The sequence below is a fragment of the Amaranthus tricolor genome, chromosome 7, assembly GCF_026212465.1.
Source record: "Amaranthus tricolor cultivar Red isolate AtriRed21 chromosome 7, ASM2621246v1, whole genome shotgun sequence".
NCBI lineage: Eukaryota > Viridiplantae > Streptophyta > Magnoliopsida > Caryophyllales > Amaranthaceae > Amaranthus > Amaranthus tricolor.
In genome coordinates this window covers 4,494,714-4,555,661 of record NC_080053.1, presented here as the reverse complement: position 1 = coordinate 4,555,661, position 60,948 = coordinate 4,494,714, and the positions used below count along the sequence as shown (strand labels likewise).

The window sequence follows — 60,948 nt, the reverse complement described above, 5'->3', positions numbered from 1 at the left end:
CTCAATCCTCCTAATAAGTCATAGGATATCATCATATTGAAAGAAATATTATATAATCTCATACTAGAATTTCTTATAAATAAAATTTATAAATAACAACTCAACTTACTTACCCTTTGATTTGAAGATTGGATTGAACAAATTTTTTTTTTTTTTTTTTCTTCTTGAATACCGAAACAAGAGCAAGAAAAGAGGAAAATTTTCTGAATTTTGTTCACTTTGAAAGCTTAGGAAAAGTGAGGAAACTCAAATGATGCTTAAGGATTAATAGGCACTTAAGAGGTGAGCTTAATGTGCCATAATACTCACTTATGAGAGGAGTTACAAACTCCTCCCATTCCTCCTCACAACAACCGGCCACCCCTTCACTCCCCTCTCAATTATTATTATTATTTTTTAAATTTAATTTAATTAATTAATTAAGTCATTATTATATTATTGTTAAAATAGAAAGAAACGTTACGCGATAGCCTCGTACGCGATAAAACTCATTACCGTTAAAAATTTAACTCACTTTATTTCTTAAAATTATCTATGTGAAATAATATAATTTAATAATACGTATTTATTTTATTTTATTATATTATTTCTTAAACCCGATAAATTACGGGGTGTTACAGACTACCCCCCTTAAAAGAAGTTACGCCCTCGTAACTTGCATGACAACGAGAAACACAAAGCACACCAGCGTAAACGACAAGACTACAAGTCAAAATGGTCTAACATTACTCGCGCGAAATTCCTATCGCCCTCTACCCCCCTTAAAAGAAGTTACGTCCCCGTAACTCGACTAACCTGAAAGAGGTGAGGGTACTTTTCCCGCACAGAATCTTTAGTTTCCTAAGTAGCCGCTTCACGCTCATGATTTGACCACAAGACCTTCACCATAGGTATATCTTTTCTTCGTGTACTACGAACCTTCTTGTCCAAGATTCGAACCGGTTGCTCAGAGTAAGACAAGGATGCATCCAATTCTAAGGGTTCAGGATCTAATACATGAGTGGCTGCGGAATGATACCGCTTTAACTGAGACACATGAAATACATCATGTACCTTTTCCAAAGAATTCGGAAGGGCTAACCGATAAGCCACCTTACCCACACGTTCCAAGATTTCATATGGACCTATGAATCGAGGGCTCAACTTTCCATGAGCACCAAAACGTACTACTCCGCGCGTGGGTGACACGCGAAGCAATGCCTGTTCTCCCACGGTGAATTCTTCTGGTCGGCGTTTCAAGTCAGCATAAGACTTTTGACGATCTTGCGCCGCTTTCAAGCGGTCCCTTATCAACTTCACTTTCTCCGTCATCTGGAACAATAACTCAAGTTCCAAGGTCACCGCTTCGGTGAAATCATCCCAATAAACCGGACTACGACAACGACGTCCATACAAAGCCTCGAATGGAGCCATCTGTATGGATGCCTGATAACTGTTGTTGTAGGAAAATTCGACCAAATCCAAATGTTCATCCCATGATCCTTGCCATTCCATGGCAATAGCGCGCAACATATCTTCTAATACCTGATTCGTTCGTTCCGTCTGCCCATCCGTTTGCGGATGAAACGACGTACTATAAAGCAACGTGGTACCCATAGCCTGTTGCAAGGTTTGCCAGAATTGTGACAAATACCGTGTATCTCTATCGGACACAATAGTACGGGGCACGCCGTGAAGTCGCACAACATACTTAATGTAAGCTCGAGCCAATTGTTCCATCTCCCAACGACAGTTCATAGGGATGAAACGTGCTGACTTAGTCAAACGATCCCCTATAACCCATAACGCATCATTACCTGCTTTCGTCCGAGGTAAACCCACAACAAAATCCATAGAAATATCATCCCACTTCCATACCGGTATCTCTAACGGCTGCAATAACCCTCCTGGTCTCTTATGCTCACTTTTAACCTTCTGAAAGGTCAAGCAGCGTGAGACATATTCTGCAATATCCTTCTTCATCCCAGACCACCAAAACATTAACTTAAGATCTTGGTACATCTTGTCACCACCCGGGTGGACTGAAAATTTCGTACAGTACGCTTCATCCAGAATACGTTCCTTCAAAGATTCCTCCCCTGACGGTAAACACCAACGACCTTTGAACCTCAAACTTCCATCTTCATGAATAAGGAATCCCTCCGCTTTTCCTTCCCGAGCCTGTTCCTTTAGCTTCAACAGTTTCGGGTCTTTATCCTGGGAACTCAAAATTTCTTCGAAGAATGAAGGTCGAATAGCCAATGCATTCAAACATCCCTGTAGTTCACCTTTACGTACTACCTCCAAGTTTAGTCTAGCAAAATCCCGATGCAACTCTTCAACCCCGTCCAAAGCAGACAGCGAGTGACTAGACTTCCTACTCAACGCGTCGGCCACCAAGTTTGCTCGGCCCTCATGATATATGAATTCCAGATCATAATCTGTCATCAACTCTAACCACCGACGTTGTCGCATGTTTAAGTCGGGCTGTGTGTAAAGATATTTCAGACTCTGATGATCAGTGTAGATCCTACACTTAACGCCATACAAGTAATGTCGCCATATCTTCAGAGCAAATACTATAGCGGCTAACTCCAGATCATGGGTAGGGTAATTAACCTCATGTACTTTCAGTTGTCGTGACGCGTAAGCAATCACCTTACGATCTTGCATCAGCACACAACCCAATCCCTTCTTTGATGCGTCACTGTAAACAGTATAATCCAACTTAGGGTCAGGTAGAGTAAGAACAAGGGCCGTAGTTAACTTTTCCTTCAAAGTCATGAAGGCCTGTTCGCATTCATCAGTCCATTCGAACTTCTTCTCTTTCTTCCTTAACGAAGTCATGGGCCGAGCAATACGCGAGAAATCCTTAACAAAACGACGGTAATACCCGGCCAAGCCTAAGAAACTTCGTACTTCGGTGACATTCTTTGGTGACGACCAGCTTCGAACTGCCTCTACTTTCGCCGGATCCACCGAAATACCCTCTTTAGAAACAAAATGACCCAAAAATGATACCTTTTCCAACCAAAAGTCACACTTTGACAATTTCGTGTACAACTTGTTTTCTCCCAGGGTTTGCAGGACAAATCGTAGATGTTTCTGATGTTCATCTCGGTCCTTCGAATAGACCAATATGTCATCAATAAAGACAATGACGAATTTATCCAAATACGCACTAAACACTTGGTTCATTAAGCACATGAATGTAGCTGGAGCATTTATCAATCCAAACGGCATCACGGTGAACTCATAATGTCCATAACGTGTTCTAAAAGCGGTTTTATGTATATCCCCTTCAGCTATTCTTAGCTGATGATAACCCGATCTTAAGTCAATCTTTGAAAAGATCCCGGCTCCTCTCAATTGATCAAATAAGTCATCTATCCGGGGCAACGGGTATTTATTCTTAACAGTTACCTTGTTTAACTCTCTGTAGTCAATGCATAACCTCAAACTACCATCTTTCTTTCTCACAAACAGAACTGGAGCGCCCCAAGGTGAAACACTAGGTCGAATATAACCCTTATCCAACAATTCTTCAAGCTGAGACTTTAATTCCTCCATCTCCTTCGGAGCCATGCGATAAGGGGCCTTAGAAATCGGTCCCGTTCCAGGCACCAAGTCTATTGTGAAATCAATTTTTCGTTGAGGTGGCATACCGGGAATTTCGTCAGGAAAAACATCCAAGAATTCATTCACCACCGCAATATCCTTTGGATCCTCCTCCTTCTTCCCTTCCTGGTGGATATGACATAGGTACAAAGGGTGTCCTTGCCTCACGAGCCTTTGCAATTCCAAAGTCGACACCAAATTCGTTCTGGGCCCCTTGGGAAATTTTCTATATCTAACGCTCTCCCCTCGTGGTCCTTCCAACAAAACTCGCTGCTCTCTACATTCAATAGTGGCCTTATACCTTCCTAGCCAATCCATCCCCAAAATTACCTTTAAGCCTTCCATATCTAACACATACAAGTCACTAGGAAAGACAACTTTTCCTATCCTTAAGGGTACATCCTTATACAGTTTTTCACAACTGTACAATTTTCCCGATGGAACAGCCACCGTATAAGAAACTTTTTCAAAGGTTCCCAAATTCAATTCGTTTACTTTACTCTTTGTAAGAAATGAACATGTAGCTCCCGAATCAAATAATACATTCACAGCTATAGAATGAATGGCGAACGTACCTGTGACCACATCCGTAGCCTGGTCAGCTTCTCTTGCACTGACCGCAGATACCCTTCCACTCGCCGGCTGTACATTATTTCCTCCCACTTGATTTCCCCCGCGATGCATTTCTGACCCTTCAACTCGATTTCCATCTACCCGGCCTTGTCCCCCATAAAAAGGTCGCTGGAACCTCTGACCAGAATTACCACGATTCCCGTTCCCGTACTGCTGGCTGGCTTGACTACCGGCGTTGTTTAAATTCTGTTGCCGGTGTTGTCCACTCGGATGTTGACTTCTACCCCCTTTCTTTATGTAGCATTCAAACTCTCTATGTCCCCTTTTGTGGCAAAAGTTACACTCGATCAAATTCCCGTCACAGTCTTTCCCCGGATGATTTCTCTTGCATCTTCTACAGAAATACTTTCTTTCATTGCCGTCTCGGTCCAGTAATGGCTTAGCAGGCTTCGTGTCACTCCTAAACCCTGAATTTGTACCAGACCCGCCTCCCTGAAAATTCCCAAAACTTCTTGCTTTCTTCTGATAAAAGCCCGACACGTTCTCCAATGCCTGGCCAGAAACCTCTTTCCTCTTCTCAGGGACATTACCCTTCTCTTTTTCCTTCTCTTTCCTCAAAATATTTCCTATTTGTGACGCTCGCTTGTACATCTGCTCCAGGTTGTTGTAACGATCACTTTCAATATGTTTTTGAATGTCATACGACAATCCCAGCTCAAATCGCTGCATTTTCTTCTCTTCAGTGGGAACATCATCAGGACAGTACTTGAGATATTCCATAAATTTGTGGTAATACTCATCAACAGTCGTACCACCCATCTCTAACCGCGCAAACTCGTTCGATTTATCTTTTCTTACATGCAGCGGATAAAATTTCTCTCGCATGGCCCTCTTAAACAATTCCCAACCAAAATCCCCCTAGCCTGCTCCAACAGCCCCGATCTACTGTTTGCCCACCAGTAGTCGGCTTCTCCAACCAAATAAAATGCAGCCTGATTGACCTTCAATTCCTCTGGACATTCTACTACATCAAAAAGTTTGTCAAATTCTCTTAACCAGAGTTCAAGCTCCGATGGTTCCCCTTTTCCATCGAAAGTCGAGGGTTTGCTCTGACTAATCCATTTGCTCATTTCAGATGCTAATTCCGGCGTAGACCTCTCTCGTGGTGCGCTCACACTTGATAACGCTTTCGCCAGATTTCTTAGCGTACGGTTAGCATCATTTCTAGACAGTCTCTTTCTTGACAAAGGAGGCATCAAGCAAAAAGAAGGTACTAATTACAAGAAGGACCTAGGGATTCGAAAGTTCTGGAGAAGGAACAGAACTTGACTTATCATACAACTACTTATTCACTAGTGCCTAGGTTTATCTATTTCTACATGTATATAACATTAGGCTTAAAAAGAACATTGTAAAAGCGACTCAATATATAATACACATCACAACTCATTGGAAGAACATAAACATACTATGATATTTTATTGATATAACTTGATGCGTTTTTACTGATTCCCGCAAAGTTTTTACATTTTTCATAAAGATAATACCTTAAAAAGATATAACTAAAGGAAAGACATTGAAGAAAAGAAGGAAAACATTTTAACGCCAAGCGTCCCAAGTGTCAGCACTCTCAACATAGCTTGCTAAGTCAAAGTCCTCATCATCTGCATCTTCCCCAGAATCAGAGCTGGAGTTCGAGTGCGCTTCTTCTGATTCACTATCACTATTTCTAGGGTGGTTTATAGGTACTTCCTCCACGTCTTCTTCAGGATCCTCTTCATCTGAGCAATCCCTATCAAACCCAGTCCCATAGCCATACAGATCATAGTGCGACCCCCAATTGCCACCCTCATCTTCACTGGAAATCTCTGCTTAAGTAGGTGGTTCCCGCTTAGGCTCCCACATTTCGACCTCACTCTCCGACTGAACCACGGTTTCCACTAGTGGAGGGTTGGGTAGGTCCCGCTCCTTCAACGGTTCCATGACCACATCAGCGTCGTCCGATATGTGGGGCTTCCCCTCCTGCCTGGGTTCTACATTTTTCCTAGATTCGGCAAACGATGTAATTCATTTAAGTCTAAATCTAAATCATAACATACCCTATCAGCTTTTGCCTTAACCATACGCATCCTCTCCCTATAATCTCGTATACTTTCACCATCCCTTATTCTCCATATATCAGCATTAGAGACTTCTCTCCAAGCAGTCTCTGGATCAAACATCGATACCTCGCTAGTTTTCCTGGGGGTGTGTGAGTCCATGGGTGTTTTTCCCTTATCCATATATCCCGATTCTACACGAAAATACAAAACAAAACATTACTTATCACCTAACAACATACAACACAAACACATATTAACCAATTTACATCCTACGGACTATTCCCCAACTCTCTACTAAGGTTGTTTATTCCTTTATCATCTGAGGAACGTTGGCTCTGATACCAATTGTAACGGCCCGGTTTAAGTGACCCGGAAAATCATATGAAAACATGATCCCGGTTCACAAAACGGACACTAAAAATTCATTTTTTTTTTCACTCGGATCGTCAACGTTCCAACGGTAAAGGAATATGGTTAACGCAGGAAACAACGTCAAACAAAGAAGACAAATCAGCGGAAGTCTTTACATACAACTCGAGAGCCTACCGGCCTCTAGACTAGCTAAAAAGTTGTACGAAACAAAAAGGAAACCTTCACTGCTTTCCGTTATATAAATCGAAATGTTTCTATTCATAAACTTATTACAAAAATAACTTAGCCTTGACGATTACGGGTTCTAAGCCGAGTCCTCACTCCAGCCCCCACCTGCAATCAACCTACTGCACGTCGTATGATACACGTAGCAGGTTCCAAAGAACAATCCAAAACCCCAGGAAAACTAGCGAGGTATCGATGTTTGATCCAGAGACTGCTTGGAGAGAAGTCTCTAATGCTGATATATGGAGAATAAGGGATGGTGAAAGTATACGAGATTATAGGGAGAGGATGCGTATGGTTAAGGCAAAAGCTGATAGGGTATGTTATGATTTAGATTTAGACTTAAATGAATTACATCGTTTGCCGAATCTAGGAAAAATGTAGAACCCAGGCAGGAGGGGAAGCCCCACATATCGGACGACGCTGATGTGGTCATGGAACCGTTGAAGGAGCGGGACCTACCCAACCCTCCACTAGTGGAAACCGTGGTTCAGTCGGAGAGTGAGGTCGAAATGTGGGAGTCTAAGCGGGAACCACCTACTTAAGCAGAGATTTCCAGTGAAGATGAGGGTGGCAATTGGGGGTCGCACTATGATCTGTATGGCTATGGGACTGGGTTTGATAGGGATTGCTCAGATGAAGAGGATCCTGAAGAAGACGTGGAGGAAGTACCTATAAACCACCCTAGGAATAGTGATAGTGAATCAGAAGAAGCGCACTCGAACTCCAGCTCTGATTCTGGGGAAGATGCAGATGATGAGGACTTTGACTTAGCAAGCTATGTTGAGAGTGCTGACACTTGGGACGCTTGGCGTTAAAATGTTTTCCCTTTTGTTATATCTTTTGATTTATTATCATATGAATATGTAAAAGTTTTGCGGAAATCAGTTAAAACGCATCAGGTTATATCAATAAAATATCATAGTATGTTTCTGTTTCCTTTCAAAGAGGTGTGATGTGCATTATATATTGAGTTACTTTCAAAATGTTTGTATTAAGTTCAATATTATGTATATATAAATAGATAAACCTAAGCTCTAGTGAATAAGTAGTTGTATGATGAGTCAAATTCTGTTCTTTCTCCTGAACCTTCGAATCCTTAGGTCCTCCTTGTAATTAGTACCTTCTTTTTGCTTGCAGAAAATGCCTCCTTTGTCAAGAAAGAGACTGTCTAGAAATGATGCTAACCGTACGCTAAGAAATCTGGTGAAAGCATTATCAAGTGTAAGCGCACCAAGAGAGAGGTCTATGTCGGAATTAGCATCTGAAATGAGCAAACGAATTAGTCAGAGCAAACCCTCGACTTTCGACGGTAAAGGGGAACCGTCGGAGCTTGAACTCTGGTTAAGAGAATTCGACAAACTATTTGATGTAGTAGAATGCCCAGAAGAATTGAGAGTCAATCAGGCTGCATTTTATTTGGTTGGAGAAGCCGACTACTGGTGGGCAAACAGTAGATCGGGGTTGTTGGAGCAGGCTGAGGGGGATTTTAGTTGGGATTTGTTTAAAAGGGCCATGCGAGAGAAATTTTACCCGCTGCACGTAAGGAAAGATAAGTCGAACGAGTTTGCGCGATTAGAGATGGGTGGTATGACTGTTGATGAGTATTACCATAAATTTATGGAGTACCTCAAGTACTGTCCAGATGATGTACCTACTGAGGAGAAGAAGATGCAGCGATTTGAGTTGGGTTTGTCGTACGACATTCAAAAACATATCGAAAGTGATCGTTATAACAACCTGGAACAGATGTACAAGCGAGCGTCTCAAATAGGGAATATTTTGAGGAAGGAGAAGGAAAAAGAAAAGGGTAACGTCCTTGAGAAGAGGAAAGAGGTTTTGGGTCAGACATCGGAGAACTTGTCGGGCTTTTATCATAAGAAAGCAAGAAATTTTGGAAATTTTCAGGGAGGCGGGTCTGGTACAAATTCTGGGTTTAGAGGAGACGCGAAGCCTGCTAAGCCATTGTTGGACCGAGATGGCAATGAAAGGAAGTATTTCTGTAGAAGATGCAAGAGAAATCACCCGGGAAAAGATTGTGACGGGAATTTGATCGAGTGTAATTTTTGTCACAAAAGAGGACATAGGGAGTTCGAATGTTACATAAAGAAAGGGGGTAGAAGTCAACAGCCGGTTGGACAACACCGGCAACAGAATTTAAACAACGCCGGCGGTCAAGACAGCCAGCTGTACGGGAATGGAAATCGTGGTAATGCTGGTCAAAGATTCCAGCGACCTTTTAATGGGGGACGAGGCCGGATAGATGGAAACAGGGCTGAAGGGTCAGAAATGCATCGTGGGGGCAATCACGTGGGAGGAGTTAATGTGCAAACATCTAGTGGAAGGGTATCTGCGATCAGTGCAAGAGAAGCTGACCAGGCGACGGATGTGGTTACAGGTACGTTCGCCATTCATTCTATAGCTGTGAATGTATTATTTGATTCGGGAGCTACATGTTCATTTCTTGCAAAGAGTAAAGTAGAAGAATTGAATTTAGGGGCTTTTGAAAAAGTTTCTTATACGGTGGCTGTTACATCGGGAAAATTGTACAGTTGTGATAGACTGTATAAGGATGTACCCTTGAAGATAGGGAAAGTTGTCTTTCCTAGTGACTTGTATGTATTAGATATGGAAGGCTTAGAGGTAATTTTGGGGATGGATTGGTTAGGAAAATATAAAGCCACTATTGAATGTAGAGAGCAAAGAGTATTGTTGGAAGGACCCCGAGGGGAAAGCGTTAGATATAGGAAGTTTCCCAAGGGGCCCAGGACGAATTTGGTGTCGACCTTAGAGTTGCAAAGGCTTGTGAGGCAAGGACACCCTTTGTACTTATGTCATATTAGCCAGGGGGGAAAGAAGGAGGAGGATCCCAAGGATATTGCTGTAGTGAATGAATTTTTGGATGTTTTTCCTGACGAGATTCCCGGAATGCCACCTCAACGGGAAATTGACTTCACGATTGACTTGGTACCGGGGACTGGACCGATTTCTAAGGCCCCTTATCGTATGGCTCCGAAGGAGATGGAGGAATTAAAGTCTCAGCTCGAAGAATTGTTGGATAAGGGCTATGTTCGGCCCAGTGTTTCGCCTTAGGGCGCTCCAGTTTTGTTTGTAAGGAGAAAGATGGTAGTCTGAGATTATGCATCGACTACCGGGAGTTAAACAAGGTAACCGTTAAGAATAAATACCCGTTACCCCGGATAGATGACTTATTTGATCAATTGAGAGGAGCCGGGATCTTTTCAAAAATTGACTTAAGATCGGGTTATCATCAGCTAAGAATAGCCAAAGGAGATATACATAAAACAGCTTTTAGAACACGTTATGGACATTATGAGTTCACCGTGATGCCTTTTGGGTTGACAAATGCTCCAGCTGCATTCATGTGTTTAATGAACCAAGTGTTTAGTGCGTACTTGGATAAGTTCGTGGTTGTCTTTATTGATGACATATTGGTATATTCGAGGGACCGGGATGATCATGAGAAACATCTACGTTTAGTCCTGCAAACTCTGCGAGAAAATAAGTTGTACGCTAAATTGTCTAAGTGTGACTTTTGGTTGGAAAAGGTCTCATTTTTGGGTCATTTTGTTTCTAAAGAGGGTATTTCGGTGGATCCGGCGAAAGTAGAGGCAGTTCGAAGTTGGCCGTCACCAAAGAATGTCACCGAAGTACGAAGTTTCTTAGGCTTGGCTGGGTATTACCGTCGTTTTGTCAAAGATTTCTCACGAATTGCTCGGCCTATGACTTCATTGATGAAGAAAGAGAAGAAGTTCGAGTGGACTGTTGAGTGTGAACAGGCCTTCATGACCTTGAAGGAAAGGTTAACTACGGCCCCTGTTCTTACTTTACCTGACCCAAAGTTGGATTATACTGTTTACAGTGACGCATCAAAGAAAGGGTTGGGTTGTGTACTGATGCAGGACCGTAAGGTGATTGCTTACGCCTCACGACAACTTAAAGTACATGAAGTTAATTACCCTACCCATGATCTGGAGTTAGCTGCTATAGTTTTTGCTCTCAAGATATGGCGGCATTACTTGTATGGCGTTAAATGTAGGATTTACACTGATCATCAGAGTCTGAAGTATCTCTATACCCAACCAGACTTAAACATGCGACAACGTCGGTGGTTAGAATTGATGACAGATTATGACCTGGAGTTCAAATATCATGAGGGACGAGCGAATTTGGTGGCCGATGCATTGAGTCGGAAGTCTAATCACTCGCTGTCTGCCATGGACGGAGTAGAAGAGTTGCATCGGGATTTTGCTAGGCTGAACTTGGAAGTGGTACGTAAAGGTGAATTACCGGGATGTTTGAATGCCTTGGCTATTCGACCTTCGTTGTTTGAAGAAATTTTGAATTCCCAAGATAAAGACCCGAAACTGTTGAAGTTAAAGGAACAAGCACGGGAAGGAATAGCGGAGGGATTCCTTATTCATGAAGATGGAAGTTTGAGGTTCAAAGGTCGTTGGTGTTTACCGTCAGGGGAGGAATCTTTGAAGGAACGTATTCTGGATGAAGCGCACTGTACGAAATTTTCAGTCCACCCGGGTGGTGACAAGATGTACCAAGATCTTAAGTTAATGTTTTGGTGGTCTGGGATGAAGAAGGATATTGCAGAATATGTCTCACGCTGCCTGACCTTTCAGAAGGTTAAAAGTGAGCATAAGAGACCAGGAGGGTTATTGCAGCCGTTAGAGATACTGGTATGGAAGTGGGATGATATTTCTATGGATTTTGTTGTGGGTTTACCTCGGACGAAAGCAGGTAATGATGCGTTATGGGTTATAGGGGATCGTTTGACTAAGTCAGCACGTTTCATCCCTATGAACTGTCGTTGGGAGATGGAACAATTGGCTCGAGCTTACATTAAGTATGTTGTGCGACTTCACGGCGTGCCCCGTACTATTGTGTCCGATAGAGATACACGGTATTTGTCACAATTCTGGCAAACCTTGCAACAGGCTATGGGTACCACGTTGCTTTATAGTACGTCGTTTCATCCGCAAACGGATGGGCAGACGGAACGAACGAATCAGGTATTAGAAGATATGTTGCGCGCTATTGCCATGGAATGGCAAGGATCATGGGATGAACATTTGGATTTGGTCGAATTTTCCTACAACAACAGTTATCAGGCATCCATACAGATGGCTCCATTCGAGGCTTTGTATGGACGTCGTTATCGTAGTCCGGTTTATTGGGATGATTTCACCGAAGTGGTGACCTTGGGACCTGAGTTGTTATTTCAGACGACTGAAAAGGTGAAGTTGATAAGGGATCGTTTGAAAGCGGCACAGGATCGTCAAAAGTCTTACGCTGACTTGAAGCGACGAGCAGAAGAGTTCAACGTGGGAGAACAGGTATTACTTCGCGTATCACCCATGCGCGGAGTAGTACGTTTTGGTGCTCGTGGAAAGTTGAGCCCTCGATTTATAGGGCCATATGACATTTTGGAACGCGTGGGTAAAGTGGCTTATCGGTTAGCCCTTCCAAACTCTTTAGAGAAGGTACATGATGTATTCCATGTGTCTCAACTAAAGCAATATCATGCTGCAGCCTCTCATGTCTTAGATCCCGAACCTCTAGATTTGGATACATCCTTATCGTACTCTGAGAAACCGATTAGAATCTTGGACACGAAGGTCCGTAGTACTCGACAGAAGGATATATCTATGGTAAAGGTCCTGTGGTCAAATCACGAGCGTGAAGCGGCTACTTGGGAAACGGAAGACGCTATGCGAGAAAAGTACCCTCACCTTTTTCAGGTTAGTAGCGTTACGGGGACGTAACTTCTTAAGGGGGGTAGAGGGCGATAGGAATTTCGCGCGAGTAACGTTAAATCTTTTGGTTGGTAGTTTCGTTTTGCAAGTGTTGTGTTATGATATCATGTGTGTTCTGTGTTTTCCGTTGCCATGCAAGTTACGAGGACGTAACTTCTTTTAAGGGGGGTAGTCTGTAACACCCCGTAATTTATCGGGTTTAAGAAATAATATAATAAAATAAAATAAATACGTATTATTAAATTATATTATTCCACATGGATAATTTTAAGAAATAAAGTGAGTTAAATTTTTAACGGTAACGAGTTTTATCGCGTACGAGGCTATCGCGTAACGTTTCTTTCTATTTTAACAATAATATAATAATGACTTAATTAATTAATTAAATTAAATTAAAAAAAAAATAATAATTGAGAGGGGAGTGAAGGGGTGGCCGGTTGTTGTGAGGAGGAATGGGAGGAGTTTGTAACTCCTCTCATAAGTGAGTATTATGGCACATTAAGCTCACCTCTTAAGTGCCTATTAATCCTTAAGCATCATTTGAGTTTCCTCACTTTTCCTAAGCTTTCAAAGTGAACAAAATTCAGAAAATTTTCCTCTTTTCTTGCTCTTGTTTCGGTATTCAAGAAGAAAAAAAAAAAAAAAAAAATTTGTTCAATCCAATCTTCAAATCAAAGGGTAAGTAAGTTGAGTTGTTATTTATAAATTTTATTTATAAGAAATTCTAGTATGAGATTATATAATATTTCTTTCAATATGATGATATCCTATGACTTATTAGGAGGATTGAGTATTTTATATAAGTTTTCTTTAATAATCCTTTGATAAAATTGATTTGTTAAAAGGGTTAAATCATATTTCTGTTATGCAAAATTTTCCTTGATTTACATTCTTTAACAAAGTTTAAATTTGTTATAAGAATAAAGTCTATTCAAATGTTAAATTGAATTTATTTTACGATTTATATTTCTCTAACAATATTTTAGTTTGTTAGATGAAATTTTAAGTGTGTGGATTAAGTGATGTAAGTATCCATGAGTTTATAAATCCTTTAACAAAATTTGATTTGTTTAAAGGATTGTCCTTATATATATATGTTCGATTTAAAATAAAAAAAAATGTTGGTTTATGATTCTCTACAAAATTTAATTTGATAAGAGGATCAAATATTTAATTTACTTATCATGGTTATGAAATTTTAAATGTTCTTGAAGATCTTGAGGATGAGTTTTTAGGGTTTTTAGGGTTTGAAGGCTGTGATACCATGTTAGGGATTAATTTTTCCCACTTGTGTTTCTTTTATTCAATAGCATAAGTTTATATACGACTTGTTATAAACATATTTGGGCCTAACCTATACAAAAGCCCAAACATAAACATTCAATAATATACAAGGCCTAACAGTTACAGAAAGTATGTTCATATCACATGCATTGCTGATATCATCAATCTTATTATATAGGATGACATTAAATATAATGGTGTGTGCATTGATCGTATTTAAAATGTTGTGAATATTAAGAATTATTTAGGTAGAATTCAAAGGTTTAAAAAGCTTATATCTAAATACAATATTAATATCAAATCTTCATTGTGTTTTGATGTTCATATCGATTTAAATGAGATTGTGAACAAGATTTATATTGCTTCTTTTCAAGTCTACCAGCCTTATGCTTTTTTTGCGATGCAATCTTCTTACCTTCAACATCTCTAACAACTTTGATGAATCTTTTACCAATACATAAAACTTCGATTATTTGAAAATGTTAGCAATATATAGACTAAAGAAAAAGAGAGAAAATAAACAAATCAGGGCAATTACTTAGTTTGTTAATGATGCTTGTGCTTCTAATGATGTTTAAAACGAAAAGGTTGGTACATTTGAATCTTGTGCGAATGAGGTAAATATCACATTAGACAATGAAGAAGAAATTATCAAGAGCAATGATAACAAGTAAACTAGAAGAGCTAAATTAAGAGTAAAAAATCAAAGGGTGAAAATGACACTATTAATTATGACTACCAATTGATCAATATGAGGTTGTTGTAAGAGCTAGGAGATAGTGGCATCAAACTTCATCGTAGGGCCTCCCAAAGTTGGTTTTGGTAGCCCTTTGAGCAAAATATGGATGCTATCTTTCGCCGCTCCAATCGTGAAGTATTCGTCAGAGAAACCTCCTACTATCATGTTGATGATGCCGCGGGTATCATTGGAATTATCTTTCCTTTCTTCATCTCTGGGAGATTTATGCCTCAGATGGTATGACCTTTTATAACACCCCGAGATTTTAATGACATAATTATTTAATATTTTAATAATTTTTAAAGATTTTACAATTATATTTATTTTGAATTAGTTTAATAAATTTCTTTCATATATGAATTTAAACATTAACATACTTATATTAAAAATAAATTGCGATTATTAAAAATAAAGAGGTTCAAATCGAAATTATTTTATTTATTAGAATTTTGTGAGTAAACATAATTAAGCTTTCTTAGTTGGACACTTCAAGAAGATAATCTAAAAATAAATAAATAAATACAAATTAATTAATTAATTAATTAATTAATTAATTAATTAAATAAAAAGAGGTGTTAAAGTTTTATGTAGTAAACCCATTGCTCCCTCATTTTCGAACAAAAGCACGTAGCACACCTTATTCTCCTTCTCCCTCACTACCTGCGTACCACCATCAACACCACCAGACCACGCCTCCCCGTAACCGGCAGCAACAGTCCAGCATCCACCCTCCACAAGCAGTAGGCGGCTGCACCCAGCCGTACTCCTCCCTCCTGGTGGCAGCAACAGCTGCGTCTCCCCCCCCCCCAACAGCAGCAAGCTGCTGTGACGCCAAGGCAGCAGCACCACGCAGCTTTCTTCCGCCATTTTCGTGCTCCACACCACCACAACAACCACCTATACCTTCACCCTTTTCGAGTTTCCCCATTGTGAGCCATCTCTTCTCTTTTCTCTAATTAATTTCTAGTTTTATTTGGAGTTTTATCAAGTGTATTCAGTTTGATGTTGGTTTTGTGTTATGTTCATTGAATTTTTTTGTGGGTGAGAGTTTGATTGATGAATTGGACATATTTATGATTTAGGGTTTGAAGTATAATTAGAAATTATGGGTTGTGTGTTTTTGATTGTGTGTTAGTTTCTTTGAATCTTACTATGAGTAATAATTAAAGGTGTTATCTTTGAAATTAGAAATGGTGTGGGCTTTCATGTTACATTTTGGTGGTGTATTAGTTTTATTAATTCTTGCAGTGAATAATGGTTAAAAGTGTTATCTTTGAACATGAAATGACTAGGGTTTGAATTTAGAGATGAAATTACTAACGATGTGTGTTTTATGCTATATTTTGGGTGGTGTTATGATTGATTAAATAACCTTAAAAGTTGTTTTGAAACTTAGTCGATTGATTATTGTTGTGATAATTAGTAATGGTGATGATTGTAGCTGACTATGGAAGTGATTTTGGTAGTTAAGTTGGGAATAATAGTTGCTAACTGTTGTGGTTTGATTGTTGTGAATTACAAGTATTCTTATTAGGGTGTTATTGAATTCATAATGCATAATCTTAGTAAGGCCATGAGAATGATATCAACTTATTGTAGTAGGTTGTTAAGTTGCTTGAGGTGATGCTCGATTGTAGTCTCTCTAACTCTGAAGAATGTAGCGAATGATGTCGTAATCCGACCACTTTAAGAATCGTCATCATGTCATATTAGTGTTTTATTTAACATTGTGAGACTTAAGTGTGAATGGTTGTTTTATTTTAAGATAATGTGAATCGTTATAACTCAAAGTTAAATGATGTAAGGAAACAGTTCACAAAATCCTTTTTAATCTTTTGTTGATGGAAAGACTGGTGTTATTGTTGAAATAACGATTATGATTGGTGTTGAATGAGTTGCGTACGTGCTAGAAATAATTGAAAACTTATCGTGAATGGATGATAGTGGTTACTTTGGCTTTTAGCTGGTATGACAAAGTAGTTAAGGGAACTTATTAGTTCTATTCCTAACTTGCATAGGTTCCCAGTTCATAAGAGAAAAGTAGAACCCTTGTTGGGTGATTTTTTATAACTTTTGGTCGTGCAGTAACGCTTGCAGGTACGTACACGTAGTAATTAATTATCATATTCATCGTTTCAAGGTATTATCAATATTTCATGATTATATGCATCGTATTAGAATTATAGAGCGCCATAAAGTAAACTATGCTATCGAATAGTCATGATAGTGATATAGGCAAGTAGAATGAAGGCATTAGGAGACTATGAGAACAAATTTCTAAATAGTAGAGAACGCACCATGGTTGTGTGTGTCCTACTTATTGAGCCTTGATTATGATTAGTTGGCGTGACTTAACTAGATTATGTCCGGTTGATTTAGTAGTCCCCTAGGTGAGATCCGATGGGATCATTGTAAGGGGGGTATGAGCATACTTTTGTCATTGGGCGCCGGGTGGCCGACACTGCCCCTTGACCGAGGTGTTACCATGCGGGCTTTGCAAACCCCACTATGGTGGCCTATTCACTAGATTGGTACCCCAGTGTGTTAGTTTTCCTGAAGGTAGGATCCGAGAGGGTCAACTGGAGGGGGTATGAGCTCATACTTTGCCATGGGTGCCGGGTGGCCGATAACGCCCTTGGTCGTGTCACTATGCCATGAATAGAGAAAAGATCCACTACCTTTGAATATACTTCGAGGGATTAGTAGTTTGAAAGAGAAATTATGAGTAAATAGAGGTGTTTCGACATATGAGTAGATTCGTTATTGCTATGCTATATCGTTGTCTATAATTTTGTTCAATGATTGTAATTGTTATAAGTTCATTGATTACTGACGTGTATGTGTTTGCTGTTGTTTGTTCATGACTTCCTATGATGTTCCTGCTATGACACATTTGACTATGGTCATTATGTTGAACAACAGGAGGATCATAGCTTGGCAAGACAGGTATAGGAGCTTCTTTTGCTTTGCATTGGGGGAAAGAGTGGAGTACGATCGTAGCAATTGTTTGCTAGTTGCCTAACGCTTGTAGCTTTTACATTACTTGTAAAGTTCTTTTTTTGGGGTTGTATAATTCTTTCGTATGGAACCATGTGATTCGTTGTATAATCCATAGTTCCGCTGCGTAGTTTTTGGATGTATGGCAGTGAGAATACTCCTTTAGTATCCATCAAACCGATGTGTTAACACTGGAACCACGATCCTGGTTAGAGTTGATGATTTGAGGAGCCGATGATGATTCATTCCGTCGTGACATATTTTTAAAAGGCATTAAAGGCCTCAAATTAGTTTAGTTATGCTATCCATTTTTATATACTGGTTACATCCTCAGTTTTTAATAGAGATATTGCCGAAATTTCCACTCACTCACCTTTTTAACTAATCTTTAGTGTTTATTCAAATTCTTTTCCCTTTTCTTTTTATGTAACACCCGAATTTCCTCCCGTCCGTCACGATTTTTGGTTTTGTTTAAGGGGTTGGAAATTTAGGGGTGTTACACTTTCTCTCATTGTCACTGCGAGAGCCATACTCCTTCCGATTTAAGAACCTTTCCAGTTTCCCTTCCTCGGCAAGTTGGTGCAGAATGCGTTTAAGTTCTCTGCATTGTGACAAGGTGTGTCCACGTCCCTTGTGATAATCACACCACAAGTTGTAATTGCGACGATCAGAAGGAATTGTAGAGGGAGATGGTATTAGGAGTTCATATCTGATTGCATAGAATAAGTCTCTTCTATTTCTGTTAAACCAGGGATCATTACTTTAGTCCCTTAAACTCCTTGTTCGAGGTTCTTCTTCCGTGATATAAACATGTCTTGATCTAGGAGGCCCCATCTTAGAAGAAGGACCTTGATGACGAGTAGGATAACCCCTTTCTCTTGATGAATATTCATGGTCTCTATAGGCTTTTGATGAATGATACTGCCCCTGATCCTGCTTGTCATGCTTCTGCTTCTTGGAATCATGTGCCTGACATATATTAGAGGCGGTTACAAAGCTTTGGCATTGTCTCATCACATCCGCATACGTTTTCACTTGACTCATCCAAGTCTGCCACTTCCAAAATGGCCTCTTGGAACTTCTTAAGGTAGGTGGAGACAGTTTCCCCTTCTTGTTGTGTAATACTCAATAGGTGGAAGTTAGACTTCTCTTATCTCTTGGAAGCCACAAAATGACTTACAAACATAGCCTCCAGTTGGGCAAAGGTGTGAATGCTTCCAATTGGAAGCGATGTGTACCAGATCAAAGTAGTGCCACTAAGAGTAGTAGGGAAGAACTTACACAATAAAGCCGGGTTTGTAGTATATAACATCAAATTCTTATATGCCATGACATGCTCTTTTAGGCACTTTGTTCCATCAAATGGAGTCTTGCTAGGGACTTTAATCAGCTAATATCTCGCGGATAATGGGGAATTTAGCAACATAGAGGCCTCTTGCGGGCCGCCTTTGCTGAAATCATCCCGTGGAGGCTTGATGGGGCTAATTGGGCGGCTAAACCTAGAAAGTCGTGACATCTTCCTCTCGTCCCGCTTCTTGTCCATAAAAGATTGGACACTTTGTGATTGAATGACTTTCTTTTCATCTAGGAGTTTCCTGGCGTCTTGAGCCTCTGATTTAAACTCCCCTTGTTCTTCCATTTTGCTCTTACTTAGACTTTTTCGGAGCTTTGATCTTTCTTTTCTTCTCTTGTTCCTCTTGCTTGAACGAGAAACTTTAGTATCATCATCACCGGACTTGGGATGGGTAGAGACATCTTCACTAGGCTCTATCCTTTCCTTGAGGTTTTTGATCTGGGTTGTCATCTCGGTCAATACCTGCTGCCGGGGGGCAGCGTTATTGGTGCTTACAATGGTGTGGATTTGTTCAGTGAAGGCATTTGTGAGGTTCTGTACAAGTATGTCCAGATCCCTGCAGGTTAAAAATCATTTTATGAAAACACTATAATATCACATAAACCAATTAATTTATTTGATGTTTAATAATGACAACACATATATCCAATTATTAGTTTGAGGGAACGAGAACGCCAGTAGGCCGAGACTTTACCCCTATACCTACTTCATCAAGAGGTCGTCACCTCAAATAATTCAAGGCCAGCATAGTAGTCTCAGGTAACCCTAGTGTGCACACCCCTTCTACTTGGATCAAAACAAGTAGAAGGAAGACCTAACATCATATCAAGTAGCAGAAATAATAATAATACCTGTTGGAAACATTACTAACCAAACGGGGCAACCTGTTCATCACCCTTATATTTGGATCACAATAAATATAAGAGCTTCATTTCTCTTCTGTTACACTTTACATGATTTGATATATTTTAATAATAAGTCGCGAGCACACAAACATATAATCAAACATACATTATATATTTTGTTTTAGGATCATAAATCTTCCCAACAAAAATATATCGCAATAATATTCAATTGTAATCTCATTTTTCAAATCACCATTTTAACATCAATTGGTGGCAATAGGAATTAATATCATAAATATATTTCTCCTAAATTCAACCGAATTTAAAATCATTGTTAAAATAATAATAAAATTTCATAAAAATATTATTATAAATTAAATATGTAACATAGTAGTAAATATAATTTGAAACAAATCAATTATATGTAATATCTTTTAATTACAATGAATATTTATCGGATGACATATTAATTTCTTCTATTTTATAGTTTTTAAAACAAATCAATTATAGTTTTAATATACTTAGAAGTCATATATAATAACTTATTTACACTTATAATATTAGTATTTTTTAATTAAATATTTTATAAACGTTGCTTGACACACAAATTTTATAGTTTATAAAGAGCGATCGAAGACAACCAAAAGTGAGGTTTTTTGATTCTCAAGTGGTATTTTCCCTTCGTTTTACTATCCTAATAATTTGCTTCTCTAACTGATATATTCTTCTCTTATAATCTTTTGCTTAACCCATTTCTTCTCCGTTTTCCTTTTCTTCACGCTCGACAAGGCAACAACACAGGTATAAGTATTAAGAGTCTGTTTGATTAGTGGTACTAAAATTGTGGTATTATAAATGATTTATGGTGAAAAATTTCATCAAAAGTTTCATTTGATGATCATAAAAAAGTTTTTTTTATTTTTTTTTATTTTTTTTTTACAAACTTTCCATTTTTCTCATTGTTATTTTCCTGAACTGATTTTCGACTTTTGATGTTTCATTTTTGATTGTTGATTTTTCCTCAACTGATTTTGATTTTTTTTCCTAAACTGATTTTCCTTGAATCTCTGTTCCTATCAAAATAAGAGAAGTAATATGATGGGTAACTTAGGTTCAATTTATGAACTTCGGTGCGCTGCTTACTTCTTATATGTATTTACATCTTTATTAAGTTCGCCAAATTCGTTATTGAAAAATAATTACCTACTGACAAAATTACATGCCTTATGCTTACAAATGATTGACATAAAATATGAAATGAGTTTGTACTTTGTAGTAACAAAATTATATCAAATGTGAGTGTCCCTGTCCTCAACTTTGCATATTAAACTACTTCTCATTGCACCTTCACAGTTAAATAATCTGGGTTCTTTTTCCCTGATATTTTATTTGTATTTGTTTAAAAAAGATTATCGATAGGGGCGGATTCAAGGGGTAGTTAGTAAGGTCGTTTGACATCTCTGAAATCTTAAAAAAGAAACAAATAGTAAATGTTGATTTTTGATGTTGAAGCTTCTTGAAATGTAAATGTGTATTTGAAGTGAATGTAGGATTTAGTATTTTGAGTAATTATATATAAGCTTCTATTGCTGTTTTACGCCTCCTCATATAGCCTACGATATCTTAGAATAACCCTAGAATAAGTAGACTCCTTGAATTCATGTGTTTTGGCCTGCATTAGAGTGCTCAAACGAACACTATGGTTTGATCATTCACTAGAAGCTTCGTGTGCTATGCCTCGTTCAAGTCAATTCCCTTCCTTCGTCTTACCGCATTTAAGGCATGAACCAAGGCTTTCCTTAAGCACCTTCTTGCCTTGTTTAAGGCATCTCTTGCTTTATTCAAGGCACTCCAGTTTCTTTCCCTTGATCACTTCATGGATTGATACAAAATTCAACCTTCCATATTTTCTTGTATACTTATCATCCTTCTGCAAAGTGCAAGACAAGACGTGGACAATGAGATGGTCATAGTCATCTTCTACACAAGGAGATTTGGGACTTGGCATAACATTTTTTAAGGTTAATTTTAGGGATTTCACAGTCTAAAATGGAGGAAGCTTGCATTGCAGTGTGCTGGGAAATAGCATCCTTCACTCTACTATAATAATGCTTAATTGATAATTTCGCCTCTAACATGTGGCCATATGTGTAAAATTAATTGATAATTTGGCCTTTAACATGTCACCATATGGCACAAGTCTTAGATATTATTGTATTATATGTGTCATCGTATAAGTAGGTTGCCTTTAAATGGAGAAAGTGACTAGTCTAAATATGTAGGATTTAGTAGGATACCTGTTTTTAAGTTTTTCTCGAGTCAGTTTTGACTTGTATAGCAAAGCTGAGGCTGTGTTTATATGACGTGATGATTGCAGTAACTCAATAGTTTTATTTATTTATCATTAATTTTGGATTTTAAATAATAGTTTTATATATTATTATCATTAATTACATATTATGATTCTAAAGATAACGCAATACAAAGCAAAGTTTATGCTAACACGCGAAAATAGGCTTGGACCCAAATTTGGGTCCTCTTTCAGATCTGGGTTTGTGTTCAGATGCGACCCTTTGCCATCCTAATTGTAGCTTGCTATAAAAGAAAATAAGTAGATGGATGGAACAATTGGAGGGTAAGAAAAGAGGGAGGTTTAAGGAGAGGTATTTAGACAAGAATGTTAACTATGAAGAACTTTCTAGAAATTTGATTGTGCCTGAGAAAATTGGGTTCAATGTTTGATTATTTTTAATAGGTTTATTGTTTATCAGCTACTTATGAATCATATTTGGGTTGTGTAAATCTATTAATATTCATTAGTTTAATATCAAGAATTCAAGATATCGATTGATATTTTGATCATTAAAATCAAAATTTAAGAGTATGGTTTATTTGGAGAATCAAGACTTGTCTCAATTGAAGTATGTACTACTTTCTTCAAGAGGAAAGTGTGTTCAATTCTCGCTACCTCTTCCTTAGTTGTCCCCTTTCCTTAGCTTACCTTGTACCCAAATAAAGAGTATGGTTAAACTAATGGAAGTGTTTTTTTGACTCTTATTTTGAATGTAATTTGTTTTAAACTTCATCAAATGATAAGATTATGAACCGCTTTAGAATATGAACACTCGGCGTGGACAATTATGTTAATTAAAAAGTTGCATATTTTTATTATTTAAATTATCAAAATCAATTGTTTTATTTCTTGTTCTGCCCTGCCCCCTAATTTGAACTATTCAATTTTGTATTTTTACAAGAATGTAACACTATCTTTTTTCCCCAAAATTATTGTACAGTATTACTGAATTTTTAGCATAATGGAAAGCGAAGATGAGTTGAAGAAAGACAACCCTTTTGAGGAGAGAGAAAAAGTGGAAGAAGTAAGCAAAGATGAGGATGGAGAAAGTGAAGAAGAAGGTGAGTATGAAGAAGGAGAAGAAGGTGAGGATGAAGAAGAAGAAGAGGAAGAATGCGCACTGAGATTTGAAGGGGAGATGAGCCCTTTAGATTTTGTGAAGGATGGTACTTCTCAAGTTCAACTTTATCAACAATTTGAACGCCTTGAGTATGAAGCTTTGGAAGTAAAGAAGCACAAGATTACTTCTAATGAGTAATTTCTCTTTTCCTTTGTTTGTTGTTTCCATCAATTTTATTAATTGGGGGTAAGCTAGGGAATATATGTGGTGAAGTGAAAGGAAAATAAACATTTTGTAGGTGCTGAGAACCGAAACACTGTTGTTAGGATGAAAGAAAAACCTTCAACCATTAGGCTAAGATTCCTAGCTTTCATTAAATTTTAAGTATCCATTTGAACAAAGTAAATTTACGGTTTGAAATGTTTATGTAGACGATGAATGTTTGTCCCAATCTTTTGGGATTAATCTTTTGGGATTAAGACTTTGTCATCATTGTTGTTGTACAAGTATTTATTATTATTTGAACAACCTAAGTTTTTGGCTTGAGATAGTAGATAATGAAAAAGGAAAGTGAAAGGGGAATTTATGTCGAGGACGACTAAGTTATGGTTCATATAGTTGTCTCCAATGTTTTGGAGTTTTTAGGAGTAAGACTTTGATTTGGCTTTACTTAAACTTTTAAGAAATAATATGTAGGTTATTTATGTGTAGTGTTAACAAATTGATGTTGGTGATAGTATCAGTTTTTATATTTACTGATTGATATTCGAGATTTGATTCATTTATGCACCTATTTAAAATGTTAATATGCATAGAATTAGCTAGGAGTATATTATAATTTATAGATAATAGAACTATATAAACTCCTTTCTTGAAAATTTTGTGATGTTATTTGAATTTAGATATTGATAAATTGTTTATGTTGCTAGAGAAGGGTCAGTAAAGAAACCAAGGACAGAGATAACTGTTGGAGCTACCGAAGAGGAAATACGAGAAGTGATGATGATGACGTTTAATCGGAGAAGATCCAGAAAGGTATTGTTGGTAACTACGTACTAGCATGCCACTTTTCTTCATTGAGCTACTTTTTGAAGTACTGTTCTGATTAAAGTTTCCTTTTAGAATATGTGTCTGTCTTTAAGATTAAATTTAATTTGGAGGAGCTTTAGTGTTTTAGAAGAAAGGGTAAAAAGGGATTTAGGAATTGGATGTATTGAACTAAACAAAATACTTGTTATTAATAAGGGTATTCATAACCGGATGCCCGGTCAGTTGGGTACCTATTTTAATGGCCCGTGTACTGACCCGATTTATTCGGGTACCCGGATAAAGTGGGTTCGGACATTGGGTACCCGATTTTAATTATGTTGATTTTTTTTGTGGTTGAATTTTAATATAAAACACAACAGCACAATAATATTTGAGGCATAATTTTTTAATATAGCAATTTAAACATTTTATGGCATAATTTGGATTAATTGAAGCAAGACTTGAGAATCAGATTTTGAAAGAAGTAGGAAATAAAGATGTATTGACTATTGAAGAAGAAGCCAGTTACACTGTAAGTCTGTAAGGACTTAAGTATAAGGATTCATAATAAACCTTGAATTTATTAGTTCACTCCTACTAATAATAACTAACATGCTAGGAAATATAATTTTTTTTATAAATAAAAATTCTCTTCTACTATAACGGGTTGGCGGGTACCCAACTTAATGTAATTTGTACCCATGACCCAACCCGGTTAAGGTGGATCGACTACCCAACCCGGTTAAGGTGTATCGACTACCCAACCCATATTATATTATTTTTTAAATACCGCCATTTAGAATGCGAGTCAGGTTTTTTTGAACACCCCTAGTTATTAATGTGCTAGGATGGAGGAGAAAATCTGTTTGTTGTGAAATGTAGTTGTGTTACTAAACATTTTGCTCTTGGTGATTACTTTGGAAAAGGAGTTTGATGTATAATACTTTGATTTCTCATATGTATTAGCTCAATGCTTGTGTTTCTAAACTTATGAATAATGCTTCTTGCTGTAGCACTTAGAGAAACTTTATTTTAATTACTATAAAATTGTTGTAGGTCTCTACATTGTTTGCGCTTTTGTTTAAATATTGTTTTTTTTGAATGTCGTAAAATTCTTTTGTCTTGAACTAAGGTTGTCCATATTAACAAGTTATATTTGGGACACTTTGTTGCCTTTTTTTTTTTTATGAGTTGAGATCATAGTGCAAAAACAAGGCTGCTTGGTATCGTAATCAGACGTATCGTAAAGGCTCTCAAATTTATTAAGCAGGTATTATCCGCATTGTAAAGGTGTGATAAAATCGCATTTTAGGCCATTTTAAACTATATTTCATGGTTAGGCCTATATTTGGTGGTACGAAAACCGCGTCATCCCATTTATTACATCAACGTGTCCATTACTGCAACCGTGATCGTCACCCCATTTTTGCACTATGGTCAGAATATTATAGTTGGGTTGATTTTTATGTTGGCATGATGGATTTCGACCAAAAGCAACTATGATGACAACAAATTTTCTACTCCTCTATGCCCACTCGAGTTTGGACGCTAAGATCACATACATCTCACAAATGAAAGAGGGAGACTTGAGTGTGGTGAGCTGGAGTAGGAGAAGAGGGACTACCATTTAAATTGTTATTGGGGAGATTTGATGTATCTAATTTTCTGCACTTGCACATCTATTTCCAATAAAGGTAGGAAGTTAAACATTTTTTGCTTTTGGCCTATGGGTTACGGTGGACTATAGTAAAATGACTCATTTAATAATTTGTTCTTCTAATATATATGAAGATATATATGTTGTTTTTTAATTAGGGGTCTGTAGAAAACTGTACTAGGATAAGGTATGCACATCTGACTCCCTAGATATGGTGGAGCCACTTAGTAGCATTGGAGTTATGCAATGTTGTTGCCATTTGTACTTTAGCCTTATGTTTATTTTTTTTTATTTTTTTTTAGCATGATCTTTAATATTTTTTGTTCTAATTCATGTAGTTGATCCTATATATATATGTATGTATATTAGAATTTTGACTTTGGCATTGTTGTTTCTTATGGTGACGTGAAATGTAAAATTTTCAAATCTCTTTAGCCCCCATCGGTGTTTCTTTCATATTAACATGTCTTAACTCTTACGCTATAATTTTGTCTATTTATATTATTCTACAGCTTCAAAAAAGGGGAAGGCGAAAAGGAACAAGAAATAAGCTTAAGTCTGAAGTCACTAAGAAACTGGGTGATGCTAATCTTCATTATGCTCATGGTCGTTATGAAGATGTATGTGTTTCTCTATTACATTGTGCATCTTCTAATTCACTTGGGTTAGAAGTTGACGATGTGATGATTATTCTAATTTAATACTCTGTTTTGTAAGTGCATGAGTGCATCATGTTTTTTTTTGATAAATTTCTCTTTTGATAAATTCAAAATTTCTCTTTGATATATTCAAAATGATGAAGTATTTTCTTTGATAAATTTCTCTTGTATTTTTGGGATACATTTATAATAAACTAGATTTTTACGTCATTTAAAAATCAAGTTTTGAATGTTATGTGTGAAGATTGATGAGTCAATTAGGGCCTCATCATGTCTAGTGCATTCTTTATATAAATGTAATACTGCAAGAATTACCTAGGATAAGATCTAGATTATGGAGTTAGGGATTGAAGTGCCTAAGGTGTATGTAACTTTCTTTTTATTGGAACCTATTATAGAGTTGGGCTCTAAAAAACATCACGATGGAAGCATTGGTTTTGTTAGCTAGTAATCTTAGGGACTCCAAAGATTTTCTTAAATGCAATAATCATTCACTAAGGAAGGCTGGAAATGGCATTTTGATAAAGTCTCTAATCAGATAGAAACTTCATGTTGTGAATCAGACGTGTACTTGGAAGTTTCACCCTTTCTGACGAGCCCTTAAAGGCACTGATTTTTACATTATGAAAGGTTGGAGATGGCTTTTTGATAGAATTAAATCTGATTGGAACTCCAGGTGCGAATTCAAATTGTGAAGGTCCTCGATATACTTGCCTACTACTGCTGGGATAATGCTATTGTGTTGAAAGATGGTTTCGGTTTCAGTTTCATTAGTGTTCAGTCTCCAATTTCAGTGAAATGAGATTGAAAGGTTGATTAACGGTATATTCAAAGCAAGTATCATATGCCCTTAGCTTTTACTAGTTAATTCTTAAGCTCTGTGATGTTGATGAAGTGCAGTTAGAAGTTTGGAGGTTTTGTGTTGATTATTAGGCCTTTAACAGTGATTTTGTACGGATAAGTATCCAATTCTGGAAGTTGATGAGCTCCTTGATGAACATAACACCTCTAGAGTAATGTCACATGATTCGTGATTCGTTTCGATTTATTGTATGAATTTGTATTCATGGTTCTTTTGTTGACAAATTTGTTGTGCGCTAGGTGGTGTGGTTTGATTTGTTTTTTAAATCTATGATTCGTTTAAGTTTTTTAAACAAAATAACAAACTCAAATGAAGGCTAATATTAATACTGAAGTAGGTAATAATTTAAGGTAATAAAGTAAATTTTACTGTGAGACTGGTCTTTATTTAAAAAGCTATTAATAGTACTATAATGAGTAATGTAATAGTCACGTGAACACACAAAATGATAGACTAGTTGAGTTAAAACGTTAAAGCTCTTCATCTTACTTAATTTGAAAACCAAAAAAACCCTTCTTCTTCCTTACTTGTTTCTCCTACGGTCACTGCTTCAAAAGCTTTAATGGTGGATCTTCTATGGCGAAGCTTCTTGAATCTGTTTGCAAGTTTTTTGCTTCCCACGCTCAGGTTTATTATTTTGTCGATTCCAAATGTGAACCATAGTGATTTGAAACGCGTACGAACTCCAGTTAGGGCCAATTGAACCCAATCGGGACTTGCATGGAAACTGAGCGAATCATGTGACCCTGCTTAGAGTCTATAATAGCTTCCAAGTTGGATTTGAAATATGGATATTATCAAATAAAGGTGAAGGAGAATGACATTCACAATACATATGTAGGACTTTGGATGGGCGCTATGAGCTTTTGATGCTATTTGGTTCAACCAATCGGTCCAGCTATGAGCCATTCCCTCACGAATGAAAAAATTTCAGCCGTGACGAAATTTGTTTTTGTTTTTTGATGACATCTTGGTTTATGGTGCTTTTTAGGAGGAACATTAGTAGGACCTATCCTTGGTTGTAGGGATGTTGGAAGCTCACTGTTTGTTTGTTAAAGGTGTAAAATTGTGATGTAGAGCTAGCTGAAGTGGTATATTGCAACCATGTCATAACAGAACAAGGGGTGGCAATGGATAGGGAATGGTAATAGCTATGCTGCAGTGGCTTATTCCTCAGAATCCGAGAGAGTTATGGGGCTTCTGGGTTTTGCTGGGTATTATTGGAGGTTTGTACCACGTTATGCACAAATTTCTGACAGACCAGCAGAAAAAGGATGCCTTTGGTTGAACCCTAGAAGCTATGAAGGCTTTTCAAACTCTTAATGCAGCTAAGGCCTCCAGCAATGTGTGCTGAGGGTTGAGTATGCCTCTGCCCGTTTGGTTATTGGTACTAAATGGTGGTAATGGTAATGATTTATAGTGTAAAGTTTCATCAAAAGTTCCATATCATTCCCATGGTAATGAAACTTTGATCACAAAAAAGGTTTTTTGTGTACAAATTTTCATTACCACCTAATACTACCTCTCCTAATGGTAATGCAATGCAATGAATTTTATGAAGAAAATGAGATAATTGAAGTTGGACAAACATGACCATCAAGGTAGCCAAGAGAATTATCAACCAAAATTACACTAGTTTTTCATTCTCATTACTGTCGTTTATTACCACCTACCAAACGGGCTGTTAGTTTAATGCTTTTGGGAAAAGGCATTAATGCAAGCTCAAATGCTATCACTTTGGTAAGGTCTTGGGGGCTAGGGGGTGGGGTAAAGCACAATCCATGAAAAATAATTTACTGGCTATTGTTTTGGTGGTGCAAAAGTGAAGACATTACTTGTTGGATTGCCATATTCTGATCTTTAGGGATTAACTCCACTTGATGTTGATCATTAAGTGAGGAGTAGTAGGCTCAGAATATCAACGATGGGTAAGTAAGTTTATTGGGAGGTTTTCAGATTGGATATGAATCTGGAATTACTAACATGACTACAGCTGTCTTATTAATATAACTTGGCTCGTAGGTGGAATTGGGTGTTATAAATGAAAATAGAGTATCCTGGGAATAGCTACTGAAAAAGTTGAGCAGAATTGCTATTGACAGATATTATAGAAGGAACATAGAACGATCATATAAGGTGGACTCCAGAGCATGTAAGATATCTGTATAAAGACATAAAATTATTTTGAGGTGGACTCTATAGCTGCATGTTCCTTCCAAATCTCTACATTGTAGGAAATATTTTGTTTCTCACAAAATTTAAAGGATGTCATTTCCCAATTCCCTTCCGTTCTCACTTTCTATTCAAATAGAGGAAAATTTATTTCTCTATTTCTGCCTCCTTTCCTTCCATTTTCTTTTATCCTAACAAAGCTAAAAAGTTAGAGTTGGTTACCGTTGGAGTTTTGTGTTCACTCTACACCATTGATTTCTCTTCAAGTTGGAGTTGAAAGTGGTGTATTATTCCCTCTCTTTAACTTTAGCTTTGCTTGAAGTAGCAATTGAATTTACTTTCATTTACTTTCATTTAGCTATTTTGTTATCACATAAATTTTGAGAATTACCATAAGTGTTTGTGGCTCAATGGATAGAGCATTTGCATGTAGAGCAGAAGGTTTGGGGTTCGACCCTTACCGGGCGCAGGTATCAGCTGGTAGGTTTCTTGACTGCACGCATCCCTCTTTACTCCCCCTTGAGGGTTCTGAGTATGGTATGCCCGCCTCTTTTCAAGAAAAAAGAAAAACCCTGCTCGGACCCTGCCTTGTGCGGGATACTGGGATTATCCTTTACCTTTTTATAAATTTTGAAAATTACCTTAGGATATGAGGGAACTTGATTCACCAATTTACCTATACACTCTTCATAATGTCTCAATTTTATTCCTTTCTCTGACCCCTCTTCTTTCGTCTTTCATGTTAATTGATCCATGTTAGAAGGATTTCTTGATTGTAATTTTTCTGTCTTATACCAAATGAAGTGATTACCCACCACCTCCCCCACCCCAAAGAAAAACGAACTTAAGAAAGAAAATTCCTTTGTGTTTAAAGTTCTATGCAAAGTAACTGGCTAAAATCTTTTTTCTGGTTCATTTGCTCTTCTAGTTTATAGCTCTTTTCCAATTGGTTCTATTGTTTGAATATAAACAAATGTATTTTCTGGATATTTGATGCTTCTTTTCTAAACTGTATTATAATATATGTTGTTACTTCTTTTAAAGTACTTCGTATGGGATTATTTTGTGACTTCATAATTGTTGCTCAAAACATTTTTTTTTTTTACTTTTTCCATGCTCCACATTCTCAGTAAATTATATTCAGATTTTAGTTTAGGTGCTTTTTAGTATATTCCTGCCTTTGTTTTGATTTAGCTTATTTTGCATTTGTTAACTTTCTGGTCTATGTGTTGTAGGCTGTCAGTTTGCTGACTGAAGTGGTTCGATTGGCCCCAAATCTACCGGATCCCTATCACACATTGGGCCTTGTATATAATTCAATGGGTGAAAAAAAGAAATCTATCGAGTTTTATATGCTCGCTGCGTTTCTTGGTCCAAAAGACTCATCTCTGTGGAAAGTTCTTGTGACTTCGTCCATGTAAGTATCCTATCCTTAAAATTCTTTGAAAATGCTTTGTACTTATGAGACACTCAAAGCTGCACTGTCATGTAATCGAATATCTACATTCTACAAATGAAATGCTTTTAGAATTTGCATAGAACTCACATAATTTGTATTTTTGGGAAACTCAACTTAACCAATCCATGTTCAACCATACCTTTTGCTATATAAATAAAACATTGGAAATGTAAAATGCGTAAAGAAAATTAGAATATAGTCAAAATACAAATCGTTTTGATAAAATACTTAAGCCCCATTCGATTCGTTGTTTTCTTTTTATTTTTTTTTGGAAAAATTACCCGAAATAATCCAATCGTTTACTGAAATCTCCCTATAATAATCTCAACTTTTGATTAAACATGAATAATCCCAAATTTAAGGGGTGTTTGCAAAGAATGCACCAAGGTAACCTCTTGCCTAAACAAGTCATTTTGCATTAAAAAAGTGAAATCAAAATTAGATTATAAACAAGTTGAAAAAGAAATTTAAAAAGAGAAATCAAGTAAGTTTATTTTTTGATTTTAACTTTTAATTTTTTATATTTTTATTTCTTTTTCTTTTCTTTTGTAGCAATTAACCCGTAGGTCACTAATTGGACAACAATGTTCTGGGTCAAGTGACCCTAAAATTGGGATTCATCATAGTTAATTAAAAGTTGGGATTATTGTAGGCAGAGGTGTTTATTCGGGTCATCAGGTTACGTGTTTCTATAAAAGCTCGTCTTTAACTATGAAATAGAGATAGATAGGAAATAGTCTTTAATATTTAGTTTTTAACGCTTCACACTACAATTATGTGCTTTTTGAATTCTTAGTTGCCACTCAGTTCCTATAAAAGCTTGTCTTAAACTATGAAATTTCTCTATGTTTAATCCAAGTTTCAATTTTCTCTCACTTACTATTAAAAAGAAAAATTTTAAAGTAATCAATATTTATTTGGTTGTTAATGGAAAAATTTTAAAGTAATCAATTTTCTCTCACGAATTCAACATAAAAGTTTTAGTGCAGTATATGGACAAAACTAAAAGAAAATTGAGTGTTACACTAGTTTGGCCAAACAAGAAAGAAGCCCTCGGTCATATTTTGTCAATTTTCCACGATCCAAGCCAAGTAATTAGACCTTGTCCAGCATGCTTGTATCCCAACAACTAATAAGGGTCCACAGACCGATCTCCAATGAATTTGACCTTCTGGTTCCATATCTTATCATTAATGATCAAATTTGATCTTTTATGATTGAAATAAGGGAGCAGACTAATTCAATCTTTCTCCTCCATTTTTTCACCTTCATCTCAAGCTAGAATAATAAGTGGTGGTGCCGTGGTGGTAGCAGCCATGCTGGAATTGTAATTAGCGATGTTGATTATAGTGGTGGTTTCTAGAGGGGTAGTGATGTTGTTGGTTGGTTAATGATAGATTATTGTGTTGGCTTGGAGGAGAATGGTGGATTCATAAATTTATTTGAGGATTAAGGATTTGGTTTTTAGGTAAATAGAGTGAACTCAAATTGAAGATAGGGAAAGGAAAGTGATTAAAAATATCAAATATCATATCAGGATATACACAAGCTTTGATGACTTTTTACTTTCTTATTTCCGATAATAATTTTCCCCAACAGTTTTACTCTTGTGGCCACTCACCTAGGCAAGATTTTGGAGGGTTTGATGAATCTTATCCTTTTGATTACAAAGAAACTGTTTTCCGTTGATCCTTGATAGCAAATCATCCGCAAGTTCGCATAAATACCCTTGTGAATACAAAAAAGTTGTTTTCCGTTGACCCTTGATAGCAAATCATCTACAAAAAAAGAAGTTTACATGATTTAATGAGTACTTCACTACAATTCAAAACCAAAAGACTAAATTTTTGGCCTTATTAAAAATGAACGAAGCTGAAAGGAACAAGCCCTTAATTGATATTATTTACCGTGTTTGATTTAAAAGTAAAGGTTGTTCTTAAGAAAATTAACAATTATTTGATAAGTTTCTTTTATGTGAATAATTGTATATATTTAAACATTATCTTCAGTATTTGTTATATTTTTTGTAATTTGATTTTATCTTTTTCTTGGAGAACTAGAAGTTTCCTTTTGTTGTAGTTAGCAAATTTAGTGATGTAAAACTGTGGGTTGGTTGTGCAATGTCAATTTCTGTAGTACAAAGTAATGCTTTTGATAAAGATTTTTTTATAGTTTTTCTCCATCATCAAAATCTTGTAGACCTGTTTAATTTATTAATCATAGTATTGTACTAGTATTTGATTAGTTTCCTTCTGGTGTAATCTTTTTATGCAGAGAGCAGGGAAACATTGGTCAAGCCTGGTATTGCCTTTCTAAGGCAATTACTGCTGATCAAACTGATATCTCACTAAAATACCTTCGTGCTTCACTTTGCATGGAGGCAGGAGATCTTTTAAGAGCTGCTGAATCGTATGAACAGATAGTTAAAATTTGTTCTGATGATGTTGAAGCCCTCAAGAAAGCGGCAATGGTTTCTTCTTGTTCCTTGTCTTTGGATTTCTAGTTTGTATCATATTCTGTTTCTGGTGCCTTATTTTGATATGCTATTTCTGATCCCTAGAGTTGTTGTATTCTTTATATATACTTATATACTGATAGTTCTTCATGCCTTCATGGTCTCCAAAAACATGGTGTTTGCTGCAGTACAACAAAATGCCAATGCCTTAATCCCTGAAGTTGGGGTTGGCTTCATGTTCTAACAATGTGTTTGATGGAATCATTTTTTAGAAGAGTAGGCCAAGGGATTATGTGTGTAATGACCCTATTCGCATTTGAATAAATATTAAATTAGATTCAAGTATCCAACAACACATGTTTAATCTAGTTAAATTTCTATAGCAGTGTTAATTAGCATTTATAATGTGTTGATTTTGTTAACTGGCACCTATGTTAAATTTATATTGCAAAATATAAAATCATCCTTGCTGTGTAAGCTTATTCAACAAATGCTAAAATGACACTCTGGGTCAGATAAAATAAGCTAAAATAAAAAAGATCAGGATTGGAGGGAGTGTGCTTATATTAGATTTAAAGGATTTACGGGACGTTTTTATAGTTTGCATTCTGCTTTTGTGATGTGATTTTCCAAATTTCTTTCTTGCTGTTATTTCTCTCATCTGAATTCTAATATTTGAAGATTATCTACCTGGTATGCTTTTAATTTTCTGCATAAGTTGTATATATGCATTTGGACCCAAGGACATTGTATAAAATGTTCTGTACTATTTCTGTGTTTTCTTTATTGACTTTTGGATAAGCTAAGAAACTAGAATGATATCTAGATTAAAGTGGATCAGTGTGTTAATGCATACGGAGGAATTGAGTATCATTAGATTTAAACATTTTTTTTAAACCTCAAAAGCAGGTCAATAATAATAATTATCAATGGGAGATTAATTTTTAATGTTTTGAAATCTTGGAGATGTTACCTCATTTGCTTGCTTTCTTTTGTAGTTGTACAAACAATCTGGCCAGTTTGAGCGATCTATAATTATCTTGGAGGATTACCTCAATGCCAAATCTTCTGAAGCTGATCTTTCTGTTGTTGATATGCTCGCTTTATCATTAATGGAAAGAAATTCGTATACAAAGGCGCTTCAGCACATTGAGCATGCAAAGAAGGTCTGTGGTTCTGTAAACGAATTTCCATTGTGTCTGAGAGTAAGAGAAGGCATTTGCCACGCTCATCTCGGGAATGTAGATAGAGCAGAGGTATGTCATTTGCTTTGGCCACTGATACTGGTTTATCTTCTAGTTGCTTGAATTTTTAGCTGCACTTGCTTTTTTTTTTTTTTTCCTTTTTGCCAAGGAGACAACATATGAGAGATATCTTTTTTAATGAAAAAAGGAGACTTAAAAGAAAAGCAATAAAGATAAAAAGAAAGTCAATTAGGAAAGGAAAAAACGATTATTGGTGTATGAATATCTTAATGGAGGATAAGATAAACAATGACAATGTCAAAGCCTTAACCCGAAAAGATTGTGGTTGGCTACATAAACTTAGTTCTAGTGTTCTGGTCGTCCAATCAAATTCTTCTTTTCCCTTCATTTCGACTTCATATCATCCAATTCACCAATATCCTCTCACTGCACTTGCACTTGCACTTGCACTTGCACATGCCTCAACCATTGGAATGATTCTATTTCATCCTTTGTAGAGTCTTAGTTCAAATTCTATCCCTCAAAGTATGTCTATTCATCATCTATGTTAACATCCACATTTCCTCTACTTCCATCTTCCTACAATGATCATATCTGAAGCCCAACATTCTGCTCCATACATGGTGCAGTTTCGGTCGCTGTTTCAGTAACGGTCGCGGTGTCGCGGGAACGACTCAAATGATGTTGCGACAAGTTTTTATTTTGATTTACTTTTATGATAATTTAGTTTAAAATTTAAATGAAGGACAAAAAATGAAGTGTCTAGTTTAAGTTAAGAAAATGAGAGGAAATAAAGGAAAAACAAATAATAAAAGAAGTTCAATTTCCAACCCATCAAACACTTTCTCATGTGCCTCCTTCTTTTCCTGTTTGGTCGCCTCCTCTAACACTCTTCCCTCTTTCAGTGGAAAGAGTAGTTTGATAAACTAAGGTTCCTACCAAAATTACAGCTTTCATTAGGTTGGTAGCCAAAAGAAAATTGAAAACTATGGAGAATCTTCAAAAAACAAGGCCAAATAAGGTTTTGAATCCAAATAGGTGTATTATGCTTGTGGAGGGAGAGGATGTTGATCATCTTTTCTTGCACAACTATTTTGCATGAGACTTTTGGGATAAACATTTTAAATTTTGAGGTAAATTATGGATCTCTGGGAAAAAAATAAATTTGATAACTTTCTTAATATTTTTTATTGTGGTTTAAGGTGTAAGGGAGACCTTTAAGTCTTTATGTAGGTGTTGAAGTTTTGTGATCTTATAGTCTATTTGGCTAGAAAGAAACACAAGAACTTTTTGTGATAGATTTCTACAGTTGGATATCATTTGGAACAAGGTGAAATTCCTAGCCACTTTATGGCTTAAGGCTAATGCCCTTTCTGATCATTATTCTTTTAATGATTTATGTGGAAGTGATTAGAATGTCTTGTAGTAGCTTGTGTTTGTTTTTTTTTGGGGATCTCTCATCCCTATTGTTGTACCTTTTTTGCACCATCAATATAATTTTTCTAAAAAAAAAAAAAAGCAAAGTACGAATTACTAGGAGTTACATGTTATAACCAGCAAGGACAAAAATTTATAGGATTTTAACTAGATATTAACTTAACATTTTTAAAATGTTTCTATCATTAGGAGCAATCCCTCCTCATAACCTTGCTTTGCGTGAATGGGGTGCTTTATGGTCTAATAGTTTAGATCCAAATCCATACCCATTTTTTACCACCTAGACACACATCCGGACCTGGATCCATTGGGTCTCACATTATTAGACAAAAACTCTTAAATTAGGCGTGGGTCCAATACGGTCTTGGTTAGCTTCTAGACCTCATGCAAATATCTAGTTACAACCAAGTGAACTCTACACAAATTAAGAAAAGTGGAGAAAAAGGAGCAATAAATGGACGAAGTGAGAAGAGAGGAGCATTGTGAAAGATCAAGTAGTAGAGGCAAGAAAAGATAAAACATTGGTGGAATAACATACCAGAAAAATAGTAATGGTACAACTAAAGCAAATACTTTTAAAATGGGAATTGGGAAAATATTGCAACCAATCGGAATTAGAGGAAGTATTTTGTGATTGCATTTCATGGTGTAAATATTTCTAAGAAATATCATGTTGAACCTAAGGCTGTTAGAGCTTGTTTGTTGATTGCTGTTTGGGAGAATGTCTGAATAATAATAAAAATGATTATAGAACTTCTTTTTCTACTGGTTTTACAGTCCATCATCGCCTCTCGATTATGTGCAGCTTTGTTTCAGTCTTCTGCAGAAGGAAAGTGTTGAGCATCATATGAACCTTATAATGGCGGTGGCTTACTCATTTACGAGTCTCAACCAGCATCAGTCAGCATTGAAGTATTATCTGATGTTAGAAGGCTGCGCGTCAAGAAATGTACTGATGTCTTTCTTTCTGTGCTCTTCAATTATTTTTAATCTAAAATTTCTTAATTAGGGACCTGTCTTTTTGACTTAACTGACTTTGTTGGTGCTGAACTTTCTTAATGTGGAACACAACCAAACTTTTCAGTGCTCAGCCGAACTAAATTGAAGTTAAATACTATATAGAACTTACAACAGTTGTACGGAATTAAGTACTTATTATTACTTATTAGTTTTGAACACCTTATTAGAGCTGCATTGAACTTAATTGTGTTAAGTAAACTTATCAGTGTTGACCTTAACTGAAATTAAGTTGAAATAACAGGGCCCTGAGATTTTGTGTGCTTGCTGATTTTTTTCTTATATGATCATATTCTTGTACCGTATTTCCAATTTGTAATATGTGCTAATGTTACATGGAGTAGGGTCAAGGATGCTGAGTTTTTTAAAAACTTGTTGATACATGCCTATTATAAATTAGTTCATGTAGATTTTTCATGTTTTGGCTCAATTTGTTGATTCAAGCTTGCATACTTATGTTGGAGTTTCAAGGGTTTGACATGGATACTTGAGGACAGATGGAGAGTCCAAACTCCTTGAAACTAAGTGCCAGTTTGGGTCATTTTCATGTTTGTAAAGCTAAGATAGTTGTCAAATTTGTTTTCTTTCAAATTTGGACATGTTTAGGAATTTATAAATAGTCTTACTAGATAGCATTGTAGACTGTAACAGCAATCTAGTTGCGTTAGAAAATTTGACTAGTTGGAGTTAGCAGATACTCCCGTTACGACTTTAAAATTCCACCCTTTCCCTTTTTTTTTTCCGTCTTATTTCCTCCCTTTCTTATTGTAGTGAGTTGTTTCCGTACTCTCCTTCTACCCACTATCCATTATTCTTAGAAAATCAAAAAAGGTACGTGGGGAAGTTTCAGTGGGATTAAGGGAGCAGCAGATACCATCATTGTTGATTAATCAATCTTCTTTAATACTTATAATATTTAGGTTTTACATTTCACAAAAATAAATTAGGAGTTCTTCAATATAGCATTAGCATCGTAATAATTGTGTAGTATCTATTAACTCTAACATTTCTAATAAGTTAGGTTTTACGTTCCCAAACTCCTAGTCACTCACCTCTAAATTGTCTAGGATCTGAGAAGAAAAGTGAGCTTTAAGTATTTGATTACTAGCTACAAACTTTTTCCTTTCCTAAGTAGGATAACATATACCAATTGCCGACTAAAGTTGAACATGATAACTGATCTACTTTTTCTTGGTTGCTTTTCTTTTACCTTGTTGGGGCCAACTGATGTTGGTCCATTTTCCATCATGTCAAAATTTGTTGTGGGTTGGGTGATTTTTTCAGGTGCTGGGTATAAATAGTGGTTTGATGAGTCTGCTATTTATGTGCAGTTGTGCACTGCTTGGTGTTTTTTGGGCATTGTCAGAACTCTTTTTGGTGTCATTGAATCTTATGAAAAGGATTAGAAAAGGAACTCAGGGTACTTTTGTGTTTTGATGCATATCAAGTTCCAATTTTGGGTTACATGGGGCACCATTTCTTTAAATGCTCAATGATTAATTTGGGTATTATTCTGGTTTAATGCTCTTGAGGGGTCACTTGTTACTTCTGTGGCATTTCTAATATCGGGTCATGATGGTGGTAGGGTGGTTTAATTGTTATTGCGGCATGATTTTTTTTATTTTGTTTGGTTTGAATTATGCGAGTTTGTGAGATGCCATGTAATGTAAAAGATGGTTATTTATCCTTGGAATACTGCCTGTGTTCTCCTCTCATGAGTTTTGTGTTTATTTTTTATTTTACATTCTTGTAGGAACTTGTAAACTTGAAAATTGCCCAGTGCTACTTGGCATTGAAAAAAACAACCTCTGCTATCGAGTTCTTCTTCAAAGGTTTGTGATTTTGCCGAAGTTCTTTCCTTAATTTTTTTAACCTTTCAGGCATTTTGAATGTCATAGTGCCTTTTATAACTTTGTAGAATCATTCTATTTCTAATTCTGATCCTTTCTAGTTTTGTACTCCTATTACTTTAAAAATATTTTTTTTTCTTTTTCACTAATCTGGAAGGGCTATGACAGACTACTTTATAGAGTTATTAGGTGCTTTCCAGTGTACTATTTCCTAATCCCATTTGAACTAGCCCTTAATGTAGATATTATAGAAGAGCTACCCTTTAAAACTAGTCAATACGTAGGATATTTTCCATGTCAGAGATGTAGAAGAGTAGTTAAGATACAAATTATTGGGAAGGGGAGATATAATGGTCTTTGAGATTCATTTATGATTAACCTTGCACTCGCAGTAACTTATAATTATTTCCTTTTTTCCTTTTCTACTTACACACAGTGCCCAATCAGGTTTTTCATATTTTCAATTCCATCTGTATATCCTTTTACATTTTTATTCTATTTCCATTGCTAGCATCTGAAAAAAAAATATCTTTATACAGGCTCCAACCGTATCCAATATGTTTCCAGACATGGGATTATTTGAAGTGAAGTTGCTGCTCCTTCCTTTTGCTGTACTTGTTAAACAAAATAATTAGCAGCTTACATGGCTTGATTTTCCCATGTCCATCACAATCAAGCCTACAAATTTCATTGCACTTAGATCTTAGGTTAGCTTTGCGTTTGTAGATTTGTCTCAAGTTACAGACTAACATTTCTCTTTGTCACTCCTCCAAAAAATCTGGAAGATAAGGTATGAAGTGTAGTGAGAATCTGCTGAGGGAACATGATACCTTTCCAGAATGTTACCCAACCGGGTTTTGGAACCTGGAAGATTTCTTATGGGTGAGTTGAGATTCCTTAGAAATTTTGGTGTTCATTGCTAATCGTAGTGTTTATATTGGGTATTCTTTTGGGTATTCATTTGTGGGTGATACATACTAAAGAACTATCAAAAGTTATAACAACATCAATTGTCCTGGGGTAGGCTTCTCTGAAGCGAATGACATCATTAGCAAACATGAATTGGATATTTCTATGGTTTTTTCTTTTGAAACTATAAGTGGTCAGTCCCCGAAATTACATGCCTATGTAATTATTTATATGTTTGGAATGTGATAAGAGTTGCAAAGCCACTTCCATTGACAATGCAGATGACAAGTGGTCTGCGGTTGATACATGATTAAAAGATGTAATGGCCTCCTTAAAGATCACTGTTGTCCTCATGCTTGTATGAGTGTAGATTCCAGAAAATGTTTTGAGTAGTTTTCTTGGTGATCCAGCCATAAATTATTTCCTTAGAATGTTGGCCACCTGTATTTCGCTGTAACTACAAAGTTCATAATTATTTTTTGTTTTGTTTTTGTGATAGTGGGTAGAGTAGAGCTTCTATCCATGCTCAATGGGGCCGAAGAGTTTGTTGGCGTCGGATTATAATGGACTATAGTTTTTGGCAAAATTTGATGTATAATATATTTACCAAAAATCACTCATTAAATCTTGTGCAGTTCTTATTTATATAAGTTGCACCTGACATTTGCTACCAAAGGTCAATCGGATATAACCTCTTAGTTTTATTGTTAACAAGGGTAAGGTTGTGTACATCCGATCCTCTCAAATCCACCCTAGGTGGGAGCCACTTAATGGCATTGGGGTAAGGAAATGTTGTTGTAAGGTGAAAAGTACAACAGGAGCCCTCACCTACAACTCAAAATACTAAAAAGCCCTTGAAAGGAAAAACGAAGCAAAAGAAGAGCATGGCCAAAAAGATGTTTGTTACAGAAGAAAGGCATCAAACAGAACCTATAAATATATGAAATCCAGCCCTAAAATAGAGGCTCAGTCTCAACTGGGTCCGGGGAACCACACACCAAAAAAACCACCTTGAGGCATGCAGGGTACATTCTTAGGCTCATAGCAGCTCCCAAGAGACGACAAACACCTGAAACCAATGCACAGGAAGACCAGACCTGACCCCCTAAGGAGCACTAAAACAGTAGCAGCCATCTAGCTTACCCTTGCATCAGTAGCCATGACACGAGCAGCCCACCAAGGAACCAGCAGCCATACAAGGAGGATGCAGCCCAAACTCCAGCTGCCAGAACAGACCATGCTGACAACCTCCCTTCCTATGAAAAACAAAACGAAGCCTAACCCTACAGAAGCTAACCTACACCAAGCCACAAACGAGCACAGCAAAACAGCCCTGAGATAGGCAACAGGCCATTACCACAGACATCCACAACCCAATGACCCTACAAGGGTAAATTAACTAGATCACAATTTTCTAAGGCATAAATGCTTTTATGGTCATATGGCTCATATCTTGCTGCAGCTCTGAAAATAATTTGTCTCACGATTTGCTTCAAATTGGTTAAGAAAATTCTTGTTCTGGGCTTCCCAAATCATATAGGGTTCTTTTTACTAAATTTTTTTCATAATTTGGACTTTCTCATGAAATGTAGTAGATGCTGCATGGAAAAAACAATTAGGAAAGATACCTGATTGAGAGGGAAACCTCACATTGTTGGAGAATGTGATCTGCAGTTTCCCCTTTTCTGCAGAAGGTACAAAGAGAGTTATAGTGAACCCCTCATGTGATTGACCTAGTAGCATGCCTGTTCCTCACTGCCATTAAGCATAAATTTTGCTCCAGGGACAAGCCATGTTATTGCAAATTAGTCTCCTCCATGGGACTTTCGGAATTATAGTGGTCTATAATAAAATGACTCATGCACTTCTCACTTGAAGCTACAAATGTTGTTTGCTATTAATGATCAATTGGAAACAACCTACTTGTTAGCACAAGCATAAGTTTAGTACATCTGATCCCCCTATAACGCCACTTAGGTGGGAGTCACTTAATGGCATCATGGTAATGGAGCGTGTATAAAAAATCTGCTAGAACCAATTTAACTAAACTTCACTGAAATCTTAAGATGCTTTGTTAAACTTTGTAATCGTATGCGCTTAATCTATCCTAAATGTTTCCAGTAAACTAGAATGCAACTTCAGTTTTCTACTATATCTGGATGCATCACCAAATACGTAAGTTGTATAGTTGGACCCTGGTACTTCAACAAAATTCAACAAAATTATTCAATTAAAATAGAACAAACTGTCTTCTAAGTATTTCTATATCTCAAAATTGTGGCCAAATGCTTTTATTTCCTAGAAATCCTCTGGAAAACAGAATGCTTCTTGAAAACTTGCCAAATATATCTATCGACAACTTAACCAACGCACCCTTCATGCGTTTTTAGACATGGAAAATTCAATTGACAACATTTTCTCTCAATCAAGACAGCCAAAATAGTAGTCTTGATCCCATTCTTGTAGATTTTGCGGGGTCAGCAGCATATAGCTCCCTTGGGCTGAGATATTGCCTTGAGATATTGGCCTAATATTATCTTTTTATACCAAAATGGATATGTCGAATGTAAAGATCCACAATTAGCTAGTAACTAGTGTCAATTTTGCAGCATTACAAGCACATGAAGATGACATTGATACTCGTTTAGCTCTAGCTTCACTTCTCCTTGAAGAAAACAGAGAAGATGAAGCACTGGAATTGCTTTCACCTCCATCTAACCCAGGTAATGTAGCATAAATTTTCTTTATTCTCTTTATGAAATTTTAGTGATGTTTGACAACCTCTTAAATAAAAATGTATTTTTGCAGTATCATCGAAGGACATGCATGGAGATAGATTGGAACCTTGGTGGCTTAATGTGACTGTAAAGTTGAAGTTATCTCATATTTATAAAATTAAAGGGATGCTTGAGGCCTTTGTTGAAGTGATCTACCCTATCATTCATGAATCACTGAAAGTATTTTCAATGCATCATAGGGTAATTGTTTTTCATCAATTTGCTTCTTCTAGAAATCTAGTCTCCTTTTCATGTGTCCACACAACCAGACATGAGTGACATTTTTGTACCTAAGCATGTGGTTATTATTTTTGTATATGCACAACTGCACATGCATAAATCTGGATATGCTTTCTTTTTGTTCGAACATGCTTTTTCTTTTGGATGATGTTGGAGAAGTGACTGAAGTATAATGAAAGATATGATTGTGGTTCACTAGAAAAGTTAGAAATGTGAGCTCATTTTCCTAATAATAGTGCATCTTAGAAATGAATAGATGGTGAGGTCAAGACTCTAGAGCAGCGTGATTCGGTTTGATTCATGGTACGGATTCAGGTTCCAAATTTTCCATACCCTATAGATTTGGGTCGGGTTTGGTTCCAATAAAAAAAATATGGTCTGGATCTGGGTCTTGTTGGACCGAACACACATTGACCCATGCCCATCACTATTAGCTAGTCGACAATCGACATATTTGTTGGTCGTTTGCTTAAGTTGTTGAGTTTGATTTTTAGGTTCATGATTTGCGTTTGATTCGTTTGAATTTTTTTCATATTATTTTAATTTTATTGGAACATTTTTATATCAATAACATGATTGCGAAAAAGAAACGTGATATTAATTTGATTTTAACATTGATTGCAAGAATTGATGTGATCTATCAGTTAGAATATATAGTATGGTCTAATACTAGAGCACTAGAGTCTAAACTCTAAGCCATTACTCCCTTGTTCCACTCAATTAGCACTATGTGCTGAAAAAGAGAATTGAATTGGAGAATAAGACAAAAAAATAAGTGGGTTATAGAAATGAGTGGTTAAGATGGAGAGAAAAAATACGTTTATGGATGAGATTAAAAGAAAAAGTGGTGCAAAATTAGTGGACAAATTAAAATGAAAAGTGGTGCTAATTGAGAGGGCCAAAGGGAGTAAATAATACTAGACAAAGTAGTATGTTGTTACTAGAGTACTCGATTCTAAACAATTAAATAATCAAGGATTAAGATAAAAAGAAATTCATGGGTACAAGGGCCTATAGGCTAGAGCTATAAAGTTCTATAATTCACGAGTACAAGGGCCTATAGCCGTAAAAATCAAAACATGTAAGAAATCAAAATACAAGTCCCTTCCTCTTTTTTCATCTTCAGCCTGTTTCCTGTCTCAAAATTTCATGACTTTATCAGTTCATCTTCATCCATACTTCCCCATTTTTTCATTGTGTAATAATTAAAATTAATTCTTTCCCATTTTTTCATCCTCTGTCTTACAAACGTTCATAACATTCGTAGAAACAGTTACAGAATTATAGCTTTGTGGTGGACAATTGCTTCAAGAGCAAGTTCAAGAAGGGAGCTCTAATGGTGGAAATCAGATAAGGTTTGTATTAACACTAGCATTCTAGATCGATGATTTTACTGATCTGAATAGCAAATCAAGTCGATTCAACCATAGTGCAAAAACAAGGTTGCATTATATTATATCGGTTGTATCGTAAAGGTTTTTAAATTTACCGAACCAGTATTACCCGCATCGTAAAGGTGTAAGTAAACTGCATTTTAGGCTATCCCAGGCGATATTTCATGGTTTAGGCCGATAGTTGGCAGTACCACAACCACATCATCCCCGTTACCAGATTACCGTGTCCGTTACCGCTTACCCCATTTTTGCAATATGGATTCAACCCAAGAACAAACCCTGGTTCAGGTCGATAGAGCCCAATCGCTATTTGAGGGTAAAGGCTCCGAATCTTGTTATACTGGCACACTGCTTTAGAGGGGGAAACCGCAGATGTGGAGAGGGATCTGTCAACATATTTGACTTAAATTGTTCAGTGGTTTTGCTATACAATTTTCCTGGTGGCTTAGATTATGCATGTTGAATTGATGTTCATGTATGTTACTGCTCTGGTTTTGTCACTTGATACTAGTTCTGTGCTGTATTTTTTGCCTTCACATCCTTAACGGTCCCTGTATAGGAGACTTCGGGTTGTGTTTGAAACCATGACACTTGTTTAGGTTGTGTAACTATCGGAAATGAGTGAAAGCAGCAACACAGAGAGGGAAGGTTGTTGGTGGTGATGAAGATTGGCTCAAATAAAACTTGCGAAGCTCTCTGATATTATTGATTGCTGGATGCTGTGAGTTGGGATAGTGGAAGGAATTAGAGGACTCAAGTCTATTTCTGATATGGTTACTAGGATTAGATTACCACCAGGTTCATTCAAACTGGAGCTCTTTCTTGATACAGTCCAATAATAAATACGTGCCTGAGTATTTACTTATCTTCTTTCCGGGAGCTGAATTTGCAATCAGTCATTGCTTTTATGATAAACAAACCACTCACAACGCATAAATATTTTTCTTTGCGATATCTTTTGTAGTTATGACCATGGCTGTGTCTCAGGTTTCTTTTTATTGGACTAGTAGAAATGAACTTCCGAGAGCCTCTCTATTGCTAAAAACGTTAGATCACACTCTCTTTGAACATGGATACCTTGCAGCTCTCATTGAATTTTCTAGAGGCTTAAATTGTTTTTCTTACCCTCCATCAAGATCTAGTCATGATGGCTAAATACATATCACATTCCGGTTATTTTGCAGTTTGTGTTAGCTTCTTTCTCTTTTTGATATGTTTCAGGTAAAACAGAAGAAAAGGCTCTCAACGAGTGAACTGTCCGAGCGTGTCAAAGTTCTTGGTGATCATGAGACTGATACTGTCTTTGGTAAATTCAGAAGACCAGCTTCGAAAAATGATTTGTGAGCATCAATATTCTTTTGCTTTGAAATAAAAAACTTCTCATCCAGCAATTACGCAAATTTGACGTTTGAACTGATATGACGTTGTCGATTCTTGCTATATGTTCTATCTTATGTTTTCCGTGATTACACATTTATGAATTAGTTTCTGCTACTATACATATACTTTTTTCTGTATGTGCAAGTGTTTGGAGGTTATGGACTCCCTGTCGTTTAGCTAAGATTGCAGAATATGCTTCTTAGTGTTTTTCTCCCTGGGATCTGGGGTAGTGCTAGTGCCATGTAGATACTCTCTTTTACCCTAAAATAAGTTGACATCTATGATTTTTGGATGCTGACATTTCTTTCAGTTAGCTTTCTCTCGACATCTGCTCTAAAACTGGGCTGCACACATAACATCCCACCTGCTTTTCTCTCTATATTGACTTATTTTAGGGACAGATATGATCTGATATTTATATCCCTCATTCTACTAGTTTTGTAGTTTCCTACTATACCTAAAAGGTGGAAGATTGTGAATACATATTAGCAGGTGTGATCTCACAGAAAATGACTGTTCTCATCTGAATGACAGATAAACTGCTTTTTCTTCTTGCTTCCTTTATAGGTTGAAAGCTAATAGGGCTAAAAAGTTGCTTGACAAGAGGGCAACATCAAAAGAAGAGAAGATCTCTGCTGCAATGGCTGCTGGACATGAATGGGAAAGTGATGTTTCAGAGGATGATGTTATGGTAAAAAGAGTAGTCTTTTTAAACTTCAATAATGAGAAGTTCTGATTATATTATTGGCTTATCATGACAGTTAATCTTTTATTTGGAATGTGTACAGCAACAACCACTAAAGGAGCCTCCAATGCCTGATCTCTTCATGGATGAGGAACATGATAACCTCATTTCAGATGTCAGCCTCTATTTATAATTGCTATGCTTATGTTGCTTATTGTAACCCCATTCTACTCTGATATCAATGCTACTAGCCATCTCCTTGCCATACTTCGTGTGTATATATATATATAGGAAGAAGTTCAAGTGAGAACTATCCTTATATGAGAACCTTGAGAACCAATCTGTCTGACAAAAAAGTGTTATTTTTGTACTAAAAAGGTGTTACTTTTTGGCAAAAAAGTGTTACTTTTTTTTGAAAAAAAAATGATACTTTTAAGCAAATAAGTGTTACTTTAAGAAAAAACTTCTGAAAAAAATTCATAAAAAGGTGTTACTTTTCGAAAAAAAAAGTGTTACTTTGTATTTATATTTTTTTCTGGAAGTAACATTTTTTTGCTAAAAAGTACCGGTTTTTCTTAAAAACAAAAGTAACATTTTTTTTGCAAAAGTAACACCTTTTTCTATGAAAAGTAACTCATTTTTATCGGAGAGATTAGTTCTCATGGTTCTCATATAAGCTTGGTTCTCACTGGAACTTGACCCTATATATATACGTGAAGTCTTACGTGAAGTCTTGAGGCTTGTACAATTTTTCACTTAGAAAAGGCTTTGTCCATCAAAAAACTTTAGTAAAAGGTGTTCTGTAAACTGAAAGGTCATTGTTTGAATTGCTGTTCATTGATATACGTGAAGAAATCTGACATGGAAAACATTTACAGTCATTTGGGAGATAGATATAGATAAGGCCAAGATTGTCATTAAAGTTAGATTTCGAAATTTACATTCTGCTATTTTGAATCTAGATTAATCCAATTACGGATTTTTCTTCTCATCTTTTATTGCTCCTTTGTTTGCCTGATCTAATTATCTTTGTGTTGTTTTTGTTAGTTGTGCATTGCATTGACGTCTTTGCGAAGGTATACTGAGGCTTTAGAGCTTATAAAGCTTACTTTGAAAATATCTTACAAGACACTTTCTGCTGCGAAAAAGGAAAAGTTTTGGTCCCTTGGTGCTCGTAAGTCCTTGTCACAAACTCTTTCCTACTATTTGCAATCACACTGGTTGGAATCTATAATTACACACTTTGAGTTGGGATGCTTAAGAACTTTATTTTTTATGTTTCAAACATGATGAATTTTATATGCTGTGTTGCAGAAATAGCATTGAATGTTACTGATCCTTCAGATGGATTTGAATATGTACGCTACATTGTTCAGCAGCACCCGCAAAGTATTGCTGCCTGGAATTGCTATTACCGATTAGTCTTGAGGCATGTATTTATATCATACTAACTGTGATTCATTAGTTCTTTCTTGAATTTGATTTAACGTAAACTATCTTGTCAGTTAAACCAAATATTAAAACCTCCTTTTAATAGTTAAATTTGGATTATTTTAATGAGATAGTATCACCTAGACTTGAGTTCTTTCTGGTTTACAGACACTTTACTCTATTATCATCCTTAGCTTTCTCATTCATCTTTCTGCTGCTGCTCGTTGTCGATTACTCATTGGCTAATTATAAACGAAATTAAACTTCTGATAAGGCTAGTCTCGGTGCTGTCTAGATTGTAGTTGTAGGAGGTAATGTGATTGTTGCAAGAGTACATTAAAAGGTGCCCACATGGCCATGTATTTTTTGTGTATAAGATCAACGCTTCATCTCAATAGTAGCAAAATAAGACATCCCCTTGAGTTCTCTTTGCCCTTCAGATTATAGTATATCCAAAAAAGAGATTGAAGGCACATAAGAAAAAGAAGAAAAAGTAACTAGCAAGGGTAGCCTCACAACATTTTGGCATTCAAACTGTTTGTCACAATCACGAGAAGTATTAATTTGTTCTTGTGAGTTATGATGGACCTTTTTCTTGTAGGATAGGGTTTGAAGATGGTTGTGTGTTTATTATTCATTCGTATCATGCTTCACCACAAAATGACTACAAGAATATCAATCTTTTGATGCTTCATTTGCAAAAAACTAAGACCTAAATAGAGAATTTTCCCTTGGAGTGTTTTTGCTTCCCTAGCCTTGTTTTGCTATTTGCCTTGTTATCGGTCTTGCCTATGGCGTGTACTGGATGACTGGGTGGCTGGGTCATTTGTTTTCATTTGCAAGTGATCCTTGAGTCGTGCCGCAACCTCCTTATTTCTTTTGATGAGAGTCTGGTCTAACGTTATCCATGCCTCCCCGTACCCCTGATCATAGCTTACTGGGTGTGATGATGATGAGGATGAGTCTTTTTGTTTCCCCACCCCACCTTGCCTTCAACCCGAGAAGGATTTATTTAACTGTGTACTGAGTGTGAATAGGTGAGCTTTGGGGCTTAAAACAGGATCATCATAGACAAGGGTAAGGGACTAGGTTAGGATCGTCATGGAGACAGAGAAAGATAAAGAGAAACCCCCTTAGATCTAGAGGGACTGCACCCCATTCTAGTTATTGGGTAGGTTAGGAATAGGAAGCTTCATGACGCTGCTCCTACTCCCAAAGTCACAACTCCCAGGTTTTCCATGTAAATAAAATTGTGCTGTATCAAGTTTTTCTGTCAAAACTTGAAATCTAAGGCTTTTTAGTGTTCTGTGTTACTCATGAATCATTTATTTTTTCTGTCTCATTATTTAATTTTCCGGACGTAGATTAGAAAATCGTCTCTCAAGGCATAATAAGTTCCTGCATCATATGCGGGTTGAGCAGAAGGATCTAGTGCCACCCATGATAATTTCTGGAAATCAGTTTACAATGATCAGTCAACACCAAGTAGCTGCAAGGGAGTACTTGGAAGCATATAAACAAAAGCCAGATTCCCAACTGATTAATCTCTGTGCCGGTATGTTTAATTTAATGACCGCTGTTGTTTATTTTCTTTTTAAAGTTTAAACTGATGTTTCTTTTTTACTAGGGACTGCCTTGGTCAATTTAGCCCTTGGACATCGACTTCAAAACAAGCATCAGTGTGTTGCACAAGGCTTAGCGTTTCTTTACAATAATCTGCGACTTTCTGAAAATAGCCAGGTGAAATTTAAGTTATTTTAAAATTTTTGATTCATTTGAAAAGGGATATTCAGGGGTAAAATCCACGTGGAACAGTGTTCTATTAAAATTTGAAAACAGAATTTTTTTCAAAATGCTATCCTTGCTAGTTCATAGTTCATATTTTTTATTCATGAATCATGGCGCAATCATTAAGCCGGCAAACATTACATTTCGGATTAATGGTAAATAATGTGAAAGTAGACGCGGTTTTGTTCCTGTTACTATGAAATCCTGGTGTAGCCTGATTAACAATGTTGATATGACCTCCTTAGCAATGAGACTATGCTGCCATCTAAAGCATGGGAGTTTTCATCCTTTTGAGACTCAAGATTTGTTCATCATAGCATCCTATTTCCTAGGAGCTGCTGAATTCAAGGAAAAGTAAACAGTATCTTAAATGTTGAGAACATCACATGTATGATGCCCTGGCATGACTAAGAGCTTTACTTTGAAACATGAGATAGAGTTGACATGAATAAATTGAAGATGACAAACTCTGTAAATCCCTTTGATTTATTTGCACTTTTCATTTTGGATCGTTCTTTTCATTTTGCTACATTTCTTTGGCATGTATCCGACATTCTCTCGTAATATCATCAACAAACCTATTATCTTTCTTCATCCCACAACATGATTTATTCATTCATGTGTTATAATCTCAATTCTTTACAAAAAATAATAAATCAAATTTTGTTTGTTCTAACAAAATCAAAAGGACTGGGTGAATTCAGATGGGGGCTTTCAAGGCAAAATAACAGAGCCTAACCAACTTTGTCACTACTGATCTAAGCAACTTTTCTATGCGATTTCGTTAGAATGGAAAAATCACAAGACTTGAATATATCTTCTTTACTCGAATTACTAGCTATATATGAAATGCATAAGAGGAGAAGATTAACAGAGATTAAAAGAAGATTCAACCAAGAGTAGATTTAGGATGAATGTAGCAGTAGTGTATCAGTACTATTTTAATACAGTAGAATAGAAATGTTAAGATGATAGAATAGAGGATGGTGGTTTTGTATTGAAAAAAAATATTAGAGCTACTCCCACTCCAAATGTTAAACACCTTTAAAAAACATACAGATGATGTTCCTTATCCTTACCATTCGTGTGAATACAGTTTGCAAAAAGCTGTTGACCCACAATGTCACATACTCAGACTGTCCATTGTTTGTTTCAAGGCTGCTCTTCTTCTTCCTCATGTTGTAGTTATACTTCACTGTGGGTTTAGAAACCTGCATGACATTACCTGCTGCCATGAGTTTCATTTTGTCCTCTAGTTGCAATTCAGGAAAGTTGTCATTAATTGTGTAATAGAGCTCCCAAGTTGCTTTTGATTTGGGTAAATGCATCTATTTGATGAGTACCTGTGACGTATTCGAATGTGCCTCAATCCTGATAGCCAAAACTTCTGTTGTTCCACCACCTTTTCTAAGTCACTATTCAATTGGTTGAAGCTTATCCTACCACTTGTTTCAACTGGGACACATGAAAGACGGGGTGTTTGTTGCTAGGCGTTCATGCTACCTTGTATGCACATCCCAATTCGTTCAGTAACATCAAAAGGTCCATAGAAAGGGGCAACCAACCAACTTCTCACAGTATCGATTAGCCAATTATTTCTGTCTATATGGTTGCAACTTGAGGCACACCTTGTCACCCACTTGAAATTGCACATCCATCCTATGAACATCTTCTTTTGTTGAGCTGCTGACCCACAATGTAACAGTAGTATTTTATAAATACAGTAGATTCAATCAAGAAGATAGAATAGAGGATGATGGTTTTGTAAAGTGGCCGAAAGCCAATGAGTATCCTATCCCTACCATTCCTTTAATTTCAAAACATTTCCAAAAAGCTGCTGACCCACAATGTCAGACTTTCTCCTTAAAACCAAGAAACTAATTACATAACTTTATTTATCAAATATTCACTTCTAGAAACTTCCAGGTTTTCCATTATCTGTTTGAACTTCCAGGTTTTCCATTATCTGTTTGATTGTGAAGGCTGCATCTTCTTCACCCTCCTGCTGTAGGTTTACTTCACTCCGGGTTTGGAAACCTGCACGACACTATACTGAAACATATGTTTTGCTGTGATGCATTTGATAGTACTAATTAAATTCTGGTGCCTTTTCAGGAAGCATTGTATAATATAGCTCGTGCGTACCATCATGTTGGAATGTTTACATTGGCTGTTGCGTACTACGAAAAGGTCCTTGCAACTCCCCAAAAGGACTGCCCAATACTGGATCTTATTAAACTGGATAAAGAACCCAGCCGAGATCCAAAGTCTGGGTACTGTGATCTTCGGAGAGAAGCAGCATACAATTTGCATTTGATCTACAAAAGAAGCGGAGCAGTTGATCTTGCAAGACAGATTTTGAAGGATTATTGCACCTTGTGAATTCCTTGCAGTTTTTAGGTTGTCTTGTCTGTGTATAGTAATGGAACATCCTTCGGTTTCCAACTTGTTATGTACTCCTATTTTGGTGTCAAGCTGTTTCCCAGCCTCTTTTGGAAACAGTCGAATAGAATCTGTTGATTTAGAATTTGTGTTCTTGTAGAATTTTTTTGTATATGTAATAGTCTTTATTTCAAATACAACATTTTATCTATTTTATATTTGTAGTATTCCGTTTTATTGTCCTTGAATATCAATATGTTAATAATTGTACTTAAAAGTGAATAATGAGTTAGTCTAATGGTTAAGGGTTTTTTTTTTTCCTTTTAGGATAACTCTTTCGGAAATCTGGTCAAAAGAAGTATTTATTCGTCTGTTTTCCAATACGTAAATCGAAAAAGATGTTCAGGATGATGTTTACCCATCATAACGATGATTTTTAAAAAATCGGACATTGCAATTATCCTAATGAGGTAATTCTTTCGGAAATTTGGTCAAAACAAGTATTTTTTCGCCTATTTTCCGACACGTAAACTGCAAAAGATATTTAACGTCATTTTTACCCATTATAACGAAAATGTTTTAAAAAATGGGCATCGCGATTATCCTTGTAGGATAACTCTTGAAAATCTGATCGAAATAAGTACTTATTTTCGAAAGAGTTACTCCATGAGGATTAACGCAATTGTTTTTGAAAATTCGTTATGATAGGAAAAATGACGTTAAATATCTTTTTCAGTTTATGTATTGGAAATTAGGCGAATAATTACTTGTAGTGACCGAATTTTTGAAAGAGTTGTCCTATAAGGGTAATCGTGACGTCCGATTTTTGAAACATCATCGTTATTATAGGTAAAAATGACATTAAATATTCGGGAAATAGGCAAATAGGTAGATTTCCGAAAGAGTTATTCTGTAAGGGTAATCGCAAAGTTCTTTTTTTAAAAAAAATATCATTATGATGGGTAAAAACGACGTTAAAGTGCTAAAAGGCAAGGGTAAGATTGGTGATTAAGAAAAGTCAAAGGTAATTAGGCTAGTCAACAAAAGTCAAAGATGATTAATAATAATCAATGGTCAGTTAGGTAGGTCAAAGGTCAAGTGGGTTGGTAAACGGTCACTTGGCTTGAATGATGTATACTTTGACACTTTCGAGGCTGTAATTTGAAAAAAAAAATTAAGGCTGTAATTCGCGAAAGCCCTAAACTTGAAGGCTGTAATTTGCAATTAATTCTAAAAATTATAAAAACTAGATATTAATAAATCTTATGTTGAGACAAATCAAACAAAATCTCTTTTGACTATATATTTTGATGCAGGGATTAAGAATAAAATGCAAATTAAGAGTGATTAATGAATAGTAACCCAAAAGAAGTTGAGACATTACAAAAGAAACGGAGGAAGTATTAAGATAAAGGAAGTTATCACTTAAGCTGGTCAAAATCAAACTCAACTTGTAGTAATAAAAATTTATGATGTGGTGATTATTGTGTGAAATTACCTGAGTGTTAGTTGAATGGCCATGATAGTAAGGTAATGTCAAACCATAAAGCATCATATTAAACCCAGCGCCTGTGTTAGCCGGCACGTGAAATGGGTGTTAGACAGGACTTCGTGACCTCTCATATAGAAGCTCAAGCATAATAGTACTGGAGTCGTGACGACTCCCACCACAATTAGAGGGTAGAGCTTTGACCCCAATCTAGTCAGACCCTTAAATATATCAGGTGTCTTATAAAGTTGGTTTTGTTGTGAATTGGAACAATGATACTTGATTGGTATTGATGCTATAATTGAACAATTATGAGTATCGAACAAGATAACTTAGGTATTAAGATTACTGAATTCTGTAAGTAGCAGTAACGTACTTCTGCTAGTGTTGAGAATGATCTCTTAATGACTTAACATATAATACAATGAAAGAATAGAGTGGTGTCGATTAATAAGTACTTTGATTATTGTTTGGTAAATATAATGTATAATTGTAGTATTATTGAGCTGGTTGCGGAAGTATACTCAGCTTTAGGCATTGATTCGATTCAAACGACTGACATTCATATAATGGGACTTAGCTACATTTTGTTTATTTACTAGATGTATTCGATGATCACGATATATTTTATTTTTATTATTATGTATTTGGAACAAACGATATGAATTTATTTTATACTCAGATGTAATGTTTATTTTTTGTCATTAATTAATCTTTAATCTTTAAAAGTTTTTTAGCATGTCGGCATTTTAAGACTTTCGTAATTATTATAAACATTATTTATTAATGTTAATTATGTATATCGAGATTGTCGCTCTTACTAGAAATTTTTATTAATTCAACTTATTTTTCGAATTGAAACTGAATTTTTACTAAATATAATTGATTTTAACTAATTAATATTGTTTATTACTAACTAAGACTAATTATTACCTATTGTAACTAACTTTTGGTTATAAATTATAAATTACTATGAGTTACATCAGTTACAATCATTTAAATGAGTGGTTAAATTATTAGAAAAAATTATTGTTAAAAGGTCAATCTTTAGCTCGTCAGCTAGAAAAAGGGTTAACAATGCGTTTATTTTATAAAGGTCCAACCTTTTTGCTTCTATTTGCAACGAAAGGGCTTTTAGATAATGGTTACTTAGAGTAACAGGTTACTCCATCTTATTTAATTAAAATGTCACATGTTTTGTGTTTTGATTGGATGCTATAATTTTATTTAAAAACTAAATAACACAAAAAACCTAACTACTCAGCCTCTTATTATCAAATAACCACTACCACTCAACCCCATCCTCCACCATCACTACCCAACCCCTCTACGAAGCAACTATCACCAACTTTAATTTTCACCGCAACAAATAAAACTCTTTCATACAACTTATGTTTCTCAAATCATTTTAAGACCCACGTGTGACTTGGGGGACGTAGGGAGTGGGGACATAATAGAAATGTCCTATTAACCATCTCCCTATCAACGACTCCAAACTATTAAATTTAAATACATTGCATTAATATAAGATATTTATAGTTTTCTAGGCCTTAATACATTCAAATTCAACTTAAATTTTAATATCTTTATACTTGTGTTCTTAATATGCCAATAATCAAGTTCAAGTTTATTAAAATTTCTCACTTATTCAATCTTCTTTTGTTGAGTTGTTATCGATTGATTTTAATGTTTTTGTTATATTGTTGATTGAATTGTAAATTGGCTAGTGATTGCATTGATTTTGGCTTATTTATAATGATTGAAGGTGCATGTAGTTGATTAATTGTATTATTTTTTATTATGTTGTTTTTGTTGCATTGATTGATTGAGAATTTCTCTTTTCTTCTCTCTTCTTTTGTCTTATTGCGGGTGTAGTTGTTGTAGGGCTGATAGAGTTTATCCGAAACTTCTGGTCACGGTGTGTGCTGATAGGTGACAGATCGGAGTTGGTTGTTTGGTAGCGGGGTTGGTTGGTGGGGGTGATGGATGGGGTAATGTAGGAGATGGTTGATTGGTAAAGGGGCTAGACAATTAGCTTTTTTGTGTGTTTTAAAGTTTAATAAAGTCAAATAAGTATGACTTTTTGGGTCTTTCGTTGCAAATAAGTTTAAAAGGTTAGATATTTGTAGAAGCACATAAAATCATTCTCTTATATCTGCAAACGGATTAAAGGCAGAGTGTTTAAAATCAAGTCAAAAGAGAATAATTTTGAAGAGAATTGTTTTTTTTTTGAGATCAAGTTTGATGAGAATAAAATGAATAACGTGAAACAAATGAAGATTCGAAATAAAATGAAAGGAAAGAGTGGAAATCGGGCGAGGAAAACTAAAATACGAAATGTCTTAATTAATGGGGATTGGGGACAGTAACAGTAGTACTTTTGAGCTAAAATTTTGACGCCATTGTAATTGTAGAGAAACCAGAGAATCCCCAATAGTTTTTTCCCAAACACAAAAAAGTTAAATTATCTGATTGCTCATAATGGGAAAGCAGCTAAAAGCCATGTCAAAGATCCCAATTTTCAACTATTTTATAGTCATCATCCTTATAAATGAGTCAAAGTTCTAGTGAGAATCAATTTTATATGAGAACCATAAGAATTAATTTACCTGAAAAAAAATGTTACTTTTTACTAAAAGTAGTGTTACTTTCTTTGTTACTTTGTCCCATTTGATTTTTAATACTGTTCACAGCTCACTTTTGATTTATATTTTATTCTTAATTTATAAGGTAAAACAAGTCAAGTGGGATATCCACTTTTAGTTATGCACAATTAGAGTTATTAAGACTTCAATAATTGCTTTGGCAAACGTGCCTAAACCAAATGGGATAAAATCATTGAAATTTAGGAAGTACTTTCAGAAATAATATACATCATATTTTTCAAAAACAATTATATAAAGTGTTACTTTTTTTGCCAAAAGTAATAGTTTTTGTCTTGAAGTAACAACTTTTATGTAAAATTGTTTTTTGTTTTCATATTTTTTTGTTTTTTCAATGTTTTTTAGTTTATTAATATTTGAAAAGTCACGTTTTTGTCGGTTTTTTTCAGTATTTTTTAGTAGAGAATAACATTTTGTCAGACAGATTAATTCTCACAGTTTTCATATTAAGATGGTTTTTTCTTAAACTTCTTCCTAATAATAATAATAATATTTTAAGTTAATTAAGATAAAAGGGGTATATTACAATTGAGTCGACTAATAATTTACAAGTAAATATCAGTCTCTTCACTTCTTCAATTGCAACTCATTCAACACACTCGCATTCCCTTTCCCTTAGCGTTGCCGCCTCCTGCACCTGCTTTCCCTCGATTGCCTGTGCTTCTCCATTGTTTCACACCAGCCATCGGACACCGTCAAACAGCCCTCGGTCAGAGGCCATTGCTTACCAATTATTGCCCAACATTACTCCACCTTTGCCACCAGTTTGCTGCCATCAGGTATGTTTTCTTCTCTTATCATTTCGATTTTTTTTTTGTTTTTGTAATGAAAGGTAAAAGTCTTCACCAAAATCAATGCTAAAAATTTTAAGCACTTTTTTTTTGTCAAAAAGTACCACTTTTGTTTTAAATAACACTTTTTGCCTAAAAGTAATACATTTTAGTAAAAATAACATTTTTTTTGTCAGGTAAATTGATTTTCACGGTTCTCATATAAAGATGGTTCTCACTTGAACTTTAACATTTTAAGTTAAATATTACAATTTAGTCAACTAATAATAGTACAACTAACTCTCCGTCTCTTTATGTTTTCAATTTCAATTCATTCGACACAATTGCATCCCCTCTCCCTTAGTATTGTCGCCTCCTACACCTGCTCTCCCTCGGTTGCCAGCGCTTCTTCAGATTTTACACCGGCCACTGTCAAACTATTACAATAATGATGTATTACAAATATGTGTTACAAGATAAATCTACACTATTTGTAATTTTTTGTATATGGCTTTGAACTCTTGTTGAATCACCAAGGAGACGATGAAGATATGGTTGCGACAATCAAAGAAGTCGCTCGGAAACTTGATATGAGTAGAAGGCGTTCATGCACTTTTCTATTGTGATATTTCTCCCACAAAGGTGCTTGGGATGATAAATAAAATTCACAATGAGATACAATCTACACAATAAAATCCTAGCACAAGAAATTACAATAGTAAATACAAGTGTTGTAGTGAATTATATACTTTTGATGATATTAAGAGTTAATTACTCTCTCAATATTATCTCATGAAAGGAAGAATATGAATGAGAGTATTCTTAAGGGAGAAATAAGAAATGATATGGAATTGGGATGGAATGTCCCTTGGCATGCAACCTCTATTTATAGAGCTATGCATGAAACAATTCTTTTGAAACAAAAGTGTTTCACCAAACAAAGCTTATGAAACAAAGTAATATTTCACCACGCAAAGCTTATGAAACAAAGTAATGATTCATCAAATTTTTTGAGGCATTTAATTTGGACTTATAACATATTTATTTAAGTCCCACCACTATACTAAGTATGTAGTATATACAAATCTAGGTTTATATACTCTAAATGTTCAACACAAACTACCACTGGTTATAGGCCACTGTTACCGGTTACCACCCACATCTACTTGTTACTGATCAGCTTGAATTGATCAGTACAACAGTCTGTCTTTAAGAACAAATGCCTTCAATGGCCATGTGAAAAGAAATGAGAGGAAGATTGAGACAGAAAAGAAGAGAAAAGAAGAATGAAGGATTACATTGTTATTATTCATCTAAAGACAACTAACATATTACAATGCTTTATATACAACCTAACAACATCGTAACAACCTTTCCCGTTAAAACAACCAACCCTAACAAAATTAATTAACTTTAATTTATGAGCCAAAAACAAAAATAACAGCTAATCAAATGAAAATATAATAACGCCTTTTGACTACAATATTGACTTTAACAAAGCTTCCCTCCCAGAGAAACTTGCCCTCAAGTTTCTTGAATGAAAGAAGGGAAAGTAGATTCAAAATCTTGAGCATTCATCCATGAGGCATCTTCTATAGGACTATCACACGATTTAACCAAGTATTCAGTGGTAGCTTGGTTGTTTTGTTGCACCATTCTTTTATCAATAATCGCCTCTGGACTTTTGTTCTTGTTAACAACTGGATCACTTCCTTGACACCAATCAAGGACATTGAGACAAAAGATATAAAGAAAGATGCCTCTAACCAAGTATTGAGTGGTAGCTTCTTTGTTTAGTAAAGAAAGATAAAGAAAGTTGCTGAAGCAAAAGCAAGAGCAGGAGCGTGCTGCTCTAATACCAATGTTACTGATCAACTTCAATTGATCAGGAACAGATGCCTTTTCTAGCCAAGTGAAAAGAAATAAGAGGGAGATTGAGACAGAAGAGAAGAGAAGAGAAGAAAGAAAGAAGGATTAGATTGTTATTATTCATCTGCAAACAACTAACATATTACAATACTTTATATACAACCTAACAACATCCTAACAACCTTTCTCGCCAAAACAATCAACCCTAACAGAATTAAATTTCGTCAATTCGTTGGTGCCCCGGGAGACTCTAAACCCTGGATCCGCCACTGACCTCAATAGAACTCAACCATTGTTCCTTGATTTACCGTCAACAATAATAGCAAGTTGATTACTTAAGTGAAAATCATACCACAATCTAAAATCTGTAGACACAAACAACCTTCTTATATATGAGTTCATTCAAATGTGACCAGTTGGTCATTGAACATATTCAAGTACTTAGAAAAACCGAATCATCAAGGAACCAATCACCAGCAATTGATAACCAAACCCCTATTAAATTCCAAATGGAAAAAAATAACCTCCTTCTCAATCAATTTACTTCGATTCACTAGTCACGGTTCAAAAGTACCTCTTAACATCCTAATATGCTTTCAATTTCAATTAATTGTAATTAAATTCGACAAAGCATTGTCTTCTTTGTGTCTATATACTGATCAAAACGCTGAACACATAACCAGCTCATAACCTACAGAAGAATTTTTAGTGCTCAACAAGTTAAGCTTAAATCCAATAAACACACACTAAACTCGAAAAAAGAAATAAACTCCATTTCACTTTTCACAATCACAAACACCAATCAGTATTCTAATATGCTTCCAGTTCTTATTAACCACAACAAACTTTGATTAAATCATAGTCTTGAGCATCTATAAGGTCCTTAACAAGCAGATTTTTAATAATTAATAACATCTCAAATGACACCAAAAATTTGAGCTCAAAATCAATTAAAAAATCGTCCAAAAGTTTACCAGTAAGATCTTCATGAGGATTTGCACCAGTAAGGAGAACGGAATGACCATAAAAAGAAGGAGAAGGAGGACCGGGAATGCGACCACCATGAGACCATAATTTAAGAAGAAGAACAATTTTTCTAACCAGAAGTACCGTAATTCCAAAAAAAGAGATCCAAAGCAAGAGATTAATCTCACGAATTGCATAATCCCTCAAAATTTGATGAGAATCATTGCAAGAAACAACAGAATCAGATGATTTGCTGTAAAGACGGCGACAGAGGAAGGTGAGGAAGAGACAGAATTGCGAGTCGCATGGCGTCGTCATGGTGATGAGATTGAAAGAAAGAGTTAGGATTGCATTCAGAAATGAAGCGAGATTGAAAAGAGTGGTAAAATTAGGAATTTTATTGATTGGATTTGTTTTGATTTGGGAATTGGGATTGGTTTACAATACACCAATTGGGAGTGGATGTTTGACCTAGAAAAAGGAGTAGAGGCTTAAGAAATTTGGGGGATCGATTGATTGATTATTGGAACTTGGAAGTACAAAGAGATGATGTGAGCTTGTGACCGTGAGCGACTATACAAAGTTACAGCATACACGTCGGCACCGCACATGGCTAAATTTGCGGTACACAAAATACCTCTGTAGAGTTAGCATCCGTGAGAAAAGTTCACCTTAAAAGGCCAAATCTTACACTTCATCTTTCTATCCCTTCTATTCTATTCGGGTTATTTCATTTAATTTACATTATTTGTATTTTTGGTATATTTTACTTAATTTTTAACAATTTTATTTTTAGGTAATGGTCTATCACTTACATTTAATTTTATCTTTATATTTTAATTTTTTTTTAAGTTTATCCACATAATTTATTTTCTTCTTCCATTTATTATCATTATTCACTTTTTTCTTGAAAACCACCAATTTTCTCTTTGCATCAAACTAAAAAGTACAGAGGAAATAGTACTTATTATATTTTCTTTTTGAGCTGTTTTAACTCACTTGTTATATTATTGAATTTGGAAAAAATTAAATATGTAAATATCTTTTTTACCTCTATTTTATTTTTACCTCATAACTCATTAACTTTTATATTTATCATTATTTTATCTTTAT

General features: G+C 35.8%; 4 protein-coding genes across 13 annotated transcripts; 1 reads left to right on the top strand and 3 right to left on the bottom strand.

Annotated features, from left to right (window-relative positions):
- Nucleotides 1-840: 840 nt before the first annotated feature.
- Nucleotides 841-4,989, bottom strand: LOC130818405 (uncharacterized). Its single transcript, XM_057684574.1, has 12 exons — nucleotides 4,848-4,989; nucleotides 4,512-4,778; nucleotides 4,173-4,457; nucleotides 3,604-3,902; nucleotides 2,899-3,102; nucleotides 2,747-2,850; nucleotides 2,514-2,686; nucleotides 2,023-2,420; nucleotides 1,780-1,914; nucleotides 1,487-1,599; nucleotides 1,201-1,372; nucleotides 841-1,092 (listed from the first exon to the last, which is right to left on the bottom strand). Exons 1-12 carry the CDS (start codon nucleotides 4,987-4,989, stop codon nucleotides 841-843), a joined length of 2,544 nt encoding a protein of 847 aa, XP_057540557.1.
- A 10,277-nt stretch (nucleotides 4,990-15,266) lies between these two features.
- On the top strand, nucleotides 15,267-52,653 carry LOC130818868 (uncharacterized). Of its 6 annotated transcripts, XM_057685114.1 has the most exons (21): nucleotides 15,268-15,610; nucleotides 16,700-16,778; nucleotides 17,604-17,627; nucleotides 23,171-23,484; nucleotides 24,220-24,325; nucleotides 26,489-26,596; nucleotides 30,905-31,086; nucleotides 33,403-33,598; nucleotides 34,582-34,839; nucleotides 37,031-37,174; nucleotides 38,996-39,074; nucleotides 42,611-42,724; nucleotides 42,810-42,979; nucleotides 45,634-45,752; nucleotides 46,360-46,483; nucleotides 46,581-46,652; nucleotides 47,525-47,651; nucleotides 47,792-47,906; nucleotides 49,273-49,463; nucleotides 49,536-49,648; nucleotides 51,812-52,629. In XM_057685114.1, exons 4-21 carry the CDS (start codon nucleotides 23,192-23,194, stop codon nucleotides 52,076-52,078), a joined length of 2,778 nt encoding a protein of 925 aa, XP_057541097.1. In that variant the 5' UTR covers nucleotides 15,268-15,610; nucleotides 16,700-16,778; nucleotides 17,604-17,627; nucleotides 23,171-23,191; the 3' UTR covers nucleotides 52,079-52,629. The 6 variants fall into 6 exon arrangements, with proteins under 6 accessions (XP_057541100.1, XP_057541097.1, XP_057541098.1 ...); XM_057685115.1 differs by lacking the exon at nucleotides 16,700-16,778; XM_057685112.1 differs by lacking the exon at nucleotides 17,604-17,627 and having other exon boundaries at nucleotides 51,812-52,628.
- On the bottom strand, nucleotides 18,150-19,008 carry LOC130818404 (uncharacterized). The gene is made up of 3 exons (XM_057684572.1): nucleotides 18,859-19,008; nucleotides 18,508-18,785; nucleotides 18,150-18,387 (listed from the first exon to the last, which is right to left on the bottom strand). The coding sequence occupies exons 1-3, from the start codon at nucleotides 19,006-19,008 to the stop codon at nucleotides 18,150-18,152; spliced, it is 666 nt and encodes a 221-aa protein (XP_057540555.1).
- Nucleotides 52,654-56,596: 3,943 nt separating the features above from the next.
- On the bottom strand, nucleotides 56,597-60,571 carry LOC130818871 (uncharacterized). 5 transcript variants are annotated; one of them, XM_057685124.1, is made up of 2 exons: nucleotides 59,844-60,571; nucleotides 56,597-57,437 (listed from the first exon to the last, which is right to left on the bottom strand). In XM_057685124.1, the coding sequence occupies exons 1-2, from the start codon at nucleotides 60,151-60,153 to the stop codon at nucleotides 57,433-57,435; spliced, it is 315 nt and encodes a 104-aa protein (XP_057541107.1). In that variant the 5' UTR covers nucleotides 60,154-60,571; the 3' UTR covers nucleotides 56,597-57,432. The 5 variants fall into 5 exon arrangements, with proteins under 5 accessions (XP_057541107.1, XP_057541104.1, XP_057541105.1 ...); XM_057685121.1 differs by having other exon boundaries at nucleotides 56,608-56,999; nucleotides 59,844-60,469; XM_057685122.1 differs by having other exon boundaries at nucleotides 57,006-57,697; nucleotides 59,844-60,469.
- Nucleotides 60,572-60,948: the final 377 nt, after the last annotated feature.

Excerpts from the sequence above, each read along its gene's own strand:
- LOC130818404 (XM_057684572.1), bottom strand. The coding sequence starts at position 19,008 with ATGGCATATAAGAATTTGATGTTATATACTACAAACCCGGCTTTATTG. Across the intron at positions 18,786-18,858 it reads CCCAACTGGAGGCTATGTTT|GGGAAACTGTCTCCACCTAC; the intron begins GTAAGTCATTTT and ends CACAACAAGAAG. Across the intron at positions 18,388-18,507 it reads GGTCCTTCTTCTAAGATGGG|ATATGAACTCCTAATACCAT; the intron begins GCCTCCTAGATC and ends CTATGCAATCAG.
- LOC130818405 (XM_057684574.1), bottom strand. The coding sequence starts at position 4,989 with ATGGGTGGTACGACTGTTGATGAGTATTACCACAAATTTATGGAATAT. Across the intron at positions 2,687-2,746 it reads TTCATGACTTTGAAGGAAAA|TGACGCATCAAAGAAGGGAT; the intron begins GTTAACTACGGC and ends TACTGTTTACAG. Across the intron at positions 1,093-1,200 it reads AATTCACCGTGGGAGAACAG|GTGGCTTATCGGTTAGCCCT; the intron begins GCATTGCTTCGC and ends CGTGTGGGTAAG.
- LOC130818868 (XM_057685115.1), top strand. The coding sequence starts at position 23,192 with ATGGAAAGCGAAGATGAGTTGAAGAAAGACAACCCTTTTGAGGAGAGA. Across the intron at positions 24,326-26,488 it reads ATCGGAGAAGATCCAGAAAG|CTTCAAAAAAGGGGAAGGCG; the intron begins GTATTGTTGGTA and ends ATTATTCTACAG. Across the intron at positions 42,725-42,809 it reads TTCACCTCCATCTAACCCAG|TATCATCGAAGGACATGCAT; the intron begins GTAATGTAGCAT and ends GTATTTTTGCAG.
- LOC130818871 (XM_057685120.1), bottom strand. The coding sequence starts at position 60,153 with ATGACGACGCCATGCGACTCGCAATTCTGTCTCTTCCTCACCTTCCTC. Across the intron at positions 57,646-59,843 it reads TCCTCATGAAGATCTTACTG|CACCTTTGTGGGAGAAATAT; the intron begins GTAAACTTTTGG and ends TATCATCCCAAG.